Source organism: Thermobia domestica, chromosome 9 (genome assembly GCF_964235325.1).
Source record: "Thermobia domestica chromosome 9, izTheDome1.hap1.1, whole genome shotgun sequence".
Taxonomy (NCBI): domain Eukaryota; kingdom Metazoa; phylum Arthropoda; class Insecta; order Zygentoma; family Lepismatidae; genus Thermobia; species Thermobia domestica.
The window spans coordinates 32,070,953-32,143,041 of NC_137462.1; the positions used below are offsets into that span (position 1 = coordinate 32,070,953).

Consider the following 72,089-nt stretch of genomic DNA (forward strand, 5'->3'; position numbering starts at 1 on the left):
TTTCTGGGACGACATCTTTTCTCGTACAAATCCTTAGAAACACTACTTCAATTCAAAGAAGTCACTAGAATGAGCTAAGAAATAATTAGTACCTCCGAATAAAGGATTTTATCCAGAGGTCCATGGATATCTTCAGTTCGTCGGAAAAGGTTATTTCTTGTTTTCCACGATTCTTTACAGTTATTAAATATCTGTCGTCCAGCGTTAACAATCTAATTTCAAATAAATGCGTAAGTAGTGCTATAAATAAAGTCTTTCGTGCTTCTTGATGTTTGTTTTTTGTGCAACAAAAAGAACATAACCTATGATCTCCATATTTGTCCAAAATCAAAATGTGGGCACCCTGGGCACGCAGCACCGGGTGTTGGGCGTCGTTATATTATTTTTATATACCATGATTACACATTTTCACTTCTTTGTGCGCTAATGGATTGCACCCAATTGGTAAAACCTGGCGTATGTTAACAGTAACTCCGGACCATTAAAGTTGAAATAGCACGCTAAATTAGTTTGGTAGACATATTAGGTCAACTAACTTGTGTGAAAATTGAGTCTTATTAATACTATCTCTTTTCGCTGTGTAGTATGTGATTGAGATTTTGCATTGCAGTATTTTTTCATAAGTATTTGTGATAAATCTTAGGTTATGGTTCAAACTGAACTTACGTAAATTTTAACTTACACAAAGATCCCTGGAGCGATATACACATATATAACGTAAATTGATGAATGTCAGTGTCCCTCGGCTGAAACAAAATTTTTCCTTTTCTTATCAAATTTTCTGTACTTTGTTGAGTGTCGAATTTCCATGACAGAAATTATGTGGTAAGATTAATTTAAAAGAAATACCAACCACATTTGTTTTATTCGTGTGCTTTTTGTTTCTTTTTCTACTTTTCCATCACTTTTTTTTTTTTTTTACAAAAACACACAAATAACCCTAGACAACAATGCGTGCAAATTATGCTACTTTGAATAGACAGCGGGGGGCGCGAGGGCTCAGTGGTAGAGCGTTCCCCTCCGGTGCTTGGGGTCCCTGGTTCGATCCCAGCTCGCGCCGTGTGGACTTTGTGGTAGACAAACACCGTGCTCGTGGGTTTTCTCGGAGTTCTCCCGTTTCCTTCCACACGCTTCTTCATTCCACCGTCTCCTTTAGTCTAACCGGCATAATCGTGGGACGTAAAACTTAAAAGATTTCATTTCATTTTTTTGAATACACGCACACACACAGACATGCATACACACAAATTATTAGTATTGTATTGGTTTATTTCTGAAGGACAAACAAAAATTTAAGCATTTATATTGATCAATCAGTCTACGCAAGATTTTCCCTGAATTTTCACGTTTTATCGAAAAATTCCCGTTTCCCCCTCTGTTAAATTTACCTCCGAAATTTCCCTAGATTATGGAAATTTCCCTCACTGTTGTCTGTATGAGGAATGTTGTTCTGTTTGGAACGCGTTCTACTTCCCCCCCCCTTATTTAGTGTATAAGTCAGTGTTGCCACACTTGGTACAGTTGTACCAAATTCAGCCCTTTTTGTCATTCATCGGCCCGTTGGTACCATGCTGACATTTTCAGCCCTTTTTGTAAAAAGTTGGTACAATTCTACCCAATTTAGCACCATTTAATAAATACTTGTCACATTTTCAAAAGCGTCACTAAGACTTCTTGGATTCTTAAAAAATGCTGTTGAGCATTCATTTTGTGACGTTGCAACCCTTAACGCTAGAAAATTTGTATGGAAAATTCGTAATTCGAACTATACTGGGAAACAAATGACGCTAGATTTGCGCATCTGCGCCGCCCGTGGAGACCAGTAGAAGCAGTGTGGTGGAAATATTATCTTGCAATCTTAAAAAAAAAAAAGCACACACACACACACACATATATATATATGTTTTGAATCAAGTGTTAAATATTCTGAAGAAGACCAGCGTGTGCTTAAGTAAGTCTATAATTGTCGTTGCAAAGATTCTACACCAAAACGATAATAGCACGAAAAATAGATTGACATAATTGCTGGCTTACTGGGCTAAGTTGTTTACTAGTGACGCCATATTGACGAATATAAAAAAAATACCCGAACATTTATGCGATTTTATAGATATATATATATATCGACACGTTGAATTGGACTCTTGGAAGACGAGGGGGGAGGGTTATAGAACTTAACCTCTTTCAGTTCTGTGTTATAGAGTCATGTAGTACACTGGCATAAAATTCAGCCCTTTTTGTTTCAATTTGGTACTATTTTTCAGCCCACTTCAGAGCTAGGACTGTGGCAACACTGGTATAAGTAATAATGAGCTTGAATAAAACGACGATCTGTTTTTAAATAGGAGTTTCCGCGTTTGTTTTTTTTTAACCTAGTCAATAACAAATGTATTTACTTTTTCCATAGCGTATATTAAAAAAAAAATGGAACATTTGTCAATTGTATTGTAAGAAAGCACTAAAGCATATCATGCAAGGTTCCACCGATCACTTTTGAATGTCAAAAATCTAGAATTTTAATGATCAACAATTACTCCTGTCAATCACTGAGCAAGAAAATTGCAAACAAATGCCTTTTTTTCTTATTGGTTTGCAAAACTAAATCACAAACGAAATTTTCCATTAAAAAAAAAGGGCAAAATCACTTCCTCCATACTCTGAAACATAATTTTACAAAATTCGTTGCTTGTAACTTAACAACTAGTTCATGAGTCTTTTTATTTGATTCTGATCACAAAGATTATAGTCATTCGAACTTTATGGCCAGTACACTGCCATTTAATCCCTTAAAGAGTGACACACCCGGCTAAAGCAATCCAATGATTCCACACGCTACACGTGATCCAGCGTTGCCAGTTCTTAAACTTTCTTCATTTCCACCTCTTCCGAGGTCATCTTGTCCAGAATGCACAACAATGGAACGCCCAACAACACTGCGACGTCCAGTTAAGGATATGATTGCGTCTGAGAAGCTGACAATTGCTGTACCGGATGCATCGGCTTCTATGTTGCCCAAATCGCCAACATGGCGGTTGTAATCAGTCGGTGCTCCGTGCCTTTGCTGAAAAATAATAATAATAAGTAATGAAAATATTTGTCTAGTTGCAGAGAAAAGTATTTATTCATTTTCTGACCTAAATTGAAAACACATGTACAATGTTTCATGGTTGTCCAACTGATTTTTCAAAGAAAAAGGGAAGATTTTACGAAGAAAAGGATATTATGATATTCAGAATTTACATATAACAAACACGTATATGATTTCACACAATAACGTAGAATAATTTTGAATTGGAAAATAGGACAGTTTCATCCGTAGAATATTTTTTTTTTTATTGGTAAAGGGTCAGTTTCACCAAAAATAATTGCGACATATAAAAATAAAGTGATCGCAGGGAGTCGTGAAGCTTGACCTAGATTACCAATTTCAGTACCCAATAGAACGGTAGGGAGTGTCCAAGTCGTCAATCTCTTATCCTTGAAATGTTGCCAGTGTAATCTCTCGTGCTCTACAGAGAACATCACCTGTGGGTACAGCGTTGTCGGATTGCCACTATCTCCTGTGGGTACAGCGTTGTCGGATTGCCACTAAGTTTCGTTTTTTTATTATTGTTCCCGTTCTTTTATATTTTTGTTTTGATTGTTACGAGGCCCGTATCCAGGGGGTCTAGGGGGACGTGTCCCCCTAAACTTTTGTTGCCCCCCTAAAATTTTCACGGTAGGCTTGCAAATGAACTATAATATGGTGATCAACTATAATACAGGGTCTTCCAAAAGTCCTGCAAAAATGTAAAAAGCTGTAACTTTGAAAGTACTACTTACAATTTTGTATTTTGTTTGTAATGTTTAGTGGAAACGTTAAAATTTTTGTTGGCAACATTGAGCGGATGTAAACGTTGACGTCATAACCGCAAATCACGTGATAAAGATGGCGTCTACTCAAGAGAAAGCGCAGTATGTGGCGTGGTTTTGTGAGTTAAAATCTAGTGTTTTGGTGAGAAGAAAATTCCGACAAAAATATCATAAACAACCACCTGCAGGTTCAAGTATCAAGAGATGGTTCTATAAGTCCCTAGCTACCGGAAGTGCCTTGGACTTCCCTCGTAGCTGAAGGCCAACAACCAGTGTTGATGTGATTCAGTCCGTGAAGGAAAGCGTGTTGCGAAGTCCAAATAAATCGTTGAAACGCAGATCCTTGGAGCTGCGAGTGCCATTGACAACGGTACACAATATCGTTCGTAAGAAAATAAAGACACAGCCTTACAAGTTGAAATTTGTACAGGAATTGACGGAAGAAGACTGTGACATAAGAAGTGAGTTTTGTGAAATGATGCTTGCACGGTGTGATCCAGGGCTTCTTTCAAAGTTACTGTTCTCAGATGAATCCACGTTTCATATGTCTGGTAAGGTAAACCGACACAATTGTAGAATCTGGCGAATTGAGAATACACACCAATTTGAGACACATGTTCGTGATTCTCCAAAGTTAAATGTGTGGTGTACCGTTTCAATGAACGTCGAAATGCAATCCTTGGATTACCCGAAAAGACTTCAGCAATATTTGGACGTAAATGGTGCTCAGCTGGAGGTTTAGCGTTGAAAAAATGCTTGGAGACAAAATTTCAGACTTTCTTACAAGTCCACTAAAAGTTTGGTACAAATACAATAAATGGTTACAAAGTTACAGCTTTTTACTTTTTTGCAGGACTTTTGGAAGACACTGTATGGTTGGATCGGCCCCCTCTAACTTCAGCCGGACCCCCACTACATTTTTGGGCTGGCTACCGGCCTGATTGTTACCATTTAATTGAAATAATTGTTACTGCTCGTCTATAGTTCTTTAAATGTTGTTTTATTTTTCGCTCGTTCACTATGTCTTCTAAGTTTGGCAACATTGTTGGTGCGCTTCTGCTATTTCACTTTTTCTCAAGTGTACGTTCGGAAGGCAGCTCCACGAATCGTACCGAATTCTTCCGATGCATCAACACATGAGGCGAAGTAGTTCTATCATTGTAGAGTCGCAGAATCACAAGTCGTCGCGCTCATTATAAAAATGTATTCCCGCATATGGTCCGGATCCCACGTTAAGCTGAAGGTTCTTGACTCTCGTAGCCGCAGTGCTAAAAGAAATGCTAAACTCAAAAATCTGTTGGACACACATCACGTATATTATAATACCAACAAACCGTGTATATTATAAAATCGATCCAACAAACCACGTATATTACATAAAATTTTGTTGCTTTTTTATTTGTAATTTTAATGAAGGCATCGTTTAACAATCCCACATACTCTTTTTCTACGTTCAAAAAAATCCCAATAGGACGTATCTAAACTTACAACTACTTGGAGTTTCTACTTTTATTAGTTCACAGTAGCCCCTGTTCCTGGCATCAGGATATCAGGATCGATCAAAAATACGATCTGATCAAGACTGTGTTGATAGACGAAGACTAAGATGCTAAAATCAAATTATTCTTATACATAAAGTTGGGAGGCCAGTTAGATGGGAGATAGAAACACAACATGTTGCAATATCTCTCTGAATACTTTGGGTTCTTAACCGTGCGTAAGAAATCAGTTCCTCTAATTAATTTTCTGGGACTGCTTTACAAAAACATTTTTAAAGTACTCAGGAATATTTATTTATTTATTAAAATAGGAAGAAGTTGTTTTACGAAGAAAAATAAAAACGTATTAAGTAAAACGTGTGAGAAAATTGTAAAGACTTGTGGGGAAACCGTTAAGATCTGGCAATCCCACCAACAAATGTCAATTTATCTTTTGTTACGAATGTCTGTGGATAGTGGACAATGCCCAGAAACTCACCTCTATGCTGATCGAAGTGACAATGTTTTAGATTCTTTTTAGCACACGCTAGCATAGGTGTACCATATGCAAAGATTGATTTAATTTGCACTTACGTCTTTTGTCAGCAATAAGTCTATATAGGATCTATATACGCCTCGAATTTTACGCGATATTCTATTATTATGAAGTTGTGTTCCAGCATCCTGAAAAACAGTCTTCGGGACGTAAAATTATCTCTAATTTGTGGATTTGTGTTTACGTTGCAATTCTGAAATTCAAAATATGCCATCATCATCATCATCATAGGTATGCTGCCATTATTGGCAGATCATCTGTTGCAATTGAGAAGCTTCCATGCTCCACAGTCTTCCGCTAACCTCTTCGTCTTCACGTACGATTTCTCTGTTTTGATATCATCCATCAATTGTAGTCTTCTGCGCCCCTTCCCACTCTTCCCTGCCATCATAACCTCTAGCACATCCCTCATGAAACAGTTTCTTCTTAGCCAATGTCCCAACCAGTTTCTCTTCCTCTTCTTAATAACATGTAAAAATGTTCTTTTCTCCTTCACCATTTCTAATACCCTCTCATTTGTTTTCCGCTTGACCTAGCAATTTCTGCCATTCTTCTTCACACCTACATTTCGACTGCAGACTAATTGCCAAGAAATCGATAGCATTCGTTATAAAAAAATGTCATACCAATTTGCAATACTGTTATGTTGTGAGATTAGTACCGCAAGCGAACACGGTAAGAACTAAACATTACCGGTATTTCCTTTATATGGCACTAATCTGCTATGAATCGAAATTAGATTTACTGACTCATGTGCCTAGAAAATACCAAAGATAATGTGTTATCGCAGAAACTTTAAGAATTAACTATACCTCTATTATACCATGTAGCTCTAATTGTGATGGAAAAAGTGTCACGTTCTATTATACAAACTGAAAGTATCCGTTTTTCCTTGTCTTTCTTTTTTTATGTTCGAACCCTATCTATATAGGACAAAGGATACAATTTAAAGTAGGATCTGATTCATTGTACAGTAAAACCCCTCTCGCCCGTCCTTTGCTGGTCCGCTACTTCGGTTGATCCGACTGTGCTCGAGCCGAACTTGCCTCGACTCATCGGTGATTCACAAGATCCATTGTCGTTTACTGCGGTCTCGGCATTGTGTCTACTTGCTGTTACTGCATATCCGCTTTAGTGCTCCTTTATCTCTTGTATCTTTCTTACGTTATGCGCGTTTTCTGTACTGAATTATGCAGTTTTTAGTGCTTACCGTTCGTTTGTTTTTACTGTAGAGAACAATAAGTAATTTTTGAGTTCAGAGATTGTTTACTTTACCGTAAATCCTTATTTGTCTGTATTTTATGATAATCCGACCTTTTTGCGTTCCCACCATACCCCCAGTTCCACAGGTAACGGATTAGAGGGGTTCTACTGTATTATGTTCTATGCTCTCCATCGGGAATCAAACCCATGACTTCCTGTACCAAAGGCCACCGGGAGCAGTTCTTACCATAGCCTTCTGGATTTTTGAACGGTAATGTCAAAAAATACTAATATTATAGTACGTAATATATTCATATTTAACCCTTTCACAGAGGAAGTCGACTTTTGTCGACAGAACCAAATTTCCTTAACATGCGAATGTCGACTATAGTCGACGTGTTAAAATTTGTTTGCCCGTATCTTGGCTTTGTCGAGAGTAGTCGCCAAAGTTGTACCGTTCATTTTTGTTTGTGTTCTATTGTTTTCGATAAACAATAGAAATCACACAGAAAACCTTTGGCGAATACAATCGACAAACCCAAGATACAGACAAATTTTAACACGTCGACTATAATCGACATTCGCAGGTTAGGGAATTTTTTTTCCGTCGCCTTCCACAGTGAAAGGGTTAAATACTACCCTAATAGCAGAAAACACTTGCAAACCGCTTGTTATATGCTTGCATCGAAAGCCGGCAAGCTCGTATATGGCTTGAGTGGAAAACGTGCAAGCATACCGTAAGCTGAATTCCAGTAACGAAGTTACATGGGAGCAACCTTGCATTCAGTGTCCCATTCAAGCTTTGCTAGGCTATATGTGTACGTTCCCAATGTCTGTTTTTTTATTGAAATTGCAAATTTGGTCTCTTTCCCTATTCCATGATATTGTAGCAGTTACGTTGATATCGAGTTCTATTTCGTCTAGATACAGTAACAGGCAGACAGTCACATTTGTTAAATGGAATACTGAAGTCTAACATCTGCTTAATTGACAGTTCAATATTATTTTAAAGACTTATTAATAGAAGTGGGGTATCTACGTGTGATCTGTGATAAGAAACGATTGTAAAACTATTAATTTTCATAAGAAGATCTTAAGCAATACTAACGGCGCATTAATTTTAATGATCATGGTTGGAGCTGGTGCCAAAGAGAAAGCCAATTGTTAAAGTACCATTTCTTGAATGTTGCCATAACTGTACTGACTACCACTTTAGTACTGACGTTATAATTATTATTTTACATTATATAATCTGAAACACTTACGAGATAAGGGTTAAAATGCCCTCCAGCAGAGGCACATCCTCCTGTGAGGTCACCCTTCTCATGGATATGGAACCCGTGAAGACCTGGAGAGAGACCTGTCACATTTCCAGACACAAGTACGGGTCCCACTGGAGGATTCATTTGTGTCATCCGCACAATACCATTCACTCCGCCTTCACCTTTCAGTTCAGCCACAGCCTCGATAATTCTGTCAGTCTGAAAACAAGAGAAAAGACCAATTAAAAGGTTATCCTGGAAATTTCCGTGCCCTAAATGAAATATTCAGAGTTGCCGAAACTTCTTCACATGGTCCATGAAGCACCGTCAAAATGCTCCTAGTGACATCCCCTTTAAGAGACTAGAAGTAGTGAAAATCTATTTTTCAGTTACAACACTGATCGCATAATGGAGTTATCTCGTAATCCAGGATGGAGACGTTGAGGAAATACTAAAATTAAGGCAGGTATACTAAAATTAAGAAACGGGAGAGACATTACATTGGCAGTTTTAATCATAGTTATGCCTCACTAGGACATTTTCAAAACTGCATTTTTTATTTTTATTTATTTATTTGTTTGTAAATCGAGTATAGGTGTTTAGTGAATCTTTTTATATATTTTTCTTTCTCTTCTCTTTATCTAATCTCTAAAGATGGATGTTCTAACAAATATACTGCATACTCGATTTTTTAAAATAAAAATATCCGCAATGTCACTGATACATATTGTGGTGCTTACCCTAACATATCAGTCAAGAAATTGAGAAACCTAATCTTTTCAAGAGGTGATATTATACCGATGCTGCGAATCAGAGCATTAACTATACAGATCTATTCCTTACTTTTCTAGTCAAATTAACAACTCTTATCACAGATTTTTATGGAACATGTTTTTCTATATCGTCGTATGAGAACAAGAAGAACGTAACTCCATTTTCGTAGGTTTACAAGAGAAAGGGAAAAAGTTTCTTTTTTTTTTAACAAATGTTTTAATAAGATAGTAAACACATTATTGTTTAGCAGACAAGTCAGTGACAAAGTCAACTTCAATAACACTCAAATAACATCAAATGGGGCTATCAGAATTACGTTCATAATCCAAGCAAACAAAAATTCCATTCTTAGAGTTACGTTACTTTGGTTCTCATACGACGATATATAAGTCGTGGTCACATACTCTGCAAGGCGATGGGTGAGAACGTACTTTTCGTCGCGAGGATATATGAGATATTTGCTTATGTTAAAGAGCTCTCTGTAATACTGTCATTTGTAAATAAAGACATCGTTGAATTCTAGAATAATTCTATCTCTTCTCGAGTATATTTTGATTGGTTATGATGTTTCTGTTACTTCTTTCTTGATACTCGATTCTTGATTTTTAATTTTGGCGAAGAGTAATCGCCCTAAATCCTGTAAAGATTAAGACCGCTTATGGGCGTAGATTTTAATTAACGATTTGATTTCATTTAAATATTTCAAATTTTCATCAGTGCAATACTAACTAATCTTCGGTTAAGTGTCCGAACAGCAATTTAGAACATCACTTTAAGCAGTAGATCCTGTCACCATGCTGAAAATATCAGTGATGGTACGAGTCACCGGATCACTCGTGTCTCGGGTCACCCCTGGTTACCCAAATCAGCTGAAATCAGATAATCACTACTGCAGCATTATGTACTGAATTATTGATGTCCATTATTCAAATTCCAAAATTTAAATGTTCGATACCAATTGAAATGAAATGAAATCTTTGAGTTTTACGTCCCACGGTTATGCCGGTTAGGCTAAAGGAGACGGTGATTATGAGTAATGAATGAAATGGTGGAATGAAGAAAGTGGGAGGAAACGGGAGAACCCCGAGAAAACCCACGAGCACGGTGTTTGTCCACCGCAAAGTTCACTTGGTGGAGGCTGGGATCGAACCCGGGACCCCAAGCACCAGAGGTGAACGCTCTACCACTGAGCCACCGCGCCCCCCCGATACCAATTGAAATCTCATTCTTAATCTAGATACAATGTGTTCAATATTTGAACATAATTTCATGTTTATTACTCTTGCTTTTCCATTGTCATGTTCATTGCCTTTGCATTATAACAAAATAATGCATTGGGTTTGGACACAAACTATAGGGTGGCACAAAAGTAGGTATACACCCCTGCATTGATGAAGTATAACATACTAGTTTATGGGTTTATTTCCTTTGGCTCTTCCGAGCTTAAGATGTAAGTAAAAACACATTAAGAACAAATAATAAAGTAATTAAGTCTACCTAATGGATAACAATAAGAAATGATATAAAATGGAATGAGCTGATCAGTACGTACTGTATACCTACTTTTGGGCCACCCTCTATAAAAGAAAATGTTTGAACTCAGTGGCACAGCTTATATTCTACTCCGAATAATAAAATAGGCTCGTTAGCATAGATTTGATATCCTTCGTAATAAAACCTTTTAGTTTCTTTAATTTTCTGTGATAATCACGTGTTTATACTCTGATAGCGCTTGCAGCTATACAGGGTGATCCAAAAATAAAACCTCTCACACCATAAAGGCTAATAAAACAAGAAACATAAAGTTATTAAAAATATAAAACAGTATTAAAAGGAATTTGTAATTACTTTACTCTGAAGTCTAGATTATTTCTGAAGGCTAGAATTTGTAATCAGGGCACACCGAAATGTAGTAGTTACAGCGTTGGACTCACGTCAGCATGGTCCCGGGTTCGATTCCCGGCGCTTGCTCTCAAATTTTCGGCATCTACCCAGCGTCATGAGGTAAACTGGGGAGTCATGTGAATGAAAGACGTGACGATACGTGACAGGGTAACGCAGCGCACTGATCACGTGCTTGTCGCTAAGCTGAACCTAGTTCAGCCGGTCGCTGACAGATGGCGTTAGAGCGGCTCAGGCCCTCAAATAGGCTGTTAGGCCAAGTAGCTTGGTTTGGGTTTAGAGTTTGTGCATAATTACTTTGTTTTTGAAAATTACGTCTGTTAAATCTTGTCCATTCTTCTCAATACACATTTGAATACGATTTTTGGAGCGTAGTATCACCCGACATGTCATGTCTTGTGAAATAGCTGCTACTTCCGTTTAAATTACTATCTTGAGGTCGTCAAGATTGTGGGACCGATGTGTAAACCTTACATTTAAGGTAACACCAAAGAAGGTGTGGGTTGGTGTGAGATCTAATGAACAGGGGTGGGTTGGTGTTTCAACACACAACAGAAAAGAAAATTACAAACTGTTTCGAATACAATTTTATAGTTTTGAATAAACAAGTTTTTATATGCAGTACTTTCTTTTTTTATTAGCCTTTAAAATGTTGTAAGTTTTATTGGGTCATTCTGTATTTCAGGGTTGTGTTTTGAAAAACACTTACACAAGAACATAATAATACAATTAGTACGAAGAGAGTGAGAGGAGAAAATAATCATACATGTTAGAATTACGTTGCGGGATTCGTTATTCTCCGTGTGTAAAATGAAGTTTAATGGTCTCTGGGTTACACCGATTCATACTAGGCTACCGAGTCCATCTGCTTTCAGTTCTTATGACTCACAGGTCAGAAAGTTCATGATCCGTGCCTTGACTGGAAGAAGCGTTATCAATCGACATATCAAATTTAATTTTAGTACGAGGATATTTCGAAAAGTTTCGGACCTGATACTGAAATATCGCGCTACTAATAATATAAGACACTCACGGAATATACTGCTATCTTTGGAAGAAATCATATATATCATTTTCTGCTGTACGGGTGTTATAATTCGTTGGAGGCAGTCATTTGAATCAGTCATCGCGCATTGAAATTGTCTACTGCATGACTATGCTCCAGCCCACATGACTGTTGTTGCCAAGGCTGCATTGATTCCTTAGGCTGAGTTTCCTCGAAAGTCACAGTCTTTCACAGCAACCTTGGCAACAAGAGTCGTGTGAGATGGAGCATTGTCATGCAGGATGCAAGGCTCAACACAGAGCGACTGATTCAAATGATTGGCCTCAACGAACAGACACTGCTAGACAGTTGAAGTTGACATATTATTTTGTCCACTATATGCCTCAAACGGCTTATTACCAGACAGGTTGGAAACTTTTAGAAAGACTGTCGAAATTTGCAATATTACTTAAAGTAAGTAGTCTGACTTACTGAGTCATATGGAAGAAGAAATATCTCATAAATGTTGCTGGTGTATCCGGGCACAGCTGGAATACTTCGCACATAGACAGATCGATCTACGGAGCTTAATCCTGGTGGGATGATGGTTGTTCCGGGACGACTTGCACTGGTTGATCCGGAACGACTTGTTGAACGTGTTGGACTGACTATTCCTGGGGATGCTGTACTCCTAGCAGCAGCACTTCTGGATGGTATTGGCTCGCTGCACAACACATTATTTACCATAAGCAAAATTATTGTGTGATAGATTAACATCGTGCTGAAAGTAAATATTATAAAAATTGTTTTATTATATACTTTTCATAAATAAATATGGTAAGGAGGATATTAAGTTATTATAAGAGAGAGAGTTAATTCTAATCAAGGTACTAAAAAATCCTTGAAACTACATAGTCTTCTAACTATAGGGCTCTAATAATAAAACTGGAAGTGTGAACTAATAGGTTTTCTTAGTACATTGAATCCAAAAAAATATTTTTCATTTTTGCTCTGTTACCTGTTGACTGAACCAGGGCCGTGCCGTGGGGGGAGCGAGCGGGGCGGCGGCCCCGGGCGCCGAAGTAAGGGGGCCAAACATTCGGAAGAAAAAAGGAAAAAAGGAAAAATTGCTTGGCATATACAAGGTCCATCCTTAAAGTATTTTTTTTTTAATTTTGGCTCAGGCCCGTCTTTCAGATCCGGCATCTGAAAATTTTGACCGGAACGGGTTATCATCATTGCCATTTATTTGTTTTCTTATCTTTATTGGATATCCATGTTTGAAAGAAAAAAGGTGAAAAGGAAAAGGGAAAAAGGAAAGAACAGTAGTAGGACTGATTTTTTTCTTTTCATTTTACAGACTGACGGCGGTTACTCCACCTGTTGTTGGTTGAGGTGGGTCTAAGGAAAGACAGGAAGAAGCGCCAGTCGGCTGCCAGCCATAGCAGGGTAAAGATCGCTCGTCATCGTAACCTCTGCGAGTGACCCTCGTCACTCTGCGTCATGGGCAATCTTTTGGAACAGCGTTACGCCATCAAATTTTGCGTGAAGCTCGGTAAAACTGGGAAAGAGACTCATGAAATGATCAAGACGGCGTACGGTGATAACGCCATTGGAAGATCGAGTGTTTGAGTGGCACAAGCTATTTAGGGAGGGGAGAGAAGAAGTTGAAGACGCTGCACGGCCAGAACGACCTTCGAGCTCCAAAACGGAGGAAAATGTTGCAAGAGTGAAGAATTTGCTGGACAGTGACCGAAGATTAACTGTTTGCATGATTGCCGATGAACTTGGCATTGCTAAAACCCAAGTTCACGAAATTGTGCACAAACAATTGCAAATGAGGAAAATTTGTGCAAAGTTGGTGCCGCGAGTGCTGAGAGGCGAGCAAAAGGACCTTCGCAAACGGATCTGCCAGGACCTTCTCGAAGAAGTGAGTGAAAATCCAAACTTGTTAGACAATGTGGTGACTGGGGACGAGACGTGGACGTTTGAGTATGACCCTGCGACCAAACATCAAAACGCGGAATGGCACACCCGAAATTCCCCACGCCCCAAAAAGGCGTGCATGACGAAATCAAAAGCGAAAAGCATGCTCATTTGCTTTTTCGATTCACAAGGAGTGATCCACAGGGAATTTGTTCCACACGGACAGACTGTCAATGCAGTTTTTTATCTCCAGGTCCTGGAACGGCTGAGGAAACGCATCTCCGCATCCGCCTAGCCATCGCCAACTCCTGGCGACTGCATCATGACAATGCGCCGAGCCACACAGCCTTCCGAGTGGTGGCGTATCTGGCCCAACATAACATTGCAACCTTGCCTCAGACACCCTACAGTACCGACCTTGCCCCACCAGACTTTTTCCTCTTCCCCCACCTCAAAACCACCCTGAAAGGGCATCATAACGGCTCTGTGGAAGCATTACAACAGGCCGTGACAAGGCAGCTGAACAGCATTCCAGTTTCCGCCTTCCAGGAAGCGTATGAAAACTGGAAATCCCGCTGGCAGCGGTGTGTGGATGTAGGAGGATCATATTTCGAAGAATATTAACCGTAAGTGTTATTTCTGTCAATATCTTATTTTTAATTGACTCAGTCCTACTACTTTAAAAATGGACCCTGTATGGGGGCGCCGTCGTATAATCTTGTCCCGGGCGCTGATTTTCCACGGCATGGCCCTGGACTGAACGGACTGAATCATTCTCATCGTCATTAGTATATCTTTATTGGCCAGTTATTTTCCACAACTAAAAAATTCCCATATACCAATATCTTCAGTTAACCTTTTTGTCTTCATGTACGATTTCTCTGTTTTGATACCACCCATCAGGTATAGCCTCCTTTCACCCTCTCCCTCTCTCTCCTACCACCATACCCTCTAGCATGTTCCTCATGATGCAGTTTCTTCTCAGCCAATAACCCAAACAGTTTCTCTACCTCTTTTTAATTACCGTAAACTGGGGCTACCTGGAAAACTGACACTTTTTTTTAATGTTATATGGTATAATAATGAGAGAAAATTGACAGATACGTTGTTTTCTTCCAGATCAATGAAAAGTAGGCACCTAAAAGAAACAATATGGATGGTCATAAGTGCTGTGTCTTATTTATAGACTGATCTAAAAATTCTCATAGCAATTGATACTTTTTTGTGTTTTTGGAATTTTCTGTAAATTGTTCCTGTGTTTCCGCAATGAAAAGTGATTTCTACTTGGTTGTTTTAAATATAATTGCTTTCAGAAGTTTCCAATTGAGACGAATTTGTTTTATATTTCCACTTCCTTTCTGGAACAATCTGTGGCCATTTTTTTTTTATTTCCTTCTGTTTTTCTACTAAAATTGATTATAGGGCCTATTGATCAGGGAATGGACAACGATGATATTGAAGTTTTGCCTGAACTTACCCACAACCACAGAAAACAAGTTGTTTTCCCATATGACTTTGCAGCAAAGAATTTTAATATGTGAATTTTTGTCCTTATCATACTGTGTTATATTATTATTATTATTATTACAGTACCATATGATATTTTTGCAAAGAGTTAATATAAATGTACCCTTGTAAAAACGGTACCAGATAATTTTGTAAACCAATGTAAGGCAATTACTGATCTGATACATACATAAATTTCATAAAATTATGTAGGGCATGTTTTAGTGTCTTAAAGAAGTCTCAAGAGCTTATGCGTGTATTGCTATTTGCCAAAATTTCTCTTGCGTTGTTTGAAAAAGTACTGTTTATAAAAGCATATTGCAAAAACATTTTTTTACTGTTTCTGTAGGCCTTCAGGAAGACAAGTTTACCATTGTCATTAGTTTAGATTGGTTCAACAATTTATTGTGTTTAACTAAAAGGTTGTGCAAAAGCGGTCTCTTTTATTTATTTATTTATTTAAAACAGCCTAGGAACACATTACTATGAAAGAAACATAAGCATGTTGCATCAAGAAAGTGTGATGTTGTAAGTGGTTCTTTCCAAATAGTCCCATCTTTCACACAGCTCTTAGTACTATGAAAAGACATATATTTTCCAAGTAGCCCCAAAAGTGGGGCTACTTGGAAACAGCACATTTCGGCTCCTGGGAGGCTTCAGTTTCAGCAAAGTTTTGTTATGACTGCAAGAAAAAGTAACATGGACTAAGCTCTAGAAACATCACAAGAAGAAGAAAAAATAATTGCAATAAATGACCAAGGGTAGTATGAAAAAAAAAACTTTCCAAGTAACCCCAGTTTACGGTACATGTAAAAATTGCAATTACTTCCACGCTATTACTAACACCTCATTTGATTTCAGTTCGATCCAGCTAATTTCCTCCATTCTTTTCCACAAATACATTTTAAAGACTTCTAGTCTTTTTAATCACTTTTGCATGTCAATGTTTCTGTCCCATAAACTACAATACTCACATACGAGCATTTTACGGATGGAATGGGATCTTTAAGTTTTACGCCCCACGGTTTTGCTGGCTAGGCTAAAGGAGACGGTGATGATGAATGAATGAAATTGTGAAATGAAGAAAGTGGGAGGAAACGGAAGAATCCTGAGAAACCCCCCCACACACGGTGTTTGCCCACCACAAAGTTCACTTGGCGCGAGCGGGATCAAACCAAGGACCTCATGCACCAGAAGTTAACCCTCTACCACTGAGCTACCGGGGCCCGTGCATTTTACGAGTTGCACAGCTATCATAGTCTGGGTCAATAGAAGTAATTGTTGAAAAATTACATCTGTTTGCTGATAAATTACATCGGTTGTATCGTCTGATCATAAATAACATAAAAACTATAGTGAAAAAAACACAAACTAACCGGCGCTAGGCGGTCATTAGAAAGTACAAATGCTATTTAACCGAATCACGCAGGGCAAGCTGGTGGGCCCGTGCGGGGATGCGTCTATAGGGAGCAGACGTGTCAACGAAGATCGGTATGCACAGCGAGGATGGTGAGAACAGGCGAAGTTTCGTGTGATACGAGTTCCAATACTAGACCTACTTGTATTAATTTGGAATTAGTAACGCTACACTTGTAAAATAAAAATACAGCATTCGTATACTATTCAGAAATACTACGCTGTTAGAAAATAATACCTAATACGGTCCTCTTTCATACGCACTTACATACTTTACCTGGCGTATAGCGCTCGTAATGATTTTATACTAGTAAACTAGACTTGTAAACATAAAATACAGTTGTAATATTTACTACTAAATTCAGTCATCTGCGGGAATTCGTTTCTTATAAATAAGTCTTTCTATGCAGGTTGTTGAGTTTTATCTGTAAATTTTCCATAATGTGGTGTGATTAAACTTAACCTGCATAAAATAAAATACATATTTCCTATATCTTTCAGAAATACTTTGCTAGTAAAATTTAATATGTTACATAATCGTACTTGATATGCATTCACTTATTTTAACACTAGTATAGCTCTAGTAATGGTTTGACACTAGGAACATTAAATTGTAAACATAAAGTAGTAGCCTACATGGTCCAGAAATGCTCTGACAGTGGAAATTTATATCCTAGACAATTCCCTTTCATATATACTCACTCGTTTTAACCGTAAAAATTATCATTTTCATGTTGTACTATTCTGCACTAATACCCAAAACAGGAGCAGACTTGCTCGTTGATCATATACTGATATATGGTATAATTGCCAGCATTAATGGATTTAGAGGGAAACGGTATATTACAGCTAAGTCGAATCCAAGTCAAAAGAGCGGTACGTAACTTTCGCAGCTCACAGTCGTATTTTCCATAATTGTCACCACACAATTTCAGTTCTTACAGAAAAAAATGTCTATATAAACTACCTGATTCCTCCAGATAAAGATTTGTTTTGCCTTATTTTTGAAGCTATTTGTTTGTTTTTCCAACAACTAATTCCTCGCTTTCTAAATATTAGATTAGATGCTTTGTATATACTATATTTTGTGGATCTTTCTCTTTCTCTTTTCGACTATTAAGGAACCATGGATATTTATAAATTACAGAATAGAAAAAGTTAGATTGGTGGCCATGTTGATAACCAATTATGGAATGATATTTACTCGTATATCGAACCCTAATACGGCAATATTCCAGAATTAAATTAAATAATACAGCAAATATATATATACAAAAGGTAGGAAATCAATACACATAAGAACAAATTGAAGTATTTAACATAGACTGATGAACAAGTCAAAACTTCAAATGTAACGAATAATTTTGCACATGTTCACCAAAGAAGTCATTGCATTTGGGAGCTTTATTAATAAGTTTATACTTATTATATGTTAAAATAAAGTAGATAGTAAAGATACCGTTGGCTATAGCGGAATAACGGTAAGAGTAAACATTTCAGATAATTATACAAGTTAATACCAAGAACAGTGGCGTATTTAGGGGGGCTTCTGGGCTTAAGCCCCCCCCCCCGAAATCTTACTTACTATAAAAAAAATGTAAGTAAGTCAACTATATGAAATACTTATACTAGTAGTCAAGTATATGAAATATTTTGCAGAATTTTCACATTTTCAGGCAACCCCCCTGAAAGTTAGCAAAGCCCCTCCCGAAACAAAATCGTAAATACGCAACTGACCAAGAATATCAATGGAGAAACAAGATTGTAGGAACAAAAAAAAAGTGTGTATATTTTAGGTTGTTTATGGAAAAGACTCATAAAATATTTTGTGTGGAATATTGTGCTAAAGTTAAACAGAAGTATTGATCTTACTGAAGAATCATGTAAATTCATTGCAAGAGTTTGAAATGTGAGTTTGGGAAAGAATGAAATAAATCCAATAAGGAAATTTTATGGAAAATTGGAAAAAGAAGCAATACTGGAAACTTAAAAGAGAAAAAGAAATTGGTTTGGACAAACTTTCCCAAACAGGCTTTCAGGCGTGTTATAAAAGTTGAGTTTATTTATTTATTTTGAATGTTATCCAGAAGATCTAGAAGTCTAGATTTTACACGGTACTTTTTCTCTTTAAAGTATATAACTATTAGATACAACAAATTTTGACTGTAGTAATTAATGACTACAGTGGTACCAATGCTTAGTTCTAACATATCCTAGTGTATATCGTATTGTGAACATTCAATAAGGTGTATCATCATCCAAAAATGGTACAGAAACACTGGCATTATTTGAGAAGAAACTATTTTAGTAGGAATATGATAGAAAGCATGGTAGAAGTATAATAGAACAAAATGGAGGATTAAAAATTAAAATCATATAAAATAGGAAAGAGAAGATTTGTTACATACAACTAAAAGGTTGGCGATGGACAATAATAGTACATAGATAGCTCTAACTTGGAACAAGTGATCTGCCAGTAAGGCCAGAATACTTTACGATGATAATACTAGCTAATCTACTTAAGTTTTACGTGATAAAATAAACATCCGTTTGTTTATCTGCATATCTATATCGCAAAGGCCCAGCTTTCACGGAAGAATACTGTTCTTCAGCAAAATGTCCCCCATAGCTACGCCCTACACGGAACCATATTATATGCAAATTAGCTTGTAATTTACAACACCGTACAAGCAAATTCGTGTCCTTCAAGATGACTTGTAACAGTTTTGTTGAAACAACAAATGTTGATGTTGTTTTAATTTTTCACCTTGTACGCATAAAGAAGACACCCTGGCGCAATAAACGACCTTGCTATGTCTGCTTAAGGAACAAAAGTGCATAACCTACTGATCACTATGGATGCAGTATATTAGATTCCCACCAGTGTCAAAACGAAAACCACACTCGGTCGAAAAAATGTAAAAGTTTTTTCAGACCAGACATCCTCAGTGAGATTTTCCTGGGTTTTAATCATTTACACCAGGCAAATATCGGGATGGTATCTAACATATAAGTCCCAGGGCTCTTCCTTCTTTTCCCAATCTGTTCATCCTTCCTTTTCCTCGGATAGCGTGATCGCCGAGGAAGGTCATCCCTCATATATGATGGTCTAACGTGGTCTTAGATGTTGAAAGCTCAGAAATCTAATTCCTAAATCATAAAACGAAAACCAAATAAGAGATTAGAAACCTTACTCAATAAATAAAAAGGACTAACTTTGTTCCAAACCGGATTTTTTTTAAAAAAGGTTTCAGTTATTAATATTAAATTTGATATTGAAATAGCCGTAAGTCGGAGGCTTTGTAGCTAGATCTATACATAATCGTCGATCGGAATCGTGTAGATTATGGGTGCCCTAGGTGCGCGAGGAGGACGGCAGGGTGGGGTCCGAGTCCCCTCCCTGCTTCACGAAAATAGGGCCTATATTAAATTTCTTAAGATTTTCTTAATTCAAATAAAAAAAATACCAAACGTAAAGCAACCAGTGATTTGCGGCCATCTAGAAAATTTTCTTCGGGCGCCCAGATATATATATATATATATATATATATATATATATATATATATATATATATATATATATATATATATATATCGTGTGCATATTCTCGGAATTCTCGTGATGAGAGCTTTCGTTTGATCCCAAATTGTAAGAAAAGAAAAAAATGCTTTTCAGCTTAGACAAAATGGTGGCTATCGTTCGCCATATTGACTTTTTATGACGTCATCTATTCTATATTACCTGGACTGTCAGTACAATCTCAACAATACCTCATTTATTGAAATCGGCTTAGGTGTTTGAGGGAGCTCATGTGGTTCGGATTCCACGTTAATCAGTAGGTCCACGTCTCATATAGCCTCGCTGCTGAAAGGGACGCTAAACTAAAATCAACTCAACGCTTAGGTGTTTGAGCTCCAGAGTGCAACTAATGGACAGGAATATATACCCATATACAGATAGTAAATTCCCTTTTTTTCCCTCCATTTTTATCTATCTCATTTTCTCACCTTATAATATATGTAAACACTTTGTGAATCCTCGTAATGAAAACTTTCTCTTGATACTCATATCACAGGTAGGGTTGCCAATTGGCCGGTTTTTCACCGGCCTGGTCAGATATATTGCTGTTATTTTGTTTAAGGCCGGTTACGGATCAAACTTCTTACAAACCCCTTTATGACCGGGTTTTCAAATATGTATCTAGTTCGAAGTATAGATTTAAAAAGTAACTTTCATTCTGTAAGTCAAAACTGTCACCTTGCACCATCTATCAACGATTAATATATTTTGTTCATCTGTTTCGATAATTTTAAAGAGGTGACAGGGACTGTATCAGGAAAATTTGAAATTTGCTTCTAAGGAATTTTATACATTTACTGAGAGTGAAAAAGGATTTGTTAAAGCAATTTCCTGTAATTGAAGTATAAATTTAAAGAATAAATTTCGTTTTCCAAGTACAAAATTGTCACGTAAAGATTAATATACTTTTGTTCATCTGTTTCGATGATTTTAGTTAATTAGTAGATAATCGACTAAAGTATTAGTGTATTCCTCAAACTTTTCAGAGGGGGGAGCAATTGCCCCCTCCTGCCTACCCTGGTCCGAACAGAGATACTTTACACTTAGACCTACCTGTATATCATAGGGAATTTTGGGGAATACCGGTTTTTCTTTTTCCAGAATTGGCAATCTTAATCGCAGGGAATTTTTTTTTCAAGTTACCCAAAATGGCAGCTGACGTTCGCCATATTGACTTTTTGTGACCCCAGCTACCCTGTTACCTGGACTGTCATCACGATTCGAATAACACCTCACTTATTGGTCCAGCTGCCCGTCCATCACTCCCTAAGATAACACTTGAACGCATCCATTTTTTAAATTATGTTTTCTTTGCAATAGACAGCTAGAGCAATTAATCCGAACGAGTTCGTTAATGGAATCAACCCGTTAACGTAATAACGGATAACGGTGATGGCTATGTGTAACGCGTATTCCACTCATGTAAGTTAATTTTTGAATTCTGTTTCTTGTAATAGATAATTAGATTTGATTTGGTTGTACAATTTAGTGCCCCTTTCAGCAGCGAGGCTAAAAGAGACGTGGATCTTCAGTTTAACATGCGATCCGAACCATATGAGCTCTCACTGGGAATAAAACTCGTGTCTCCCCTAACTCGTGTCCCCCTAACGCTTAGCCACGAGGTAGCTCTAATAGGTAGCTACAGGGATTATATTGGCCGAGATCGTTAGTGGTCTCAATCCGTTAACATCTTAACGAGTAACGGTTTCTTTAACGGTGATATCCATATATCATGTATATATTTCGTGTGATCCTCTCTACAGTCTTTACAGAGTACTTATTACTATTATTATTTACATTGCAAGATGATCACTTATATTGGGCAATTTCTCAAATCCACCACTACGTGGTGTTTGTGGAACTTGAGTTAGTAGTACACCCAGGGCCGGTCCTAGGCAATTTGCCGCCCCCTTTCTCCAGAATGAACAAATCTTAAAAACCACGATGATTTTAAGTATGCTGTCCCATCATGAACAATCAAGGGAAAGGAAAGTTCACTCGCACTCAGAAAGGCCTAAACATTACAATCTAATTGTGTCTGGTTTCTTTGCTTAGATAATAATCTTTTATGTTAGTGAAAGATAAAGCAAATACACCTGCAGAGGGAAGATGGTAATCCTTTTTAATGTAGAATTTAGTATCGAGCTTCAATCTTAATATATCATTTAGTTTCATGTGTAACTACTCGTGGCTCTTTCGTCTTTATTTCTTGATTTTCCTTCTACATCTGTTAACAAATTAAAAAAAAAACACTTATTTCCACTTTAAATGATAAGTAGCCTGTTTGTGACAAAGACAAAACTAGTTTTCACATCTAAACTAGGATAACTAATTAAATGCAACAAGTGTTCGCTACTGTTCGAGAATTGAGTTTTTCTATTTGACAACAATCAAGCAATTCATGCTGGGACTTGTTTGACCATTTGCTTTAGCACTGTCCATGTGGTCTTAAACTAGTGCAATCTAATCATGATTTATGAATGTAGTATTCAGAAGAATGTCAACATTCAACTTAGTAAACTCAACTATTGTTCCCAACAAGAAATATTTATTTTAAATAATATAGTTATGACAGATTTTGTCCGTCTTTGTAACTTGTCACCCCGTGCAAATGCACGGGTTGTATATATGGTAGAGCTGGCTCTGAGTACACCACAAGTGCTTACTTATATAGAATCCCAGTGTGGCATCACTTCATTTAGTAATCAAATAGTTATCATCATATTAGCAGAAGATGACACGTACTCCGAAGTATGTCAAATATTAATGCAAAGGGCTTACATTGAATAGAACATTCATTGTTTTAATATGACATCATATTAATATGTAAAAAAAAAAAAAAAGGAATATGCACAAGGAAAACAAAGAACCATCAAGAGTACAACACGAAATATTTCGCAATCTGAACAGCAAGAGAAAAGATAGAAGAAAGTTCAATAATATGATGTTGAAGCGAGGTACCAGTAATGACCAATTCAACATTTAAGAATCCATTTGCATTCCAAACATTTTTTTTTAAAAAAAAGATATTTTTTTCTTGTTTCAATGTTGCTAAACACACTTGCTTCTTGATTTGAGTCTGACGCAACACCAGCTACAAGAAGAGAAGAGCTTTTACATTCTAAAAATGTTGGTGGGCCATGCGTGACTGCATATCAGAAGTATCAGGCTGAAGCCATGGTCGATCAGGTTTTCCGTAGTGAACTATCGTATTGAGTTTCAAAACAAGTTTTCAAGAGGAAAAAAAGTGACAAATGGCTGAAGAAGAAAGATTTGCACAATAACTGATGTATTGATAAAAGATATATGAACATTGCAGATCTTCCCTACGAACTGAGTCCAGCCTTCTTGGTGCTATTGCAACATCTTCAACAAATCACTGACCGGCGCTGGTCAAATTTACTACGTTACTGCAATGAAGACAATGGATTTCGGAACTAATTTTTCTATCAAAATAATAATAAGAAAAAAAAGTGTGATACATAATGTAATTCTAATTTAGGTTAAGCTAAGGTAGGCTATCTGTGTTAATTTTCGTTATACATGCAAATCTTGTAGATTATGTGAACATTATCACCAAACTTAAGCTGCTTCCTATATAAGCAGTGGAGGCTCGTTTGTGGATATTTTTGCTATCAGTTATTTACATATTTCTGTTTTGTAAGTAAATGCAACATAACTTTTAAAATATCATTTACAATTCTACTGTGCCAACTGTACCAATTCATGTTATTGTTTCTTTTCCTTTCCAGATAAATGAGACATACAATGGAATAGTTTTATTTCAGAGGCCCCATTGCATATCAGTAGTTAACATCAACACAACGCAAACGCATGTTTCAGTTTTCATATATAGTATGTCTATTGATTTTGCGATTTTGAGATATGACGCCAGTAGCCCCAAATTCGACTTTTATCCTCTGCCGTCAGCGTTTTTTTTTTTTTTTTTTTTAAACATTCAACACCATAATTATTAAAAGGCATTCTGTGTTAAGTTTTTGGGTAAACAAATGGCTACTTTGATTCAGGTCCGTATCCAGAACACTAATACATGGAATGAGAACGTGGGAGAAACGATAATGTCTATCACAAACTGACGACCGGGAATCGAGACAGGGACCTCATGTTCCAGAGATAAACCCTCTACCACTGAGTTACTCTGCGCAAACGCGACCCATCAGTTAGGAATAAGTGACATAAAAAAAAAAAAAACATACTTACCTATCGTTTCCGGACGAAGGAAACTCTACGAATTCCACATTCTGACCGTCTGTACTTTTTGCATATTGGTTTATCACACCTGTCAGAATCATAGTTCTCCCTCCAAAGTGGAGCGCGATGGCTTAGTGACAGAGCTTTCACTTCTGGTGAGATAACGAGGCAATATGAGACGTGAAACTACGCCTTAACGTAAGATCCGAACCGCATGCGCTCCTGCCAGGAACCGAAACCAGGCCTTCTATGCCAAGTCACGTACGCTAATTACATAGCCATGAGTAACATATCTATCTTCATTAGCCTAGGAGGCATAAAATTTGAACGTCTTCGGTTGGGATTTTGATTAGATCAATTTGGAAATTAGCTAGAGTTCATTTTACATTAATACATCCCAGTAAGCAAGCACGTCTACAGCTAGTCTAAAGTTGCTATTAATTTCCCTTAATAGACTTAACATCGGAAATCCTCTCTGTGTGTGCCTTTGCCAACTATAAACTTCAAGTCATGCTTGGAGTCCAGATAGCTTTGACGTATAAACCTGTGTGTGCTTCGACCAGATGTAAGAATGAAGGTTGTGCAAGAATGCTTGCGTGTTAGACTTACCGTTAAGGATTATCTCTGTGTATGACTTTGCCAAGTGTAAATTTTAGATCATGATTGATAGATGTGTCAATTTAAAAGAATTTTAAGGCTAGCCTTATATAATGTATTATTGTCAAATCTGAAACAAGCTTTCAATCGAGGAACTAGTAAGTTTGCTACAGCCTTGGTTAGGTCTGCAGCCATGTAACTACAAATCTGTGCAAACCTAAAGACTTGACCTTGAAGGTTCGAGTAAGGCTATTAGAAGTCTAGAATGCTATTAGGGATATATATGAAGAAATAACTCGAAATTTCAGGAGGGCTGAACAGGAGTGTTATTTGGGGATGGAAGGGGAGCAATTTCAATGAATTATTATAAAGTTAAATTTTATTTATGTTCTACAGCCGGGAATCCAATCGGGAACTACATACCCCACATGCACGTGCGTTAGCCACTAGATCAACGGGGAGGCTACACTGTTGTAAAGAATTGATTTTTTATATGCTGTGCTTTTGTGAATGTAAATAATCTAAAACGGCGCGCCACTGCAAATATAATTCTTTAGTATACTATATTATTATTGCCATTTACAATACTCAAAATACTGTCAGTCTTTATACCCATACATCAATCCAACCAAACATTCCATTATTTTTACTAACAAAAACAAGTTGCCAGAACTAGTTGCATTTCAGTCAAAAATTTAGGAACAATTTGTATGTGTTTCCAATTTGTGTCTAACAGCGAAAACTCGGTGCAAATTTTCAAGGTCAAACATTCAATTATTTGATGAGAAGACGTAAACATTTAACTTTAATTAAGAATACTTCTTACGCTTCTTTCTTTCCGTGTTAAAAACATACCTGTATGTACACCAAGCAAGTTATTACGTAACAAACAAGAAATAGTTTTCGTTTTAAACGTACTAAACATCTATTTTGCGTGATGTACGGATTCAAGACCAAAATTAGTAGCTCCGCATTCTTAAGCTCACGTAGTTTACAATTTTATTATTAAAAACAAATTATGGTCATGTCGAGTGGCGTATTTACGGGGGGCTTCCGGGCTTAAGCCCCCTCCGAAATCTTACTATAATAAAGTAAATGAAATATCTTGCAGAAATGTTCACATTTCCAGGAATAAAGTTGGCAAAGTCCCCCCATAAACAAAATCATAAATACGCCACTGGTCATGCCTAGAAGGGATTAAATATTCTGATACCTTTCATTATTCACAAATAAACTAAACATGATAAAGTTCATGATAGCTTGAGGTATCATGATTTGAGACATACGGGGGGCAAACACCACAAAGAAAGGCTTCAGCTTATTTGCACCCACCCAGGCTTACCAACCATACCATAATTTATGGTAAATTTTATTTTGAAAACGGACCTAGCGATTTGGATTAAACAGAAACGTTATAGCGTTTGCAAGCTGGGAGACAGGAATTTGTTTATAAAGGTTTCAACTTCGGAAAATTTTATTACATTTTTATTTAAAGATTTAGGATAGGTCTTATAATTTTGCTGGTAAAATGAGGCCAGTTTTCGGGTGCGAGAAGTGTTGTAGTGAGGTTCGTTCGACCCTGGGAATATTCTTTTAGGAGCGACTGTGTATGAATCTCTTGAACGCATCAGAAAGTTTAATAATTTTGCTGAAATGGGGTGTGTGTAGGGATGCGTTCGAGTCGAGTCGAGTCGAGATTTAAGCCTGTCTCGACTCGTCTCGAGAAAATGTTGTCTCGACTCGTGTCTCGACTCGAAAATATGTTTCTGTCTCGACTCGGCAGACTCTGTCTCGACTCGACTCGAATTCTAGTCGAGACGTCTCAAAATTCGAGTCGAGACAAAATATACGAGTTAAAATATACGCACACATCAGCCAGAATATTATGACTACCTACCTTATTGTCAGTGTGTCCAACTTTCGCACGGATAACAATGGCGACGCGTCTTGGCATGGACGCAATGATCCTTGAAAGGTCACTGGAGAGAGTTGATTGGTACACATAGACAAGGGCGCCGATTTTTCTGTAAATGTAGGGGGGGGCATTCAGATGCAGAAGGCATATATATGAGGATTTTAAGACAAATTGTATTCAAATTATGCTAAATATTGTATATTCATAAATACAATGCGGGGGCTCACATAAGCTTTGGGGGTGCCCGGGTCCCCTCGGCCCCCCAGGATCGGCGCCCTTGCACACAGGTCATCTAATTCCCGTAAATTCCGGGGAGAGGGGCGATGCGCTCTGAAGTCATGTTCAATCATATCCCATTTGTGTTCGATTAGGTTCAGATCAGGCGAGTTGGGCGGCCAGCACATCACTTGGAACTTGCCCCTGTGTTCCTCGAACCACTCAATCACAATCCTGGCCTTGTGATCTGGTGCATTATCTTTTCGAAAAATGCCACTACCGTTGGGAAACATGGTCGTCGTCTGCAAGCAGTGTGTGATACGCCTTGGCCGTCATGGTGCCTTGCTCGACCTTCACTAGACACATGGATGCTCACGTGAATGTTTTCCGGAGCATAATTAAGCCACCGCAAGTTTGTCTCCGTCCCGCAGTACAGGTGTCAAAGAACTGTTCTCTTGAAACACGACGGATTCGCACCCTCCCATCGTCGTGATGAAGAAGGTATCGGGATTCATCAGACAATGCAACGCTCTGCCACTGTGCCAAGGTTTAATGACGATGGTCATGTGTTCATTTCAGTCGTAGTTGCCGATGTCGTGGTGTTAACATTCGCACATAGATGGGACATGGGCTTCGGAGGCCCATCGTTAGGGGTGTTCGGTGCACTGTGTGTTCAAACGCACTTGTACTTTGCCCAGTAATAAAGTATGATGTTAGTTCTGCCACAGTTCGCTGCCTGTCTTGTTTTACCAGTCTGCCCAGCCTATGACGTCCGACATCTGTAATGAGGTGGGGGCGCCCAACCCCTCGACGTTTGGACGTCATTTTCCCTTGGTTTCGCGACTTGTTGAAGACACTCACCACAGCACTCCTCGAACATCCGACAAGTCCTGCAGTTTCCGAAATTCTCCTGCCGAGTCTGCGGGCCATTACAACCTGTCCTCGGTCAAACTCAGATCGCGCGCCTTCCCCATTCTACACACGGCCAGCACTCTCACTGATACTACATGCACCGTATGCGTGACTGACTAGCAGGCATTCGTCGGCAGGTGACACAGATATCGCCTGGACGGAAATTATATCGATAGTAGGTTGGAGTCATAATGTTCTGACTGATCAGTACATACTAAATAAATTTAAAATGTAGGAAATTTTCAACATTCTGATTAACTTGCAGGAAATTTCACAATGAAAAGAAGCAACTGACTTGGACAAGACAGCGGTTAGTCGATGGGGCAATCTTTTTTTCTGGTCTTTGAGATGTGAGCTTTGACCATGCCTTGTGAAATTTTGATGTTTGGTGCTCATCAGTCGCGCTTCCATTTTTTTTTCCTAATTGTTCCAGTTCATGATAATTAACAGTACATTGCGCAGTTCGAATACATGTTCACGTTTTCATTCAATCCAACTCAAGCCGCTTCAGATACTATAGAGTTGTATTTGTTTACGAAGAATTAATTGCGTATTAGAAATACACCCCAACAAAACATTCTGCGTGCTCATCTGCTCAGTATTCGAGGTTTTAATTACAACCTGAATTGTTAAAATGCGAACGTAAGTTGCATTAGATATCTAAGCAGTTCCTAGTCTATGGATAATTCAAGCAATGCTAATTAAAGTCTTTCTAGCAAGCACTTCTGCTGTTCATAAACCTTACGCATTGGAGTAGGAAAAAAAAGAAAAGAAAAGAAAAGAAAGAAAGAAAGAAAGAAAGAAAAAAAAAAGAAAGAAAGAAGTAAAATTGGTAATTTTGCAACCGTGACTCACTCGGGCTCATGCTCTCTATCCTCAATGAAGCTCGCGTTCGCTAATCTCAATGAGGATCACACTAGTCAAGTTTCTCACTAATTCGAGCTTGAGCTTGATATTTACTGTGAAATTCTCTTTAGCTCGATTTCGTAATGCCACACGTCCTTTCTTGTTTTTACATTTGTCTCACCATTTTCGATTTATACGGGTGGCCGTGGACTTTTCAATTAAGTTTTTGTTTTCATTTTGACCCGCCGCCATTTTGCACAGGGTTGTCGAGACTTGCTCCATTTTCCTTCATTTTACAACAGATTTCAAACGATGTGCTACTTAACCCCCATTGCCATTTGAAACTTTTTAGTTGGATCCCGTCTGGGGCCCTGCGGGGAACTGGGACAAACTTTTTACCCCAAAAAAGTGTGGCCTTGAAAATGATGGGACACATGTTCACCGAGTTTTCCATTTACCCAATCGTTTCCGAACAAATGACTCGGTTCAAACTATTTGAGCAGGTAATTTCCTAGCTATGGCTTTTTAAATATCTAGAAATTGGACATGTTTTTGGCCAATATCACGGGAACGGTAAGCCATAGAGATATGATATTGGTGGTAATCAATTCCTAACAGAATGTTAAACATTTTTGTCCTGATATTAATTGGTGGCCACTGGCCAACTGGCCATTGGCCAAACCACTGGCCAGTTGGACAGTGACTACCGGTTACTATTTGGTACCAAAATGTTCACCATTATTTTAGATATTGATCAACACCAATATGATCTCTCTGAGTTACGGTTCCCGAGATATGGCTGCTTAAATTTCTGTAAATCGGTCATTTTTTGGCCACTATCTTGCGAACGGTTAGATTGACGCGAAAAATTTAATCATTTTCTCTGATAGTTTTTGATGCTTTATCTAATGCAGTGTACAAAATTGAAAAAATTGCAAATAACAAACAGACGGACAGATAGACACACAGACATAGAGAATTCAGTAACGAACTTTTTAAGTTTGTTGAATACGTTGTAACTCACGATATCCCGCCCGGTGACACGTATAACCGGGATTCGTCTAGTTCTAACATATCCAATGCGAACACAATTGTCTCGTTCGGATCTCAGTGGACCCACTCCCTTGTCAGTAAGCAACTGTCTTCTTCAAATAACAAGTTGTTATATCTCGAATTGTAATTCTAGTCTAAGATACACGATATCGAAAACATGGCATTATAGACTAACATAATAATATGCAAATGTTACACTGGAAAATAAAATCTTTGGAAAATCGCAGAGGAACCTGACATTCATGTTCACAGTCATTCCTCATTATTTGATTTTAATTATTACTTCATTATCAACGAACTTAAAAAGTTCGATACTGAATTCTCTATGTCTGTCTGTCTGTCTGTCCGTCTGTCTGTTATTTGCGATTTTACAATTTTGAACCGTGTATTTGATAGAGCTTCAAAAACTATCAGAAAAGGTGATTAAATTTTTCGCGTCACTCTTACCGTTCCCAAGATATTGGCCAAAAAATAGCCGACTTCCAGAGATTTAAGGAGCCATATCTCGGGAACCATAAGTCACAGAGAGATCACATTGATGTTGTTCATTACCTAAGAGGATGGTGAACATTTTGGTAGCAAATAGTAACCGATTAACACTGGCCAATTGGCCACTAGTTTGGCCAATGGCCAGTTGTATAGTGGTCACCAATTAATATCGGTGCTAAAACCTCTCTCCATCCTCTTAGGTATTGACTAGCCTCTTAGGTATTGACTAACACCAATATCATTTCTCTATGACTTACCGTTCCCGTGATGTTGGCCAAAAATGGCCAATTTCTAGATATTTAAGGAGCCATAGCTCAGGGACCATAAGTTGTAGAGAGATGACATTGATGTTGATCAATACCTAAGAAGATGGTGAACTTTTTGGTACCAAATAGTAACCGGTGGCCACTGTCCAACTGGCCACTGGTTTGGCCAATGGCCAGAGGCCACTAATTAATATCAGTACCAAATTGTTTACCTTTTTCTTAGGTATTGATTAACACCAATATCATCTCTCTATGACTTACCGTTCCCGTGATGTTGGCCAAAAATGGCCAATTTCTAGATATTTAAGGAGCCATAGCTCAGGAGCCATAAGTTGTAGAGAGATGATATTGATGTTGATCAATACCTAAGAAGATGGTGAACTTTTTGGTACCAAATAGTAACCGGTGGCCACTGTCCAACTGGCCACTGGTTTGGCCAATGGCCAGAGGCCACTAATTAATATCAGTACCAAATTGTTTACCTTTCTCTTAGGTATTGATTAACACCAATATCATCTCTCTATGACTTACCGTTCCCGTGATGTTGGCCAAAAATGGCCAATTTCTAGATATTTAAGGAGCCATAACTCAGGGACCATAAGTTGTAGAGAGATGACATTGATGTTGATCAATACCTAAGAAGATGGTGAACTTTTTGGTACCAAATAGTAACCGGTGGCCACTGTCCAACTGGCCATTGGTTTGGCCAATGGCCAGAGGCCACTAATTAATATCAGTACCAAATCGTTTACCTTTCACTTAGGTATTGATTAATACCAATATCATCTCTCTATGACTTACCGTTCCCGTGATGTTGGCCAAAAATGGCCAATTTCTAGATATTTAAGGAGCCATAGCTCAGGGACCATAAGTTGTAGAGAGATGACATTGATGTTGATCAATACCTAAGAAGATGGTGAACTTTTTGGTACCAAATAGTAACCGGTGGCCACTGTCCAACTGGCCACTGGTTTGGCCAATGGCCAGAGGCCACTAATTAATATCAGTACCAAATTGTTTACCTTTCTCTTAGGTATTGATTAACACCAATATCATCTCTCTATGACTTACCGTTCCCGTGATGTTGGCCAAAAATGGCCAATTTCTAGATATTTAAGGAGCCATAACTCAGGGACCATAAGTTGTAGAGAGATGACATTGATGTTGATCAATACCTAAGAAGATGTTGAACTTTTTGGTACCAAATAGTAACCGGTGGCCACTGTCCAACTGGCCACTGGTTTGGCCAATGGCCAGAGGACACTCATTAATATCAGTACCAAATTGTTTACCTTTCTCTTAGGTATTGATTAACACCAATATCATCTCTCTATGACTTACCGTTTTCGTGATGTTGGCCAAAAATGGCCAATTTTTAGATATTTAAGGAGCCATAGCTCAGGGACCATAAGTTGTAGAGAGATGACATTGATGTTGATCAATACCTAAGAAGATGGTGAACTTTTTGGTACCAAATAGTAACCGGTGGCCACTGTCCAACTGGCCACTGGTTTGGCCAATGGCCAGAGGACACTCATTAATATCAGTACCATATTGTTTACCTTTTTTTAGGTATTGATTAACACCAATATCATCTCTCTATGACTTACCGTTCCTGTGATGTTGGCCAAAAATGGCCAATTTCTAGATATTTAAGGAGCCATAACTCAGGGACCATAAGTTGTAGAGAGATGACATTGATGTTGATCAATACCTAAGAAGATGGTGAACTTTTTGGTACCAAATAGTAACCGGTGGCCACTGTCCAACTGGCCACTGATTTGGCCAATGGCAAGAGGACACTCATTAATATCAGTACCAAATTGTTTACCTTTCTCTTAGGTATTGATTAACACCAATATCATCTCTCTATGACTTACCGTTTTCGTGATGTTGGCCAAAAATGGCCAATTTCTAGATATTTAAGGAGCCATAGCTCAGGGACCATAAGTTGTAGAGAGATGACATTGATGTTGATCAATACCTAAGAAGATGGTGAACTTTTTGGTACCAAATAGTAACCGGTGGCCACTGTCCAACTGGCCACTGGTTTGGCCAATGGCCAGAGGACACTCATTAATATCAGTACCATATTGTTTACCTTTTTCTTAGGTATTGATTAAGACCAATATCATCTCTCTATGACTTAACGTTCCCGCGATGTTGGCCAAAAATGGCCAATTTCTAGATATTTAAGGAGCCATAGCTCAGGGACCATAAGTTGTAGAGAGATGACATTGATGTTGATCAATACCTAAGAAGATGGTGAACTTTTTGGTACCAAATAGTAACCGGGGGCCACTGTCCAACTGGCCACTGGTTTGGCCAATGGCCAGAGGCCACTAATTAATATCAGTACCAAACTGTTTACCTTTCTCTTAGGTATTGATTAACACCAATATCATCTCTCTATGACTTACCGTTCCCGTGATGTTGGCCAAAAATGGCCAATTTCTAGATATTTAAGGAGCCATAGCTCAGGAACCATAAGTTGTAGAGAGATGACATTGATGTTGATCAATACCTAAGAAGATGGTGAACTTTTTGGTACCAAATAGTAACCGGTGGCCACTGTCCAACTGGCCACTGGTTTGGCCAATGGCCAGAGGACACTAATTAATATCAGTACCAAATTGTTTACCTTTTTCTTAGGTATTGATTAACACCAATATCATCTCTCTATGACTTACCGTTCCCGTGATGTTGGCCAAAAATGGCCAATTTCTAGATATTTAAGGAGCCATAACTCAGGAACCATAAGTTGTAGAGAGATGACATTGATGTTGATCAATACCTAAGAAGATGGTGAACTTTTTGGTACCAACTAGTAACCGGTGGCCACTGTCCAACTGGCCACTGGTTTGGCCAATGGCCAGAGGACACTCATTAATATCAGTACCATATTGTTTACCTTTTTCTTAGGTATTGATTAACACCAATATCATCTCTCTATGACTTACCGTTCCCGTGATGTTGGCCAAAAATGGCCAATTTCTAGATATTTAAGGAGCCATAGCTCAGGGACCATAAGTTGTAGAGAGATGACATTGATGTTGATCAATACCTAAGAAGATGGTGAACTTTTTGGTACCAAATAGTAACCGGTGGCCACTGTCCAACTGGCCACTGGTTTGGCCAATGGCCAGAGGACACTCATTAATATCAGTACCAAATTGTTTACCTTTCTCTTAGGTATTGATTAACACCAATATCATCTCTCTATGACTTACCGTTTTCGTGATGTTGGCCAAAAATGGCCAATTTCTAGATATTTAAGGAGCCATAGCTCAGGGACCATAAGTTGTAGAGAGATGACATTGATGTTGATCAATACCTAAGAAGATGGTGAACTTTTTGGTACCAAATAGTAACCGGTGGCCACTGTCCAACTGGCCACTGGTTTGGCCAATGGCCAGAGGACACTCATTAATATCAGTGCCATATTGTTTACCTTTTTCTTAGGTATTCATTAACACCAATATCATCTCTCTATGACTTACCGTTCCCGTGATGTTGGCCAAAAATGGCCAATTTCTAGATATTTAAGGAGCCATAGCTCAGGGACCATAAGTTGTAGAGAGATGACATTGATGTTGATCAATACCTAAGAAGATGGTGAACTTTTTGGTACCAAATAGTAACCGGTGGCCACTGTCCAACTGGCCACTGGTTTGGCCAATGGCCAGAGGACACTCATTAATATCAGTACCAAATTGTTTACCTTGTTCTTAGGTATTGATTAACACCAATATCATCTCTCTATGACTTACCGTTCCCGTGATGTTGGCCAAAAATGGCCAATTTCTAGATATTTAAGGAGCCATAGCTCAGGGACCATAAGTTGTAGAGAGATGACATTGATGTTGATCAATACCTAAGAAGATGGTGAACTTTTTGGTACCAAATAGTAACCGGTGGCCACTGTCCAACTGGCCACTGGTTTGGCCAATGGCCAGAGGACACTCATTAATATCAGTACCAAATTGTTTACCTTTTTCTTAGGTATTGATTAACACCAATATCATCTCTCTATGACTTACCGTTCCCGTGATGTTGGCCAAAAATGGCCAATTTCTAGATATTTAAGGAGCCATAGCTCAGGGACCATAAGTTGTAGAGAGATGACATTGATGTTGATCAATTCCTAAGAAGATGGTGAACTTTTTGGTACCAAATAGTAACCGGTGGCCACTGTCCAACTGGCCACTGGTTTGGCCAATGGCCAGAGGACACTCATTAATATCAGTACCATATTGTTTACCTTTTTCTTAGGTATTGAATAACACCAATATCATCTCTCTATGACTTACCGTTCCCGTGATGTTGGCCAAAAATGGCCAATTTCTAGATATTTAAGGAGCCATAGCTCAGGGACCATAAGTTGTAGAGAGATGACATTGATGTTGATCAATACCTAAGAAGATGGTGAACTTTTTGGTACCAAATAGTAACCGGTGGCCACTGTCCAACTGGCCACTGGTTTGGCCAATTGCCAGAGGCCACTAATTAATATCAGTACCAAATCGTTTACCTTTCTCTTAGGTATTGATTAACACCAATATCATCTCTCTATGACTTACCGTTTCCGTGATGTTGGCCAAAAATGGCCAATTTCTAGATATTTAAGGAGCCATAGCTCAGGGACCATAAGTTGTAGAGAGATGACATTGATGTTGATCAATACCTAAGAAGATGGTGAACTTTATGGTACCAAATAGTAACCGGTGGCCACTGTCCAACTGGCCACTGGTTTGGCCAATGGCCAGAGGACACTCATTAATATCAGTACCATATTGTTTACCTTTTTCTTAGGTATTGATTAACACCAATATCATCTCTCTATGACTTACCGTTCCCGTGATGTTGGCCAAAAATTGCCAATTTCTAGATATTTAAGGAGCCATAGCTCAGGGACCATAAGTTGTAGAGAGATGACATTGATGTTGATCAATACCTAAGAAGATGGTGAACTTTTTGGTACCAAATAGTAACCGGTGGCCACTGTCCAACTGGCCACTGGTTTGGCCAATTGCCAGAGGCCACTAATTAATATCAGTACCAAATTGTTTACCTTTCTCTTAGGTATTGATTAACACCAATATCATCTCTCTATGACTTACCGTTTTCGTGATGTTGGCCAAAAATGGCCAATTTCTAGATATTTAAGGAGCCATAGCTCAGGGACCATAAGTTGTAGAGAGATGACATTGATGTTGATCAATACCTAAGACGATGGTGAACTTTTTGGTACCAAATAGTAACCGGTGGCCACTGTCCAACTGGCCACTGGTTTGGCCAATGGCCAGAGGCCACTCATTAATATCAGTACCATATTGTTTACCTTTTTCTTAGGTATTGATTAACACCAATATCATCTCTCTATGACTTACCGTTCCCGTGATGTTGGCCAAAAATGGCCAATTTCTAGATATTTAAGGAGCCATAGCTCAGGAACCATAAGTTGTAGAGAGATGACATTGATGTTGATCAATACCTAAGAAGATGGTGAACTTTTTGGTACCAAATAGTAACCGGTGGCCACTGTCCAACTGGCCACTGGTTTGGCCAATGGCCAGAGGCCACTAATTAATATCAGTACCAAATTGTTTACCTTTTTCTTAGGTATTGATTAACACCAATATCATCTCTCTATGACTTACCGTTCCCGTGATGTTGGCCAAAAATGGCCAATTTCTAGATATTTAAGGAGCCATAGCTCAGGGACCATAAGTTGTAGAGAGATGACATTGATGTTGATCAATACCTAAGAAGATGGTGAACTTTTTGGTACCAAATAGTAACCGGTGGCCACTGTCCAACTGGCCACTGGTTTGGCCAATGGCCAGAGGACACTCATTAATATCAGTACCAAATTGTTTACCTTGTTCTTAGGTATTGATTAACACCAATATCATCTCTCTATGACTTACCGTTCCCGTGATGTTGGCCAAAAATGGCCAATTTCTAGATATTTAAGGAGCCATAGCTCAGGGACCATAAGTTGTAGAGAAATGACATTGATGTTGATCAATACCTAAGAAGATGGTGAACTTTTTGGTACCAAATAGTAACCGGTGGCCACTGTCCAACTGGCCACTGGTTTGGCCAATGGCCAGAGGCCACTAATTAATATCAGTACCAAATTGTTTACCTTTCTCTTAGGTATTGATTAACACCAATATCATCTCTCTATGACTTACCGTTCCCGTGATGTTGGCCAAAAATGGCCAATTTCTAGATATTTAAGGAGCCATAGCTCAGGGACCATAAGTTGTAGAGAGATGACATTGATGTTGATCAATACCTAAGAAGATGGTGAACTTTTTGGTACCAAATAGTAACCGGTGGCCACTGTCCAACTGGCCACTGGTTTGGCCAATGGCCAGAGGCCACTAATTAATATCAGTACCAAATTGTTTACCTTTCTCTTAGGTATTGATTAAGACCAATATCATCTCTCTATGACTTACCGTTCCCGTGATGTTGGCCAAAAATGGCCAATTTCTAGATATTTAACGAGCCATAGCCTGGGAGCCGTAAGTTGTAGAGAGATCATATTGGTGTTGATCAATAGCTAAGGGGGTGGTGAACATTTTAATACCAAATAATAACCAGTGTCCACTGATTAATTGTCTACTGGCCAACTGGCCACCGTTCCCCAAATACTGGCCAAAAAGTTCAAATTTCTAGATATTTAAGCAGCCATATCTCGAGAACTGTAAGTCATAGAGAAATAATATTTTACTAATTTTTGCGAGGTAGGAACATTGACAGTTTTCCTTCCCGCTCCATATCTCCATTCTTTTTAAGTTCGTTCTGGCAATGCTCATGGAGCATTCTCAACTGGTTTAATTCTGTGAAACTGTTAGAATTAATTATAAGCTGTGTAGAAACGCTTTCAAAATGCATAAAATTATAAATGACAAGAAAAAGGTGCCTTGCTGAGCGTACCTTGTAGAGGCCCCCTCAAGTATGCTTCCCCGCACCCCAGGGCATGCGCGCCCTTTATCGCTGTCACTGGTTAATATGAATATGAAACAGTTGTCAGGCAAGGACAACTAGCGGTGTTTCCCATACGATCAGACGATGACTTATTTATGGCACGAGCCCTAGTAGAAGGCGGCATAGTTGAAGAAACTACACCCTCTCAGTAACCTAAATTGCACGTAAATTTCCAAAGCAGGTTCATTGACCTGACTACCACATGTTGCCCACTTTGTCCAAGAGCGGGATGGTTTGTTTCTAACTTTTCTACCGAAAAGCATTTGTCTGGAATGGTGTTTCGGAGACAATAAAATAAAGAAAATATACTAGGCAGAGAGAGAGTAGGGAGGACGGAGTGTACCAATTATTCTTTCCTCTAAACCAGCGTTTCCCAACCTTTTTCAACTTGAAGCACACTATGGGTGTAACATGAATTCTCGCGGCACACTTATAGATATTATTATTTGTAAATATAAAACACACTGGTATTTTTTTCTTTGATTACTGATCTCCTTCGCACAGAGAAGAAAGCTCGATCACTGGGTTTTCCTCGTGGTAAATCACTATGCTTATTTTTCATTCTAATTTAAAAGGAGAAAACAACTGCAATGAAATGTTGGACTCAGGTTATTAAAAATACGCTTACTCTTTCGAAAACTGTATCCAACCTTTTACTAAGAATGAAGATCATTAAATAACGAACGAACAAATAAATCTATTTTACTTTTAAAACACAAATGTAAATAATTTATCGAAAGGATTGAATAATATTTTTTAATTTTCAAGTTACGAAATAGTCTGTAACGATAAAGAAGCAATAATGGTCATAACAATAACAAATACTTTTTTCAACATTAGAAATGTACAGAAAAGTAACACGGCATGAAACTTAAAATTGTATATTCATAGTAGAGGTTGATAGTAATGTGCAATACAAATATACATTTTCCCCTACGTTTTGCAATTTGATTGCTATACAATTAATAATTTTGTTTTGATATCCTCGCGATTCACCAGTGGCCCATTCACGACACACCAGTGTCACGGTATTTTCGCTGCTAGCTTCTCATTTTAGATAGGTATATTTACAACAAAGGGGGGGGGGTAGCATGCACCTTTGCACCCCCCTAAATCCGGCCCTGTCCAGAAGTTATGTAGCCCTATGGCGTTCATGGAAATAAACACACAATAGTTATAACTATGCTAAATTACTATAGACTGCCAATTGCTCATTCAGAGAATTTATGATGTTCACTTTATTGCAATGTTCTTATGCAGACTAGATATAGGCTACGGATAATAGTTTTATACAAACTAGATAATCAATTATCATTATTATTATTATTATTATTATTATTATTATTATTAGTATTATTATTATTATTATTATTATATTTGAAGTACAATCAAATATCACGACATTAATTACTAGTTTTAATTAACTGAATTGAGCTGAAAATTAAATCTTGATCTCGGAAGATTAACTATTAAATTTATGCGTTCTGTACCTTTCTAAAGTAATAAATGCTGGAATTGGTTTCAAGGCTGTTCCTGAGTGAATAATTTCTTCATAATAATATTAAAAGTTTTAGAAAAATTTTCGAGACATTCGAGTCGAGTCGAGATTTTTATGAGCTGTCTCGACTCGACTCGTGTCTCGACTCGAAAATTCGAGTCGAGAAACACGTTTGTCTCGACTCGTCTCGAATTTTACAAAGTGTGTCTCGACTCGAATCTCGACTCGAATTCGAGTCGAGTCGAGTCGAGATTCGAGACATGTCTCGACTCGTGCGCATCCCTAGGTGTGTGTGTGATTTCGAGTGAGAATTGTATAAAAAAAATTGAACGTAACTTTTTGGGGTTATCTAATATATTTTTTCGTTTAAAAAAGTATAAACATTACCAAAGAAATAATACTGGTCATCATTCTGTAAGGCCTGCTGTACACTATAGGATAGATCCTAGGATATCCCTCACGACTTTTCCTAGAGTCAACATCTCAACGTATATGGCATCAGATCGCATGTCATTTCCTATGTTCTGAACAATCCTATGAGATTTCTTTTGTTTAGAGCACGCTCTATTTTGGAAAGAAAATTCGTAAGATTTCGATTTAAGCGACATCAGGTGAGAGAAAGTGAAAACAATTTTTTTTTTCCCGCCGGCCGTATGTGGGTGAAAGACCAAAAATACTGGACAAGATGAAGAGTGGTGCAGGGACTGAGGAGGTATGTTTTGCTAATTTATATTATGATTTTTATGCTTTGTTTAGAAGTGTGCAATTTAACAATATAGCGCCTGGTATCAATATCAGTAGGAAGTGCAATGTAGTTACATGTATGACACAAAAGGGTAGGATTTCCTGCGAGATGTGTCGTAACATTTTTCCTAAGATAAATCCTATCCCTAGGACTTATCTTATACCAGTGTTGCCACACTTGGTACAATTGTACCAAATTCGGCCCTTTCTATCAGTCATCGTCCCGTTGGTACCACGCTGGTATTTTCAGCCCCTTTTGTGAAAAAATTGGTACAATTCTACCCAATGCAACACCGTTTAACAAATACTTGTCACACTTTATAAAGTGTTCGTAAGACTTTTCGTACATCTCACGTTAATCATACTGCGTGTTGGCGTGTAAAAAATGCTGTTGAACATTCATTCTGTGACATTACACCGCATAACGCTACGAACTTTGTGTGGAAAATTCGTAATTCGAACTATGCCGTGAAACAAATGACACTAGATGGGCGTATGCGCACCGCATATGAAGGAGATGAGGAAGGAGCAGTGTGTGGTGGAAATTTTAGCTCACTGGCTGAAATCTTAAAAACAAAAAGAAGCACAATATTTTTCTTACAGACTATTATCCTCTTTCGTTCGTGCAACAAGCGAGAATAAGGTGCAATACTTTATATTTTAATATTTTATTATAACGTATTGTTTACACACGAACTCGGAGATGACTGATTTGTTCCATGACCATAACACCGTTTTGGTTCATTAATCACTTTGAAATAGAGGCGCGTTTGGTTTCCTTACAAAACATACCGAAGATGATAAATGTTTTATCTTTTAATTTGCGGCCTCTGTTATACTCCCTACGTAGAATACGAGAAAAGTTTCATCTACTTCCACGGTTGCTCGAGGTCCTTCTATTTGGATATTTTTAGAAATAACACTTTCTTGATTTGGACTCTTGGAAGAGGGGGGGGGGGAAGGGAGTGTTCCAGAACTTTACCTCTTCTAGTTTCGTCTTCGTATTATAGAGCCATGTATTACATTGGTATAAAATAATGAATTCAGCTCTTTTTGTTTCAATTTGGTACTATTTTACAGCCCACTTCAGAGCTAGGACTCTGGCAACACTGTTTCATAGTGTATAACTGGCCTAAGTCATCAAGTAGTATGTAATCCTTGATATCATAATTTCCTTCGTGAAACGTAAGTTATGATTCGATTATGTACTTACACGTTGATAAATTAAGTTATAACAAAAAAATACAGTGCTTTATTTGTGTCTGAAGATATTCACGTCAGGATACCACTGGCTTAAAGAAAGAAAGAAATGAAGAGGAAGAGAATGCACCATCTCAAGGATTACTATATTGTTTACGCCTCTTAACACCAAAAACTACTGAGAGATGCGATCGTAAAGCGTGAACTCTTCATTGTTTCTTCGTGTTTAAAATGGCCTTCTTTCGTTCTTTGTAACCATCTTAGATATACCTTAAATGCTTACAACAAGTTCCCTTCCTTTCACGTTTGTTATCATATAGAAAATATCTTTTCATAGTTACGTCATTTAGTTATAAGCTTCTTTTTCTTCATCTCATTATTTTTCTTGTTTTTTTATTTATTCTTATTACTAACAAGGACATTGTATTCTTTTATACTATTGTTGTCGTTGTAATTTTAATTTCAAGTAAGTTTTTTTCTTTCTATTATAGTAAACGATTCTATTTTGCCAGGAAGACATCTCATTTTGCATTTCAGATTTGAGAAGAACTTGAGTCATATTAAATTTTCAAGGTTCTCCATAAAATAATGTATTCTAATCAATGAGACAAAAGCAATAACAGAAAATTTGACTGCTTCCGTACACCACACGAGAAATATAGGCTGAATGAAACCAATATACCACATGAGGAAATGTTGTAAGACGATATGACATAAGAAATATAGGGTATCGGTAAACCGGATATTATAGAAGAAACATAGGCAAACTACATCATAATGATAAATACAAGCTATGGGAAAACCGCATAACACGTGAGAAACATAGGGCATCTGCATGCCTCGTACCGTATGAGAAATCGTCAAACCACATATCATTGAGAAATACAGAAGATAAACAAAAATATGGAAATACAGGAGGTGGACACGTGGTATAAAAGAGGTAGCCATTTCAAATACGATTTGCATTTGAATGGTAGGTGTCACTGTGGTCACCAGCACATCCTGTGAGGTATACAACTTGGCCAATCGATCAGATGGGCCAGTTTAGTGATGGGCAGTGGGAATATTCCCGGTGGGAAGGAAAATCAAAAATGGGAATATTCCCTGTTTTTTCCCTGGCTTATAAATTCCCGGGAAGAAATTTATTTCCATTTCTTGATTTTATTTTCCAAATTATAAGAACCGAATGACTAATTACTTTGTTTTCATTTATTATGATTTACTTCTAGGTCTTAAATAATTTGGAGGTTAAAAAATAATATTCGTTGACTGTACTTTATATAACTAATCATATGATTTGTAAGTTCTATTTCCATTTGTACTAAAAAGTAGCAAAGTACTAATTTAAAAATGATGAAAAGGGACCAGTTTGTAAAGTAATGTAGAAATTATGTAGAAATAGAGATGAAGTACAATTAATATAACCCGAAACGTCGTTAGTAATAGACGCCGGTTTGTCTTCTGACTCTCTGACTCGAATTTCTGAAGAGGTACTCGGACCTCTTCACTTACATGTGAATTAACGCATGAAATTTCGAGAAATAGGTAGGAAAAATTTCGTGTGTGGCAATGTTTCGCGCTAAATTTTAAATAGAAGTCAGTATCTTGCAAATTTTGTGAACATAAATATGTATGCGCAAATGTTGGTAAATTGGTGAGGCATGTATCTTCTGGCAGTTACCCAATCTAATTTGTTTAAAACAATTAAAAATGTAATATGTTCATACTATCAGTAGTACTGTGAAGTTTAGAAAATCCACTTACTTATAAATTTAAACTGTTTAGCTTTGCAAAAATGTGTGGACTTACTATACAATTTTGTTCACATATTTACTTTCATACAACATATTGTAATTAAATATACATTTATGCGTACTCTCTAAATATAACAAAATATTAATAAAGTAACATAGTACTGTTCAGAATATACATTTTAAAGAATCCTCTGGAGACAACTGTAATAATATACTGTGATAAAAAAAATAAGACTTTAACTTTGAAATCATAATATAGTAATAGAATGCAATTTTCTTTGTGATTCTACATAAATTCCCGGAAAAATTCCCATTTTGGGAATCTTCCCCGGGAACGTTCACAAAAAATATCTTCCCGGGAATTTACCCATCACTAGGCCAGTTACAGTTTAGCGACCGATCCGTGCAGGTTATCGTGAATCATATCCAACAGTAAGCTGACAGACTTTCAAAGAGGGCAAATTGTGGGTGCGCGTATGGCCACATGAGGAAAATAGCGGAAATGTTTGGTGTATCATGAGGCACAATCTAGAAGATTAAGACTACCTACGAGTGTTCCGGAAAAACCGCATCAGCGAAGCACCAGTGTAGACGCAAATGTGCGTTGCGTGACAGAGACAGATGCACATTGGGAAGGATTGTGACCAAGCAGAAGATCACCACGGCGCCAAAAGTCACTGCTGAGCTGAATACAGTTCTGACAAACCCTGTTAGTATCCAAACAGTCAGAAGAGAACTCCATAAGCATTGTATTTATGGCAGACCTGCAATTCCCGAATAACTCGTGACTGTTGACCTTGCTGCTACAAGTATACGGAGACAGTGATGCAACACCCATAAAAGCTGGACAATGGAGCAGTGGTTACCACGTGGCGCAATTTCAGTAGTTGTTCTATGCATAGGTTGCGAATGAGTCGTCGGTATAATGAACTTTTATATATATATATATATATATATATATATATATATATATATATATATATATATATATATATATATCGCTTAAATACATTTGAAGTTATTTGAGTTTATAATAGAAATTTTACCATTATCTGGATTCAAGTTTCTCAAAAGTCCGTCATGCCATAACTTCATTATGTATGCCCATTGGAAGCTATAATTTTGGAAGTATTATTATGTTCTGACAACGCTGTTGAGGCAAGTTTTGTATTTCGGGTCAAAATAGTTTTTTTGGTACTCCGAGGGACTATCAAAATCTGTTTCCAGATTCTGCGAAACCCATTTTGCAAGTGGGAAGCATTCTTGGTCAGTCTCTGAGTAACTTCTTGCTGTCCTTTTTGTTATCACAAAATTCCTGGATGAACATGGGCAGTGGCTGTCCTTAAACAACTATCAAAGAAATCGCACGTTATAAAATCTGGCGAACGGAATAACAGATTAAGATTGTTTTTGTTGTTTGCAGCTCGTCCAATCCAGCACTTGTATAATTCTTTGAAAACTGAAGAGCTTCGTGCTGTTGTAAGTGTGATCGTCATGATTGGTATTCACAGCTGAAGAACCATTTTCTAACATGTCCAAAGCTTCCTCGTGGCTAAGCGGTTTGCGTACGCGTCTTTGGCGTGGGAGGCTCGGGTTCAATTCCCAGTGGTGGCTCGTGCTGTTTGGATTCCACGTAAATCTGTAGGTTCACGTCTCATTTAGCTTCGCTGCTGAAAGAGACACTAAAATCAAATCAAATCAATCGAACATGTCCATAAATGAATCTCCAATCACAATTATTTCAATTAAACAAAATGGTTCGTGCACATGCTCACAGGACATCTCCCCCAAAAATGTTGATTTTTGGAGTCATATTGTTAGTAACTCTTTCGAAGGAAAGGTTGGTTTGAAAAATAAAGCTTGTGTGTGGGACGAAGGAGTACACGATGATAAATTCAATCCCAACATGAGCAAGTATGCGCTTGAAGGAAACGTGATAACAAATAGATTTTTCCCGATAACTTTTACCAAAAGCTACTTTTGATCAACCATGACTGGTTTTTGTTTCTTTAAAGTTTATCAATCATTCTTATTGTTTGGGCTTGAAATCAAGCAAGGGTAAGAAAGTGAGTTCTAATCCTACTCACTTTATATCCAGAAAAAAAAAATCCATGCACTTGAAAATTCCCTTGACCAAGCTAAGAGAACTCGTCAGGAAGAAGCTCCAACGGCAGGACAACGAATACATCACGATAATGCTCCTTCACACAGCGCTTTGTCCGTGAAGCAGATAAGAAGCTCCCTTCGGACAAAACGCTGTATGATTTTGTTTTCTGAAGGTCAAACCCGCAATGAAGGAAATTAATTTTTGAAACTGTAAAAGAGTTAAAGCAGAAAACGTCAGTAGTGCTCAGGCAAGTAACACACGGAGAATTCAATCAAAAGCAAATTTGTTGGCTGATTGATTTGAAATTTAATGCCCCATACAGAGACCGAGGATATATATGTAGATATGAAATGGGACTTACAACTTAATTTGCGATCCAAATCACATGTGCTCCCACCAAGAATCGATCCGGGTTTCCTGCACCAAAGACTCGTACGCCAACCATTTAACCAGGAGGAAGTTCAATAGACAACTTTTAAGCAAAGGTATTCTAATAAGGGGGGAGAGGGGAAGATATTAAAGGAGATGACAGTTGATTTGTAAGCTTCTAGCAAAAAGCGTACTTTTCCATAATTATCCCATTTAGACTAAAGCAGGCGGATAACTATAAATGAGTTGGTGGAATGAGAATGTGAAGGAAACGGAAGAATCTATGGATACAATGTTATCCACCACAGGCCCACGTACCCCACGGGCGCCCGAAGGCAGACAGGGAGGGGTCCCTGGCTTACGAAAATGTACACGTAATATAGCAAACCAAGTAAGTTATAAGATATAGTCCAGAAGGTATAACGTCGTTCGCTTCCCGCGATTGGACATGATCGTCACTGGGGGTGTGGTAAGAAGATAGCCAATCACCACCAACCAACCGTCTACTGCACTCAGCGGGCCACGAGTAACCAAGCTGGCCACTCCCCATAAATGTCACTACAACTTTTCGTGGGAAGTCAACGCGCTCAGCGGGCCACGAGTAACCAAGCTGGCCACTCCCCATAAATGTCACTACAACTTTTCGTGGGAAGTCAACGCGCTCAGCGGGCCACGAGTAACCAAGCTGGCCACTCCCCATAAATGTCACTACAACTTTTCGTGGGAAGTCAACGCGCTCAGCGGGCCACGAGTAAGCAAGCTGGCCACTCCCCATAAATGTCACTACAACTTTTCGTGGGAAGTCAACGCGCTCAGCGGGCCACGAGTAACCAAGCTGGCCACTCCCCATAAATGTCACTACAACTTTTCGTGGGAAGTCAACGCGCTCAGCGGGCCACGAGTAACCAAGCTGGCCACTCCCCATAAATGTCACTACAACTTTTCGTGGGAAGTCAACGCGCTCAGCGGGCCACGAGTAAGCAAGCTGGCCACTCCCCATAAATGTCACTACAACTTTTCGTGGGAAGTCAACGCGCTCAGCGGGCCACGAGTAACCAAGCTGGCCACTCCCCATAAATGTCACTACAACTTTTCGTGGGAAGTCAACGACGTTATATCTTCCGTACTATAAATACCAAAAATGCCAGACATAATATAGCAACCATGGAGATAGTCCCCTGGATAATTTTCTTCGGGCGCCCCTGCCCGCATAGACAGGTATCGAACCAGCAACCTCTCAGATCATTAGTAAAATCTTTGCCACTAATCCACCTTGTTCCCTCTTTGTTCTTTTTAAAACCACACCTCGTATGTATTCTTCACACAATAAATTTATTTTTTTAAAAAATCTTATATTGATTAAACACGGCGCATGTTTTCTTAGTCTTAAGGATCATTCCAGTTACTTGAGGTTTAAATCGGCCAAGGAGAAGAGAGTGAAATGATTTCAAGTTCTTCTAACTTAAAAAAGAAAAAAGAAAGAAAGAAAGAATAATGCTTTGTTCACTTCTATGGTGCATGGCTCCAGTAGTTAAGTGCCATCAGGAGTTTAATGATGTGTTTATTTCTTCACACAATGTTCATTATTGTTTCTTCTTCTTCTTCTTTCAATCAAAGGAATGCATAACGTGTCAGCAGTCATCAAACAATTGAAGTTAAAATGGTTATATTCCTACGTTGAATGTGTGGAAGGGAGTCATTATGAGTCATAACAAAGTGGGGAAATAAAGTAGATAAACAACTTGACAAACACACAAACGGAAGATGTGCAACCAGCAACAAAAGGTCTTTCTTTCCATTTGGTGAATCTGTTTCGTGCATAACTTCAGAATAGAAGGACAATTTGAGTCAGTAAACCAGGGCAGGATTAAAAGAGGGGCTTAGGGGGAAGCTATAACCCCGGGCCTCCAGGTGGATAGGGGCCTCCGCCTTGTTTAAAATCTCAACTGGCTATGTGAAAAGAATTATGAAGATATAATCATCACATAAAATAAAATACGACCAAAAATATGAAACATATTCCCTTAACTTTCCTACTGTATTTTCACAGAAATGTATTAGGTGAAGCCAGCAGGAGCCACATTTTTTCTAGCCCCGGGCCTCCAAATGGGTTAATCCAGCCCTGCAGTAAACTAATATAAAAATAATGTAATTTTCTGTAAGTTCCAACTATACCGCTGTTGTACGTTCCAGTCATACCATCGTTGTTATCAAAATTAGGGATGGCCAGAACCTGTTCTAGGTGGAACCGGTTTTCGGGTATGAACGGATCCGGTTCCGGAACCGGTTTTTCGGATCCAGGTCTGGAACCGGTTCTGAAAACCGGATATCCAAGAACCGGTTCCTCGCGGAACCGGTTCCGCTGGAACCAAAATTTTGTGTGACTATCCCTACGCTAAACCCGAGTTGCAGGCAGACCCAAACACCCACTGGTGGACCAAATTTTTTTTTCTGAGGGCACAAGCGTGTCTGGGCGGGGAGGGCACAAGCGCATGGTCCTCTTTGCAGTGTTTTGAAGGTGAACTTTGTGCCTCCTTTACGGGTCTTTGGGGGCTTTCGGATCCAGGTCTGGAACCGGTTCCTAAGATCAGGTTCTGGAACCGGGTTTTCGTATCCAGATCTGGAACCGGTTCTTAAGATCCGGTTCTGGAACCGGGTTTTCGGATCCAGGTCTGGAACCGGTTCTTCAGATCTGGTTCTGGAACCGGGTTTTCGGATCCTGGTCCGGAACCGGTTCTGAAAACCGGATCTCCGAGAACCGGTTCCTCGTGGAACCGGTTCCGCCGGAACCGGAACTTTGTGGCCATCCCTAATCAAAATAAATTTTACCAAGCGGAAAGAACTTTTGTCGCTGACTGTACATTACTGAGCAGTGTTGCCACAGCCTTAGTTCTGGAGTGGGCTGAAAAATAGTACCAAATTAAAACAAAAAAAGGGCTGAATTCATTATTTTATACCAGTGTAATACGAAACTATAAAACGAAACTAAAGGAGGTAAAGTTCTAGCACACTCTACCCCCTCCCCTCTTCCAAGAGTTCAAATCAAGAAAGTGTTCTTGTTAAAAATATTTTTTTAAAAAACATTCAAATAGGAGGACCTCGAACAACCCAGATATCTTTATATTCGTCAATATAGCGTCACTAGTAAACAACTTAGCCCAGTAAGCCGGCAACTACGTCAATGTTTTTTTTTTCGTGCTATTATCGTTTTGGTGTAGAATGTTTGCAACGATACATAAATTATAGACTCACTTGAGCACATGCTGGTCTTCTTCTTCAGAATAGTCAACACTTGATTCAACCTTTTTTTTTTTTAAAAAAAAAAAAAAGATATCAAGCTAAATTTACACCACACTGCTTCTTTCTCCTTCATGCGCGGCGCAGATGTGCCCATCTAGCATAATTAGTTTTCCGGTGTAGTACAAATTACGATTTTCCACACGAAGTTCGTAGTGTTATACTGTGCAGCGTCACAAAATGAACGTTCAACGGCATTCTTTTTTCAAAAGTCCAACACACAGTATGAGTAACGTGAGATGTAGGAACAGTCTTACTGACACTTTTGAAAATGTGACAAGTATTTGTTAAATGGTGCTGAATTGGATAGAATTGTATCAACTTTTTCACAAAAGGTGCTGAATTTGGTACAATTGTAGCAAGTGTGGCAACACTATTACTGAGTGTGATTACTAAGACATCGAAGGGTATGCCTCAGTAATTGGCGTACTCCGAGGGACAAGAATATAGGAATTCTTGTCTGCTCTGTGATTACTCTTTAAGGAGTTTTCTTTATCAAATCTCCTTTATACTGTATATTTACCAAACCTGTCTGTCTATCCGTCTGAGAGAGAAAAGATCCCAGAAAGCACTTGATGGATCATCATCACTTTTGGCCAGGATGGGTTGAAAACTGAGTTCGTTGGTGGAAGTGGCCTATCCACCGGAAATGGTAGAAATCAATGATTTCCGGTTTTGAGGTTGATCATTATAAAGCAAACACGGTCAGTAGCGTAGCCAGGATTTTTGTTTGGGGGTGGCTTAGTGCTGGGGCGCATATATATATATATATATATATATATATATATATATATATATATATATAGGGTGCTTCAAAACAACACCGACAACGTTTGGGAGGCGATTCCTGACACCAACATAAGACGAAAAGTATAAACCAATCTGGATGCACAAATACTTCCTTTCGGAGTTATAGGCTGCCGAAAACGTGAAAAGAAAAAAAGAACTTTAAAGGTCCATAACTCCAAAACAATGAGACCTACCGTAGTCGGGTCAATACTTCACTTAGGAACTAAGATGTACCCTGTCCAAATATCCATGTTTCAGAGTCCTGTGGTACTTCCACAACAGTTTTTCTAAAGGCTGTTTAGCTACGGGCATGTAATTTCAAGTACTCACCAACTACCTCTGTAAAAATTGATGCGGAAATGTCACGGGATTGTAAAACTTGGATATTTGGATAGGGCACGTACTAGTTCCTCAGTGAAGTATTGACCTGACTACGGTAGGTCTCATAGTTCATTTTTTTCATGTTTTCGGCAGCCTATAACTCCGAAAGGAAGCATTTGTGCACCCAGGTTGGTCTATACTTTTTGTCATGTCTTGGTGTCAGGAATCAGCTCCAAAATGTTGTCGGTGTTGTTTTGAAACACCCTGTATATACGTTTGTTGAGCCAAAAAAGGGTTTACTTGTAATAATAATAATAATAATAATAATAATAATAATAATAATAATAATAATAATAATAATAATAATAATAATAATAATAATAATACTTAAGCTTTCTCTGAAGTGCCGGCTTCTTTAGATATTTCTTCGTTGTTTCTCGATTGCTGTTTTTGGACATTTTCTTTGCCAAATTTAACACCACTACAGTCTTTTCTTTTTTTGTTCTAGCCACTTTTCTACAGCGTTTTCCGAGTCTTTCTCTCAATATCTTTTTTTTTTTTTTTTTGTTGTTTACATTTTTCTACGTTGCATTTTTTGGTTTCTTTACACATTTTTCTCACCGAAAGTAACACAATTGTCTTTTTTTTTTCACTTTAACCACTTTTGAAAAATGTTTCTGCACATTTTGCAATTGCAAAGTAAGTTCTTACTTCGACACCCCAAACACGTCTAACTCAAGCAAATCTTAACTGCTTTAACTGATCAAACAACAGATATTGCTGTGACATAGTTATGATACACGCTACAAGTCTTTACTTTTGTTTTCCAACCTCTCCTGTTAACAATTTTTTTTTTCTCAAATATTTTTCAAACCAAACGAACAAAGAAAAATCTTTATTTTTAGCCGTCCAGCTGCTGATCATTTACCGAAATCCATTGATCGCCGCTTTCTTTGATGCCAATTCAGCTAGAAGTGAATGGTATTAAACCGAGATTTCTTGTTATAGTTAATCCTATTGGGAATAGCTGTGAATGATTCAAAACAGACGATAACAGGTCACGTGTTTTTTTAAATTTTTATCGTCAATGATTTATTGGGTTCAAACATGTCAATTTCTTCTTAAACCTTAAAGAGAAAATAATTGATGTTGAGTAGTTGAACAAAATTCCTGGTTTTGTTATAAGTATTCCAGTATCTAATGCTTACACAGAATGCATATTTTCATACATGAACAGCAAATGATCTTATGGCAGGAACCGATGTAATTTCGATTGGTTAAAAGCTGAATTATTAATCACTATGAATTTTGTTGCAGAGAATTTGTACTCTACATTATGTAAGGAAAAATCCCGAAGTTCAGGCTGCTGTCTTAAGATGCAGTACCATGTATTTAAGGTCTGCCCCGGATGCAGATGAAAATATTTTCCACTGATAAACAACAACGAAATTAGATCTTAGGTATCACTGCAGGGGAAGAGAAACAGAGAGACAAAGATTGATGTGAAGATTTTTCCTTTCAAGGTGGCTACGTCAGGTCAAGAACCGTCACTTCTCGAAGTGTAGAGAATTCATCCAAATCGCATTATATGATGCCAAATGTTTGTAAGAAGGCAAGTTCTAGTATCCTCGTTGACAATAATATCAAATATATTATACTTGTGAGCCATAAATGAAACTCGCGTAAACAATGACCAGAAATATGTTTTTATATCACCTTGGGCCCAAATGTGATCTAAGCTAAAATTGGTTAAAATGTGTATTTATATGACCAATAAACTATGTTTGTGTTTATAAGTGTCAGATATTTATTTATGGTTAACTATTGTGCTGCCAAAATGTCTTGAGCCGTGGCAAAAATGCGAACTAAAGCTCTCACCCTCCTGTTGAGCCAATAAGGGATCAGCTGTCGCTAAGCGAGAGAAAGCGAGTGGAATTCCTTCAGACGATAGCAGCACTTGCAACGGAAGACTAGGGATCAAGTCAATGTGGTATAATAATAGACATGTAAAAAGTTGCCACGATAAAAATATGACATATCACAGAAATCCGAGCCCTAGTTCTTCCTAACAAGGATTAACATGATACTTTGTATTATTCCAGAAAAATTATACAAATATTGCAAAGAAAATTATTCATTTTATTTTCACCATTAAATTGACTTTTTTGGTGGGGGTGCCATAAAGGGAAGGGCGCATCGGACAGTCTTCCAATGATCAGAGTATGATCCTCAAGCGGGAATACTTACCTAAGACAAAATAAAAGGATTAATTGTTCATACCCATTCAGTGAAGGCGCTAGAGGGTACAAGGGGTGGACACTCCCCCTCTGTGGGATCGTTTATCCCTCACACATATTGTATTCCAAGTAACATAAAAGCTAAAATTTCATCCAAAAAAAAAGAAAGAAAGAAAGAAAGAAAGAAAGAAAAGAAAGAAATAGCTGCTCTCCCCAAAAATTCTCCGCTCTCCCAAGAAATTAAATCTGGCGTTGTCACTGATACCACTTAAAAAATTAAGTCATGTTTTACAAAGCCTCCAGTGGAGGATCAAGCCTGGCGCCAGGGGAGTTAAGCCCCTCAGTTTCTTGAGCGACAAAAATAATTCCAACTATATATTTGGTCTAGGAATTAATTCGTGCGGTTGGTACGCACACATTGAAGCTGTAGTACAAACACAAAATACATATATACCTTAAGAAAAATATTGTCCATCGCTAGCCACCACTTTCGCCCATCAGTCAGGCAATGTACGGATTCCGTGGCGAAAGAAGTCCTCATCCTTGGAAGCGATCCAGTCAGAGACCCATGTTTCGATATCTTCTGAAGAAGTAAACCGCTGTCCAATCAAATCGATGTTCATGCAATCGAACAAGTAGTAGTCCGAAGGAGCAACGTCTGGTGAATACGGCGGGTGGGGTAAAACTTCTCATCCGACATTTTCTAAATAGGTTTTGACCGGTTTTGCGACATGTGGGCGAGCGTTATCATGTTGAACAATAAGTTTATCATGTCTGTTCTCCCATTCTGGTCGTGTTCTGGCCAGAGCTTGCTTCAAACGCATTAATTGTCGTCGATAACGTTCTCCATTCATAGTTTCACCCGGTTGCAGCAGCTCATAGTACACCACACATTTCATATCCCACCATATGCACAGCATAACCTTTGCACAGTGAATATCTCGTTTTGGTTGTGATGGACCTGGTTCACCTGGTTTCACCCAGGCCTTTTTTCGTTTAGGGTTCTCGTAATAGATCCACTTCTCATCACCCGTAATAATTCGATGCAGAAACCCCTTTCTGCTCTGTCGTTGAAGCAGCAATTCGCAAATGGTTTTTCGTCTTTCAACGTCTCTGTCTTTCAATTCATGTGGAACCCAATGTGACATCTTTTGAATCATTCCCATGGCTTTCAAGCGTTTGGAGACTGTTGTTTGATCAACGCCTAATGCTGCTGCAAGTTGTTCCTGCGTTTGACACGAATCCTGCTCGAGCAATGCTGTCAATTCTTCGTCTTGAAATTTTTTTGGCTGTCCAGCTCGCTCTTGGTCTGCCAAGCCGAAATCACCACTTCTAAACCGTGCAAACCACTTCTGACACGTTCGCTCAGCTAGAGCATGGTCACCATACACTTCCACGAAAATACGATGACTTTCAGTCGCACTTTTCTGCATGTTAAAGTAATGCAGCAGGACACCCCGCAAAAACACTTTATCAGGCACAAATTGCGCCATGTTCACTTAACTACAAACTGGTGTTGTTGACGCTTTAATCCACTGCCCTATACTACGAACGATACGCGATGACAGGGGTTTGCAACACATGTGTGGATACACGGAACTGTGGGACGCTCCGTTCGTTGCGCCATCTCTTGTCCACCCGCACGAATTAATTCCTAGACCAAATATTTTTAAACTTTATAGTAAACTCATGACGTATTTATCATAGTTTGGGGTCTGGCTGCTCCCTCCCCAGATTTTACCCTCTAAATCCGCCATTGAAAGCCTCGGTGATAATAAAAAAGGGAGGGGCCTTGATTTCCAATCAATCCAACCATTCACTCATTTTGTCTTCCAACATTTTGAGTCAAACAGTTTCTTCTAAACTAAGATTTCATTTGTTTGCTTAATGAAGTTTTTGCGTTCCTTTTCACCATCAAAGCTATATGAGACGTTGAAGTGAAATCCGAAGCAGAACCAATTGTAGTAAATTAAAATTTGAATGTTCTCCCAGCAAAGGCGCACGCACTAGCCAATTCCTTGTTTTAAAAAGTTAACTGATTAATTGAACATTTCTTAGTTACTTGATTCACTTTATTTTATTTTATTTTTGTCATTTTTTACTTAACCCAATAGGACAGGGACACGAACACAGATCTTTTAGGCACAATTAACATTCCACAGGTTCTCTCTTAACCAGGGCAATTTGCCGCTCCATCCCTTTTTCCAGAAAGAACAAATCTTAAGAGCCATTATGCTATCACATCATGAACAACGAAGGGGAGGGTAAGTGAACTCCCACTCAGGAAGTCCTAAACACTACAAATACAATCCCGTTGTATTTGCTTGTTTTCCTTTAAATAATAATCTATTATATTAGTGAAAGATAGAGCAAACACACCTGCAGAGGAAAGATGGTAATCCTTTTTACATAATTCATGATCGAGCTTCAATCTCAACATATCAGTTTTGAATTCCAGCACAACTAGCTCTTTTATCTTTATTTCTTGATTTTCCTTCTACATCTGCTAATTTAAAAAAAGCTTGTTTCTACCTCTAATGACAAAGAACTTGTTTGTGACAAAGACAAGACTAGTTTTCATATCAAAACTGTGATAACTAACTAAATAGAACAGGTGTTCGCTACTGTTCGAGAATTGCGTTCTTGTATTTGACAACAATCAAGCAATTCATGCTGGGATTTATTTCACCATTTGCATAACACTGTTGATGTGACCTTAAACTAATGAAACCTAAACATGATTTATGAATGTAATATTCAAATAGAAGGTCAGCTTAGTAACCTTAACTCTCATCACCATGAAGTCTGTTTCCAACAAGAAGTATTTACTTTAAACAATATAGTTATGACAGATTTTGCCACCCTGTGCAAATGCACGTGTTGCACATAAATAGTAGAGCCGGCCTTGCTCTTAGCGGGAATCGAACTCGGGATCACTTACACCAAACTTGCACGCACTAGCTACTAGACCAGCAAGAAGCGCATGAAATAGTCTGAAAACAGGTCTCCTGTATATTATTAAATACTAAAGCCAGTAGCCTTTCTTGCAATAACTATAGAAAGTAAAAAGAAAGAAAAAAAGGTTCTAAAGAGAATGCAAAGGGTTTTAGTTGTCACTTACTGATCACGAGAGGTTTTCCTTTGAACACTCAGGTGGTATGTTATCTTGTTGAGCACTGGTCCAGGTGGAGAAGCTGCATCCCAGGATATACAACAGATCAGACCTTGAGAGAAGATTTCGCCAGCATTAAAAAAGAGGAGAAGAGTCGGAAGAAGAGAAGAGTGGGGGGAACTGACTGACTCGTTCTCCGCTTGGTTAGTTCTGGGTTTATGTTTATCTGTCTCTCTCTCTTTCTCTCTTTACATGCACACACGCAGAGGGAGAAAAGAGAAAGAAAAAATAGTAATAGACACTTGCGACACATATTACAGAACACTACGCGAAAAATAAAGAAAAGAGAAAAAAAAGAAATAGAATGAACGTAATGATAAAGTACTGAAGCAAAATGGCAGAGGCATCGATCTCAAAATAACCTGTAATAAGCGACCCGACCTGTTTGACAGGGTTGACATCACACGATGAACTTTGAACGACCCAGAAGACAATGTGCTTCCAGAGGAGAAACAAAACTTGCTTTCTTTACCAATCAATGAAAGCTTAGAAATAATAATAATAATAATAATAATAATAATAATAATAATAATAATAATAATAATAATAATAATAATAATAATAATAATAATAATAATAATAATAACTGGCCTATAGAGCCCACAGGTTCAATGCCGCGTTCACAAAAGCTCTCCATTGACCTCTATCCTTAGCCAACTGGATCCAGCTTCTATTCTGTATTCCTATTTCTGCGAGATAATATTATCCTCCCATCTGCAGCTAGGTCTTCCTAATGGTCGTTTTCTGATTGGGTTTCCAGTTAAGACTGAAAGCTTTTCTACTTTCTTCCATTCTGGCTACATGACCTGTCCCCTGAGCATCCTAAACTTGATAACCCTAACAATGTTTGGTAAACCGTATAAATTATGTAGTTCCTCGTTATGAAGTTTCCGCCATTCCCCATTCCCGTTCCTTTTGGGTTCGAATATTCGTCTCAGGATCTTGTTCTCAAATACTTTCAGTCTATGTTCTTTCCTTAGTAATAAATAATAATAATAATAATAATAATAATAATAATAATAATAATAATAATAATAATAATAATAATAATAATAATAATAATAATAATAATAATAATAATAATATAGTCCCAACCCAGGCTACGTTAGTGTCCGTGGATTTTCCAAAGTTTTTGTTTTCTGAGCTATCATTTCACCAATATTTTCATAATCATCCATTTACTTTAGCGTAAACCAGGGGTCCCCAACCTTTTCCACTGGACCCCAAAGCATGTTAATTATTAATACCACCGTTAAGTCATGTGCACCAATAACAGTGGCTCGTGTACCACAGGTTGAGAAACCTTTGGCAAAGGGAATAATCTTATGGAGCGTGAAATAATACATTTCGTTTCACTTTCATTTCAGTACCCTGCCTGGCACAGTTGATTGATTTAGGAGGTTCTGCAGCTTAACGTAGGATCCAAACTAAATGAGAAGAGCTCCTTCGTGGCTAAACGGTTAGCGCACGCGCCTTTGTCGCGGAAGATCCGGGTTCGATTCTCGGCGGAAGCTTATATAATACGAATACCACATTAAGCTGTAGGCCCACATCTCACATAGCCTCGCTGCTGAACAGGGCGCTAAATTCAAAATTAAACCAATCAAAATGAACCAAATAAGCCGTCATTGGCAGCTGAATCCTGGTGTTCCGCGCCAAAGACACGTATGCTAACTATATAGTTATGATAACTATGGTTTCCGAAAAGGGTGCAGTATTTCCGATTTTGTTTGGGCATCGTGGGACAACTAGAAAGCAGTGGCGGATCTAGCCTGGTGTTGGGGGTAGCTTCCAGTTTTTGAGTGACAAATATAATTGAAACTATTATTTATATATTTATGAGAGTTTATAGTAAGCGTCAGTGGCGTGTTTACGATTTTGTTTTGGGGAGGGCTTTGCTAACTTTCGGGGGGAGGGGCTTTGCCTGAAAATGTGAAAATTCTGCAAGATATTTCATATACTTTATTAAAGTAAGTAAGATTTCGTGGTGGGCTTAAGCCCGGAAGCCCCCCCTAAATACGCCACTGGTAAGCGTTGCCATTGCAGTATGGTTTCAGTTGCATTTTTTTCTGTTATGCAATGAGTAAAATAATATTTGAGTTCCACAACTTCAACATCCAATCTAGCCATAATATCCATCGAGTTAAGTTGGAAACTTCTGCAGGACCCATTAAAAATTTTTAACTCAAGATATACCTATCATAGTCTAGATTCTGGACACCTGTCCCCCAGTTTTTACCCTCTACTTCCGCCACTGTTAGAGAGCCTCTTCAAATAAAAGATAGGGAATGCAAGAAATACTGGTGTCACATCTAATGTACTAAATAGCCACTCAATTAGTAATCTGTCTGAATAGTTGTTTTTTTTTTCTGGCTGTAGCTTCAAATAATTTAGTTTGTTTTTTATAATCTTTATACTGATTAGACAAACTAACAAAAATAGATTTATTCTAATTTGTCGATTGACACTCAAGATCAACTTCTAACTGAACGAGTAGAATCCACGCTTTCAGACTGTGGTTTTATTAGTTGTTTCACTTTTGTCTTACCAGGTGAATGGTAGACCCAATCGATACTCTTTCAAAACTTCATTCTCAGTGTTCGCAGGTTTGCTTAAGAAAATTTCCCTCAACTAACACAAAATTTTCCCTTTTCTTATTAAATTTCCCCTAGCTTGTAAATGAAATGAAATCTTTCTGTTTTTGTTTCACGGTTATGCCGGTTAGGCAAAAAGGAGACGGTGATGATGAGAAAATGAATGCAATGATGAAATGAAGAAAGAGGCAGGAGACGGAAGAACCCCGAGATAATCCAGAGGGACACGGTGTTTATACACTACAAAGTCCACTTGGCACGAGCTGGGATCGAACCAGAGACTCCACGCACTAGAGGTGAACGCTGCAGAGACTCCACACACGTATGAAAACATATATATTATTACTATTGTATTGGTTCATTTCTGAAGAACAAAGAAAAATTTAACCATTTATATATTAGTCAATTAGTCAGCACCAAAATTTCCCTGGATTTTCACGTTTTTTCGAGGGAAATCCCTTTTTCCCTTTTTGCTACATTTTTCTACGAAATTTCCCTCAAACTACGAACACTGTTCATTCTTATTGTTGTTGTTTACTTGTGTCGCAAGATGGCGCTGTATATGCATCACGAAAGTTCTCATATAACAAACGAATAAAAATATGGTTGTATTTATTGCAAGAAAGAGCGATTTATTCTGAAGTTAGTATTTCACTTTGTGAAAAATGTAGACAAATTTCCGCCAGATCTTTCTCAACGTCATCAATTATCATATTGTATTAATATAATATGACAATACAATACAAATGCAAGAATAATAATTATTGATATTTTTCCCAGTTAAAATAAATTTGTGAGAATGACAACGTTAATAAATCAGACTCTTTCAGACATTAACTGTCTCCCAATGTTGTTCTGTGTGTTATAACATAAATTACTGAAGTCTCAACTTTTGTTTGTCTCCGCCAATACACGATGACAGTTTATCTTGAAGTGGCAATATATGTATATTTGCAGCACTTAAAAAAAAAAAAAAAAAAAAATGGCTATGAATATGAATATGATTGATGTGGAAATGGTTATATATAATTCCTCGATAATCCTACTCTGATAACATGTTTCTAAACATCTGACAGACGCTATATGCTGTTCAGTGCATCATCTCCTGATAAGTTTCGAAGGAGAGAGCGTTCTGCTTGAGAAACATTTACTGGAGGATGTCATGGAATATTTCCAGCATAGTGGTTATTTTATGTTTGGAAACATGTCTCAGTCCCAAGGACTTGTATCTAGTGAGCAACGTGTCCCACTAGTATTTCCTAACTCCATTACAGAAAGTTCTCATCTCACCTTGCGTATGACATTTCGAGTCGCTGAGGAGAACAAACTCGAGTTTCATGAATGCAGAAGACGCAGTCGCTTTCTCTTAAGGTTAGTGTAAAGGAACAACTTTTGCAGATAGATGTCACTACAGTCTTCCTATCTCTCCCATGTATTTTTTACCTTTCACGAAAATTTACAATTTCTTTTAAAAATTTCAACCTAGAGACTTCAAATTTTTAGAGAAGGAACTTCATAACCTATTAAAGGGAACAATCCGTGCCGATTTTTTATTTAGAATTTTCTTCATTGTTGAAACAGTTTCATTGTTAAAGATTTGGATATTCATTTGAACAATCAAGCCATTTCAACAATGAGGAAAATTCTAAATAAAAAATCGGCATGGATTATTGCCTTCGATAGATTATGAAGTTCCTTTTCTAAAAATTTGAAGTCTGTAAGTTTAAATTTGTAAGAGAAATCGTGAATTTTCGTGAAAGATAAAAAATAAATGGGAGAGATACGAAGACTGTAGTGCCATCTATCGGCAAAACTTGTCCCTTTAAACCAACCTTAAAAGCAGCGCGCAATGATATTCTAGGTAATAAGCATAAGTAGGCACCCTTGTGGAACACCGTGTGCAATGAACCCTTGATAGTCATATATGTGCCAGAATCATCCTCAGCTTCAGAACTATAGACTCTTGTTTCAATTTCTTTGTACCTGGCGAAGACGGATGATGTGTATCATACCACTGACATATTACCGTTTCAGTAGCGTCATTGCAAATTTTGCCAGAGGGGTGAGGGAGCAAGATTCTCCACCTACATAAGAGTTTTACGTTTTTTATTAGTACAGTAGGACGTCGATAAATCGAACGTCAAAAATCCGAACGCGGTCCCCAGAAGCTTTTTATATTTTTTCTTAACCCAAGCGATAAACAAACAATAGGATTGTCCGTCAGTGTTGTGTGAAGTCAGCGTTTTTACAAAAACTCATTCATATATAATTGATTATCATATATATTTTTATTTTTTATTTTCCCTTAGGCCTATACAAGTTAAGGTTTAAGTGTGAGTTACAAGAACACTGTATTTTAGTGTACGAGTAGGTTCTTCAGAAACATTAAATGTAAGTAGCCTTACGTATGGTATTGTAATTATTGTATGTACTGTATAACCACTGTATCGATAAAAGAGCATACCGTACAGTATATTTAAGCCTAAATGGCACTTTCTTGGTCATTTTCGAAAATCCGAACTACCTGTAGTCTCGATTAGTTCGGATTTTCGACTTCCTACTATACTTACATTAGTTTGTTAGTTATTAAAAAACATGTATTTCTCAAACTGAGGTGGGGGGGGATTTGTCTCCATGTCCTCCCAAAATGACTTTCCTCTGTGCCATTTCAACTCAAAAGTCGTAAAAATCTAGCACATGTCACTAATGGAAATATTGGGCCCCTGTAGTTTGGGAGTCTTCCAATGTGAGCCTATGTCACTAATGAATTTATCACTTCCTGATTAGGGATATACCGATACCACTTTTTCACCGAACCCGATATCGATACTGAAGAGGCCGATACTGCCGATACCGATCCCAGACACATGTTTGCTTGCCGCAAGCTTGCCTGCCGCTTTTATTTGATTTTATTTCGCTTTGGCGTATACACAAAAGCTTATTTCTGCTTAGCGCAAGCTGTAGTGCGGGCAACCCACGCTTCACTTGCGAGACGCTTTTCTTTAGATTGAAGTAAAAAGCCAGCGCGCGTTCGATTTTCAGTTGTTCTCAAAAACCACGTGACGCTGACCTCTTAACTTTCGGCGACAAGGTAGTGTTCGCGTTGTTAGCGTCTTGTTAGCATTCAGCTTGAATAAAGGACAAACTTAATTATTTTTTTAATTGTGCCGTCTAGTACTCTAGTCCCACGTACCTATAATGTCGCTCTTTATTTCCTCATATTTCGGTAACCATGAGGCATAACGAATTGTAGTATTTATGTATAAAGCATAAATGTAAACATAGATGGCAGCAGGTTTGAGCCTACTTATTTCGCGAAAGAATACAGAACTGTTGGAGATATTTTAATATAAACTTCAAGTTTAACTTACAGTATAAACTTTATCTGAACGCTGTGTTTAAAGTATAAACATTTTTTCTGCGTTTTTATATAAAAAGGTAGAAATTTCAAGTACTCGCGGCTAATATAACAACATATTAGATATTTGTATGAAGCAACGGCGCATTGCTTTTCCGTGTGTTGTCGTATTCAACGAGGAACTGCCTTAGCGACCGCATCACGTATATGGTTCTTCCTACGCGGCGATACAAAAATACACTAATTGGTGTATATGCAATAGCATATTCCACTGCCAATAAAGAGCTAAATACTTTTACCAATAAAGTACAGTGGAATATCCTATCGGGCCGAAAGTTCAAAACGCGAAGTGTTAGTGAATAAAGAAGAATAACGAGTGATACGCCTAATAGTGATCAGACCGGCTCTTTCAAGGGCCACTTTGACAAATATTGACTTTACGTTAGACGAGTTACAACCACCTGTATCTTTCTGCTTACTTTGGTTGCCCCGACCCTCCCAGGAATCAAGATTCGCACTGATCCTGGTGTATGTACAGGCTTGGTCCGACAGTCTGGGGTGACTTTAAGGCAGCAGAGTTACAGGAGGGACAGCAACAGCGGCTTGGCTCAGGGCCCCCCTTAGTAACAAACATATAGGCCTCCGGATACCTTGCGGTGCTATACCAAGGAGCGCCACACTATCCAACCGCTGACCCACATACAAGTACATAACCACATCGCACCAAACGGGGCTTCACCCCACAACCCCCACCTAAAAACACAAAACACCCACACACATTACATGAGCACAGCAAACATGTTCACACCACGAACCAACAATCTACACAACACGGCGACACCAACAAGGTCCCCACATAACCTACCGTCAGATAGGAAGGAAGCAGAAATGAGAGCAGAGAAGTCCCGACAGCATACAACACCCACTCCACCATCGACATCAGCATGGTCTCAGGTAACCTGCTCAACTCGCGTGGAACAAGAGAGCTTTTGGGAGAAGGCGACACAGAGTGGAAAGGGGAGAGAAGCTGAGTCCCCCCAGATGAGCACCCGTGCCAGCAAGCAGCGAAGAAACTTGGCCAAGAAAGATGGAAGAAGCTCCACCGCCCCACAAGGCAGCATAAAGGAATTAGACTGGAATGGCCCTGAAAAGGACCGAACATCAATCAAGGCTACCATACAGGACACACCCCGCAATACGACCCCGACACACCACCAAAGGAGAAGCAGAAAACAAACCAGAAGACCGTATTCAGATGAAGAAGAGGAAGACCACCAACAAACAACCGAAACCATCCAAAACCCAAACTTTCAAAACCATACCAACCCCATACCAAACCCCGAGACCCTCTCTGAACACGAAACATCCTCAGACACGGAAAGCAGAAGCAGCTGCTGCACAAGCACAGGGAAAAGCCCAGGATTGGCCAATCCCACAGCCAATGACAACACGCCATTACCTAGCACACGGACCAATGAGAAGACATCATCGGAACCACCAGCGTCCAATGACAGCGCTCCTCTGGACATCAACCCGCCAAGTGAGAGCACGCCATCAACCAGCACCACAACCAATGGGAACGCACCGCCACAAAGATCTTCGACCAATGGCAGAGCACCCGCGGCCACCTTGCGCCCCTCTCCAGCAATCACTATTAGCAATATGAGAAGCGACCTGACAGACATAAAAATAGCGAATATGATCAAAACAAGACTACCTAACGTTAAGCCAGTAATTTATAACCAAAAGAAAATACAGGGATGCCTCCTTCTATTCAGAACCCAAGAAGATAAGGACGCTTTCAGAAAACAATTCAAAATATATGACTTTGGAGGAACAGCTACCTGGAACTGCTCAGACAGACAAACCTCCCAGCGACCCAGACAGAACTACAAACCAACCTACACATGCATAGTCAAAAACGTCAACACAAAACAAAAAATGGAAGATATCATTCAAGACCTAAAGGAAAAAAAACTAGATTTTACCAACGCTACAAGACTAAAAAATGAAAAAGGAGATCTGCCGCTCATACGGATATTCTCCACAAACCCAGAACAGATCAGCTCCCTCATCACATACGGAATCACAATTGGTTTCACAAAACATCGAGTTGAAGCATCAAAGTACCCCGGGCGCCCCACTCCCTGCTCCAGATGCTTTAAATATGAACATTCCACGCAAAACTGTGAGTCAACGCAACTTTGCTATAGTTGTGGTAACAATAGAAACACTGGACATGCCTGCCCAAACAAAGGGAAAACTCACTGTGTCACATGTAACAGTGACACACATAAAACAGGAGCCAGCTCCTGCCCGTTGCGCCCTTGGAGAAGCTCTACTGCACAACAGAATAAGATCATAATAACATCAGAAAGCACTCCAACAGCACCACCCACCTTCACCAACGACAATAAAGAAGATAACCCGACAGCAGCAAGCAACCCAGTCGAGCAGACCAAACCTAACAAAGACACATCAGCACCATTTCTACCAGTCATAAAACAAGCACTAGAAGAAACTACAACAAAAATAATGAAATGGGTCACGCTACTCTTCAAGTTGAACTGTCAACCACAGGAGGAACACAAACTCATTAGCTCCATCAATAAAGCGACAGAAGCGATCTTTCAGTCTCGAATTCACATCCTCTGCTCCAATCAGGGACACATCACAGTGCAAAAAGAGCCACTGGCCAAAGACATTGTATGGCACCATTCTCCACCACTGACCGGACACAACACGGCAGAACAAAAAAAAAAAAAAACAATGTGAACCATGATGGATAAAGAAAACCAACCACAAGACACAAACAGATCAACGCAGCGCAACATCAGAGAACAAGGCTACATAAGCGTACTGTTTATAAACATTCAGGGTCTAAGGAAGAAGAAGGTAGAACTGCAAGAATATGTGAAAATACGAAATACAGACATCATTATATTGAACGAAACAAAGCTGACCAAAAACCAAAAAATATACTTCCCTGGATACATTATGATCAGAAATGACAGAGCCACTCCTGCAGGCGAAACAGCTATCTTAATAAAAAACATCATTCCTCACTCCATCCTCCCCATTCCCCCACACTTACAAAACCCAACGACTACCCCCATTACAGTAAACATCAATACAACTCCATCAGTCACCATAGCTACTTTCTACAACCCGCCCGATGAACACATAGAAAACTCCTTCCCCCTCCTAACGTATCTCGAAACCCTTCCAAACCTTTTTTTCGCTGGGGATGTAAACTGCCAAAGCGAACTTCTAGGAGACCCAGTTGTCAACAGAAATGGCATCAGACTCTTTGAGTACCTGATAGATAGCTCGCTACTACAAATCAAAGTGGATGGTCCCACCCGCATCGCCCAACGCCAAGGTGAACAAGACACAAAACCGGACAAACTTCTGGTCAAAGGTAATCTCGCACGGATGAACCTCGAAACGGAAACAACACCAGACCTCCAATCCGATCATCTAGGAATCCACGTGCAGCTGCCAATCTCCATCACAACAGAAACATCTACCCTAACAACAATCAAACGCTATCAAGATGCAGACTGGGACAAATACAAACAATACATCGAAACACTAGCGACCACTATCAACGTCGAGACCACACCAGAAAGCATTGAAAACGCAAACAACCTTATCTCAGAGATTCTAACAGAAGCAGACAGGAAGTACATCCCCACAAAAACTATCAACACTTACGAAAGGAGGCTCCCCCAGCAAATTATAGAGAAGATAGAACATAAACGCTGGCTGAGAAGAATATATTACAAATACAGAAACCCAGATACTAAGACAGAAATTAACCAACTGGACAGGGAAATCAAAAACGATATCCTCAATCACAACGAGGAAAACTTCATCACCCTCTGCACCAGGCTAAATGAAACAAGAAACACAAATCCCCGCCTGTTCTGGAAGGAAATACACAAATTTAACAAGAGACCATGTGGAAGAATCGCCAACACTATAGACGGACATCAACTCCTCACCACAACAGAAAAACTCAATTTCTTCTCCAACATCATGAAAGTAAAATTTCAGTATAGTCCACCTGTCAGCACCGAACAAGAAGAAATTCAAACGAGAGCGACCCAGATCCGCCACTCCTTAAACCACTTCAATAACCTCATTCAAAGGGATCTCGGTGACAATCACCCCGGGGATACAACAATTCTTCTCAGTGAGGTCACTGTACAGGAAGTTGGAAACGCCCTTAAGAAAAAGAGGAACACGGCTCCAGGACCAGATAAAATACACAACAGACATCTCAAACAAGCCCCCATAATTCTACACAACAAACTGGCATCTCTCTTCACTGCAAGTCTAAAAACAGGATACATCCCCTCGGCGTGGAAAAAATCAGAGACCATCATCATACCAAAGCCAGTTAAACCGAAACATCAATCCAACAACTACAGACCCATTTCGCTCACCTCCACCATCTCCAAACTGATGGAAAAAATCCTGGTCAACAGACTCCATCTATACTTCGACTCCAGCGACCAGCTAACCCCCAACCAGGCGGGTTTCCGCCCGCAACACTCAACGATCGACCAAGTTCTCAGAATCTACAATGATATAGAAATCGCCCTTAACAAGAGAATGCGAGGAGGTGCAGCTTTCTTAGATCTCACAGGGGCCTTCGACGCCGTATGGCATGAAGGACTGATAACTAAACTTGCTGACCTACACCTTCCTACTTCAATAATCCGATGGATAAACAACTTCCTCTTCCATCGAACCACCCAAATAAAAATCAATAGCCAACTATCTGACAACATAAGCGTAGAAAGAGGAGTACCACAAGGCTCAACAATTGCGCCAATCCTGTACATTATGTATGTAAACGACACACCTGTCCACAACCATCTGGAGACAAAACTGGGGCTATTCGCTGATGACACCGCCTACTGGACCACGGGGAAAGCTGTATCATACATACTCAAAAATATCCAGACCCAAATCGCGTATTTCAAAATGTGGTGCGAAAAATGGAAATTAGAACTGAACCCGAACAAAACACAAGTTCTACTCTTCTATCCACCCACAAACCACAGGGGCATATACAGCGACCTCCAGAAAACAATAAAGATTGGCAACCAATACATCCACCCAAAGCCTACGGCCCAATATCTAGGCATCACACTCGACAACAAACTGTCACTACATTCTCACATAAAGCAACTAAGAAAAAAAGCAATTGCTGCCACAGGAGCTCTCTTACCCCTCACCAGAAACGCCCACTTCGCCGAACGTAACAGAAGATACCTCTACCTCACAGCAATTAGGCCACTCCTTCTATATGGACACCCAATTTTCTCAAACAATAACATAGAAGACCTGGCAAGGGCAGAGCGCTACTGGATCAGAAGAACATACAGGGCCTTCAATGTTCCCAGAGAAGAACTTTACCAACTTGCAAGCACAATCCCCATCAACGAAGTAATAGAACAGCTGAACTCCAGATACAGCCAACTACTCAAGAGCAAGAGATTTTACCATACACACCTAGCAATGCATGACAGAAGAGACCACCAGGATCCAATCAACACTACACTCCAACATATCCTATCCCTCTCATAACTTTAAACAAGTAGACGAACGCAATACACCAATAGAACACAAGAACTCTAACAACTTAGCAAGCACCTAAGCTAACTAAATCAAGAAGACCAAGAAAACAAAGCAGATGTAACCCCAGTCAAACAGCAACATTTACCCAACCCCTTACAAACAACTTTAAATTCACAAAAGAACACTTAACACACTAACAGAGAAGAACATCATAACAATGAAGAACATAATAACAATGAAGAACACTAAAACAATGAAGAACACAAAAACAAAGAAGAAATCACACACACACACAAAACGTCCTATAAAGAAAAAAAAGAATACATAAACAACGAAGAACATTAATCAACAAAAAGAAAATAATAATAATAATAATAATGACAAAAATAAAAACACACAACAAATCACACCAATGAATAAACTAATCCACTGAAAAAATAAATAAAAAATAAAAAAATAATAAATAAATAAATAAATAAATAAATAAAACTACAGAAAACAGCAAATAAAAAGAAAAAAACAACACACTAAATTCAAAATTATACACCCACACACTCAACTTACCTCCAATCCTCCTCCCAAGGCAAACACGGCAGACAAATGACAAAGAGACACAACATTAAAACGCAAGACACTTCCAAAGCATGAGATCTTTCTCTTCTTTTCCGAGTCCTGCTACTCTTCATGGGAAATTGTTTCAGCTCACTGCACAAATCACAAAAATGTACACTCAACTCTTGGACAAAGCAGCCTCTGGCTGGAAGTCCATTCCTCTCACCCCAGAGAGGATAAACAGACTATCTTCGTTCGTTCGTCGTTCGTTCATTGCTTTTCCTAGAGCTTTGCTCTGCTCTGCTCTGAAGCGTCACTAGTGCATAGTGACGAGTTTTGTAATTTCCTATCCTCTATCCTGGTCATTGAAGCTTGATCTCTGTGTGTATCGGTTGAGAGACTAATCTAGCCCAACTCATCAGATACCTACGCAGGTTGATAGCATCTTTGGCCCACCTAGACCACTATCCAAACGGGTGCTCTTCACACCTGTAACCTAGACGACCCCTGCTATGGCATCTGCACAAGGCCCCGGTCATTCTGGATTACCTTCTGTTGTTGTACAGGGCCCCTCTCTGACGGTGCCAAAGCTTGATAAGCGCAAAGCCCGCCAAGAGTCAGAACCGAGCAGTCCAACTGGTCAATCTCTAAAAGCTGCTACTTTTGCTGCTGCACTACAGATGACACCTCCAACGAAACGACATCATACTTTGAGTGAGTCCTCATCAACATCTAGCAATATGGATACCGAGATCACTGCCAATACATCATCTAAACCTATCGTGCATTATTTTCTCCTAACAAACTACGACGCCAAATACCATGATTTCAAGCAGATCTACTTACGTTTACTTAAGTACGTGCCACGATCGGATGTCAAGCAGCTCATACCCACCAAGAATGGTATTATCATCCGATCCACAGATCCCAACATGGCAACCACACTTCGCAATACTTACTCTTTTGAGATCTTTGGCAAATCGGCAAACCTTCAAAAGCTTACTTCTCAACAAGCGAAGCAGCCTCCACCTCCTCGCAAGCCTCCGGCTCTCTCTGTAGTTATCCGAGGAGTTGATCCACAATACACAGATGCTGAGATCGCTGAGGAACTCAACATGGAGGGTCATTCGATCATTAAATGCATTCGAATTAAGAACATATCCGGACCAACCTACATGGTCCGTGTTCTAACAAATAACCAAGAGACCGTGGATGATCTCCTTAGTAACGGTGCATTTATATACTTAAAACGTCATCGAGTAGAACCATCTCGCTCACCACCTCCACTTCCAATGCGTTGTGAGCGATGTCAATCCTATAACTCGCATCATACCAACGACTGCAGGAACCCTTTCAAATGTGGGTACTGTGCCGACCCACATTCGACTAAGTCGTGCACTAATCTTACTAATCCACCGCAATGCTCAACCTGCCCGGATCAGCATCCTACATACAGTTATAAATGTAAGGCCAAACCTGCTGCAGAAATACGTAAACCAGAGCTCACTGTTCCTATACGCATCCATAACGCCGATTCTAGTACACCACCCCCTACTTCTGCAAATCAACCAATTACCATTGACAAATTTTTGCCATTTCTTACTGTCACATTGCAGAACATTCATCCGTTCCTTCGTCAACATATTCTTCAACAAGTGCAACTAGCCGCAAAAACCATCCTGCATGTCAATTTTACGGGCACCTACTCCAACAACTTCGCACACTTCCATTCTACTGTACATGAATCTGCAGTATAATTTCCCTCTTCATCTAATCTCTCTAATCTTCATTATGGCAGTTCATTGTTTATTTCTGAACATTCGTTCTCTTCAGAAAAACAGGCCTTTGTTTGAACAGCTGCTCCTTGAGGAACACATACATTGCTTTCTACTTAATGAGACATTCCTCTCACCAAAAATATCCTGTAAAATTCCATCTTATCATCTTGTTCGCCACGACAATACCGTCCCAGCTCGCCATGCTAGTGGCGGTGTCGCTATAGGCTTTCCATCATCTATCTCTCATCGGATACATGCTACCGGCGATCCAACACTGCCTGAACATCTTATCTCCACCTTATATTTCAAACATTGTTACATCATGGTAGCCACCATCTATATACGACCCGGCCAACCTATTCCTCACAGTTTTTTTCAGTATATATCGGACAGCTTTCGCACCTACATTATCATGGCTGATATTAACTACCACAGTCGCACAGATCACCAAAAGCTTACTTTCCGCAATTATCTTCAGACCCGCACGACTGGTTTCTTTCACCATATCCCTAAACCGACAAGGCCGGCATCCAACACAACTCCTGATATTGTCATAACTTCACCCAATCTTCTTTGCAAGCTTACCTTGACTGTACTTGATCCTCTGGGGAGTGATCATGTCCCTATCAAACTCACTATTCAACAACAGGGACCTATTCAACCACCTCCAACTGCTTCTCCCCGTTCAGTAGCTCGTTTTGACCGTGCAAATTGGCCTAAGTACAAGGAATGCCTCTCTAATAGCCTCACATCTGTATCAGCCCCTACTACAGAGGCTGAACTTTACGATGTCTTACATACCATCGCCGAAAGTATACATCAGGTATCCGCTGAATTCATACCCCAGACTACAGTAACTTCCTACAGACCTAAGCTACCGCCCCAGTATTTACCATTAATACGCCGTTCCTGCCAGCTCTATCGAGATTTTACTCACACAGGTAATTTGGAATCGCTTCGGCAACATCGACAATACCAAAGAGCAGTCCATAACTATATTGTTGCCTACAAGACCAGAAACTGGATCAAAACCTGTAATACTCTCTCCGATACAGCCCACCCAACTAAGTACTGGAAACGATTTCACCAGCTCACTGGTCAATCCTCTCGTACTTCTTATCCATTCATCCTTAATGATACGCCCTTACACACTGACGAGGAAAAAGCCAATGCTTTTGCTGACCAGCTGCAAGGGGTCTTCACGCCTCTTGGACCTGCCTTTACAGCTCGCCCTCATCCTACAGGTCGGCTGAATCTCAACACACTTTCACTTCAACCTCATACCGAACATCCTCTGCCCGACGATTCACCTTTAACAGCTCCTATCACTGTCACAGAAATTACTTCCATTATAGCTCGTAAGCGTAACACTGCTCCAGGGTTAGATTCTATTACCTACCGTCATATCAAAGAAGGACCGTATATTCTCCATTATCTTCTGTCACTCATTTTCACGTTCATTCTCCGTACTGGTTTTATCCCTACCGATTGGAAAACATCAAAAACTTTAATGCTCCTCAAACCGAAAAAAACAGCTCCCTCTGTGTCTTCCTACCGCCCAATACAACTCACCCTTGTTTTCAGCAAGATACTCGAACGAATTCTTGTCTCACGCTTGCACATCCATCTCACCGCTCACAACCTTATTCCTCTTCATCAGGCTGGATTCCGTCCAAACTTCAGTATTAACGACCAACTTCTCCGCCTGACCACGTACATTACAGCTAAGTTTAACCAATCTAAGCCTTCCTGTCTTGTCCTTTTTGATTTAGAAAAGGCGTTCGATAAAGTATGGCACCTAGGTCTTCTATACAAACTATTTTCTTTCCTCCTTCCAATATGTTACATTCGGTTCATCTACCATTTTCTCTCCGGTCGCCTGACCTATGTTTCCATCAATACTGCTCTCTCACACCCTGTGTTTATCCATTCTGGTGTTCCTCAAGGATCGGCTCTGTCCCCGCTTCTTTATTTACTGTATGTTGCTGACTTTCCTGCTCTTCCTACGAACGTCAGTCTATTTCAATATGCGGATGATACGGCTTTTCTGGCAACGGCAAATACTATACAACACATCAATCGCATCCTTCAACCTGCTATTGAAGCTTTCATTCAATGGTGCGAAACCTGGCGCCTCAAACTTAACGCCAATAAAACACAAGCCATTATCTTCCTACCACCAGGTAAACGCAGTCGGGTTCATCGCAATCCATCCAATCTCAGTATTGAGATTGCAGGAACACCACTCTCTGTTAGTCCCACAGTCACATATCTAGGCATTATCTTCGACTCCCATCTGAAATGGTCTGCTCATCTCAAAAGTCTTGCTCTTAAAGCGACCAACCGTCTAAACCTACTGCGACGCCTAACTGGGACTACCTGGGGCCTGAAACCTAAGATACTTCTAAACACCTACAAGGCTTTTTTACGCCCTGTTTTGACTTATGGCTTTACAGCCTGGCTATCAGCTCCAGAGTCATATTACCGCAGGCTGCAAATTCTTGAGCACCATGCCCTACGCCTTGCCTTTCGAATTAAATTACCAAGCCCTACACGTGACTTATATGAGAGAACACCTTTTCCACAACTCCTATATCACCTAGAAGACCTCCGACTCCGGTACGTTACGAAGCGATTCCAGACTCACCATCCATTGCTCTTTGATGCCATGCACCACGAAGCCACTCTTCGCAAACCTTCAACTATTCTCCGTCATTCTCCACTCTCTCTGCTGTTTACTCTGTACCAATACGTTCTCCCACCAAATAGTCCCGACTTT

The 72,089-nt window shown here is 39.0% G+C and overlaps 1 protein-coding gene across 2 annotated transcripts; it reads right to left on the bottom strand.

Annotated features, from left to right (window-relative positions):
• Positions 1-2,631: 2,631 nt before the first annotated feature.
• Positions 2,632-55,539, bottom strand: LOC145694530 (superoxide dismutase [Cu-Zn]-like). 2 transcript variants are annotated; one of them, XM_081770844.1, is made up of 4 exons: positions 55,386-55,539; positions 12,505-12,793; positions 8,355-8,570; positions 2,632-3,061 (listed from the first exon to the last, which is right to left on the bottom strand). In XM_081770844.1, exons 2-4 carry the CDS (start codon positions 12,787-12,789, stop codon positions 2,807-2,809), a joined length of 756 nt encoding a protein of 251 aa, XP_081626970.1. In that variant the 5' UTR covers positions 12,790-12,793; positions 55,386-55,539; the 3' UTR covers positions 2,632-2,806. The 2 variants fall into 2 exon arrangements, with proteins under 2 accessions (XP_081626970.1, XP_081626971.1); XM_081770845.1 differs by lacking the exon at positions 55,386-55,539 and adding an exon at positions 17,828-17,948.
• Positions 55,540-72,089: the final 16,550 nt, after the last annotated feature.

What these genes read in the sequence shown, in the direction of transcription:
- LOC145694530 (XM_081770844.1), bottom strand. Translation starts at nt 12,789, where the DNA reads ATGTTAATCTATCACACAATAATTTTGCTTATGGTAAATAATGTGTTG. An exon ending in TTCTTCTTCCATATGACTCA is followed by an intron (nt 8,571 to 12,504) that starts GTAAGTCAGACT and finishes TCTTGTTTTCAG; the next exon opens with ACTGACAGAATTATCGAGGC. An exon ending in GGCATTTTAACCCTTATCTC is followed by an intron (nt 3,062 to 8,354) that starts GTAAGTGTTTCA and finishes ATTATTTTTCAG; the next exon opens with CAAAGGCACGGAGCACCGAC.